At 44.8% G+C, this 72,089-nt stretch overlaps 2 protein-coding genes across 2 annotated transcripts; both read left to right on the forward strand.

Moving 5' to 3' along the window:
* The first annotated feature begins 4,830 nt into the window (after positions 1-4,830).
* On the forward strand, positions 4,831-12,676 carry LOC137378631 (probable G-protein coupled receptor 139). Its single transcript, XM_068048924.1, has 2 exons — positions 4,831-4,930; positions 11,784-12,676. The coding sequence occupies exons 1-2, from the start codon at positions 4,831-4,833 to the stop codon at positions 12,674-12,676; spliced, it is 993 nt and encodes a 330-aa protein (XP_067905025.1).
* Positions 12,677-55,372: 42,696 nt separating this feature from the next.
* Positions 55,373-64,541, forward strand: LOC137378632 (probable G-protein coupled receptor 139). The gene is made up of 2 exons (XM_068048925.1): positions 55,373-55,457; positions 63,649-64,541. Exons 1-2 carry the CDS (start codon positions 55,373-55,375, stop codon positions 64,539-64,541), a joined length of 978 nt encoding a protein of 325 aa, XP_067905026.1.
* Positions 64,542-72,089: the final 7,548 nt, after the last annotated feature.

Consider the following 72,089-nt stretch of genomic DNA (forward strand, 5'->3'; position numbering starts at 1 on the left):
ATTTCCTGTCCTGTGCTTGGTGCCATTGGAGTGCCCAGTAAGTTACTAATAAGTCACTGATATCTGTTTATTGTTGTGTCATTGGTGAAGTGTTTCTGCGATCTGGGTGCAAATTGTGATTGTTTCAAGAAATGCTAATTTTCCTCAAGTTCTGTTCAAACTCATTTGAATGTCTCTGAAAATAAAATCTGCCATGAACCAGCACGATCGGTCAGCATTTTGGAGTGAATTATACATATTTCTTGATATATTAAAGAGTGATAATATCGTGCAGCTTTACTAAAAAAGCTGAAAATGGATTTAACACAAAAAATAAGCATTTGAAATCGAAGTTTGTGTCGGCCTATTTTACATAATTGAAAATGAATGTTAAAAGCTGTACAGAACAGTTCAATAGTTACATTGGTGGACAATAGTCAGTTTCTTAGTAATTAAAAAAGTAATGTTTAAATGATTTTCAAACATGTCTATTAGTGTCCTTGTGCCTAAACAAAACAGCTTAATTTTAGGAGCCTCCTTGAAGGCTCATAAATAGGCACAATTGGTGCAAATTTGCCACAGTGATGGATCAGATCTGAAACGTGGACAGTTTTGTGGACATTACCAGTATCTAGCGCAATATTTTTAAGCTAACACAAAAGATCATGCAAATCCTATTTTGCACTGAATGTAATTTGGCTGATTTGGGGTGAATAATGCTGCAAAACCGAAGCTACCGATGTCTTTACATTTTGACTGTTTTATTTCTGGAGGTCTGATAATGTGGCACTGTGTCTGATATCTTCATTACATCTTCATCTGCAGTCTGTTTTCAGTGTGTATACACTGCAGATATGGTATTTGCTTAATATGATTCTGATAATAATAATGATCGTGGAATCCATTGTGAGATGCTTGACCTCATGTGTTGCCTCACTTCCTCTTCCTGCTCTTTTCGCAGATGTTTAGAAGGTCATTGAGAAGATTGTAAAGGGGAAATGGGTACGTGAGCCTGAAAGGAGATTACTGGAGATTTATGGGCAAGATATGTTGTGGGCTCAACATTGATCTTTGTCAAGTAATAAGTGTAATGCGTTGCAAATCGGCAGAAAACAAACTTAATTGACTTTGTTGGAGTAAAGGAGAGGGTTGATGAAGGTAGCACAGTTGATGTCATGTACATGTATTTTAGATCGGTGTTTGACAAAATTCCTCACTTATTAAAGACTTGTTAGCAAAACTGTAGTCCATGGGATTAAAAGGAAAGTGGCTGTGTCACTATGAAATTGCTTAGAGACAGAAAGCAGAGAGTTGTGGTGGGCATTTATTTTTCAGACTAGAAGGAGATATACAGTGGTATACACTTGGAGTCAGTGTTGGGAGAACTGCTCTTTTTAATATATGTTAATGACATTGTGTTGGATATATAGGGCATCATTTCAAAGCTTCCAGGTGACACACAACTTGGAAATGTAGTAAACAATAGGATAATACGATCTTGGACCTTAGTTCAGGAGATCAGGATGGAGAATCAGTTTTGGTGGAGATGAGGAATAGTACGGGAAAGAAGTCACTCGGGGGAGTGTCTACAGGCCCCCGAACAGTAATCACAATGTTGGATGAAGTATACAAGAAGAAAGATTAGATGCTTGTGAAAATGGGATGGCAATAATCATGGATGAACTTAATCTACATATAAACTGGAAAAATCAGATTGACAATATGAGCCTGGATGAGAAGTTCATAGAATGCTTTCAGGATAGTTTCTCAGAGCACCACAGCATGTTCTGGAACCAACCAGAGATCAGGTTATATTAGATTTGGCATTGCGTAATGTGACAGGATTAATTAACGATATCAGAGTAAAAATGCAGCAACCACAATATGATTGAATTTTACTTCCAGTTGGAAAGAGACAAGAGTGGGTCTGAGACTAGTATTTTAAACTTGAATAAGGGTAACTATGTGGACATGAAAGCTGAGCAAGCTGAAGTGAACTTGGTTGATAGATCAACAGCGAAGCAGTGGCAGACATCTAAGGGGATATCTTAGAATATTCAGAATAATTATATTCCTACTATAAAGAAAGATTCTTGTGAGACGACCTACCATCCGTGGTTAACTAAAGGAGTTTAGGAAAGCATCAAACATAAGGAAAAAGCATATAATTGCATACGATGAGTGGCAGTTCAGATGATTGGTCAGAATATAAAGAATGGCAGAGAATGACTAAAAGGTTAATTAGGAGAAAGAAATTAGAGTATGAGAGGAAGCTAGGTAGAAATGTAAAAATGGATAGCAAGAGTTTCTACAGGTATTTACAAAGGAAAAGAGTAAGTAAAAAGAGTGAGTAAAGTCTTCCAGAGAGTGAGAATGCGGTGTTAATAGTCGATAAAAAGGAAATGGCGGATGCAATGAACAAATATTTTGCTTCTGTCTTCATTATAGAGGACACAAAAAGCATTCCAGTAATAGCTGTTTATCAGGAAGTGGAAGGATGAGAGGGACTTGGTGAAATTACAATCACCAGGGAAGTGGCACTGACCAAAGATATTTGGAAAGTCACTGACCCCTTTCCTGTGAAGCCGCGGGCCTGGATCCGGATGGATTTCATCCGAGGGTCTTAAAAGAGGTGGCTAATGAGGTAGTAGGTGCGTAAATGTTAATTTTGCAAAATTCGCTAGATTCTGGAAAGGTGTCATCAGACTGGAAAGCCCCTCTATTCAGCAAGTGGGGGAGGCAGAAAACAGGTAAATAATGGCCAGTTAAGCTTGCTGTCTGTTGTGGAGAAGGTGTTAGAATCAATCATTAAGGAGTTTGCAGCTGGGTACTGAGGAAAACTCAAGGTAATCAGAAATAGTCAGCAAGGCTTTGTGAAAGGGAAATCATGTTTAACCAATTTGTTGGAGTTCTTTGAAAGAGTGACATGTGCTGTGGATAAAGGGGAGCCCATTGACGTACTGGACTTGGATTTCCAGAAGGTATTTGACAAGGTGCCACATAAAAGGTTGATGTGCAAAGTAGGAGCCCATGCTGTACGGGGTAACATAGCAGCAAGGAAAAAAGATTGGCTGGCTGGCAGAAAATAGGGTGCTGGAGCCTCAACATTTTACTATTAATATTAATGACTTAGATGAGGGGACTGTTGGCATAGTAGCTACATTTGAAGATGACACAAAGATAGTTAGGAAAGGATGTTGTGAAGAGGTCATAAGGAGGTTGTAGAGTGATATAGAGAGGCTGAGTGAGTGGGCAAGGATCTGGAAGATGGAGCATGATGTGAGAAAATGTGAAGTTGTTCACTTTCGCGGGAAGAATAAAAAAGCAGAGGATTATTTAAATGGAGAATGACTTCAGAATTCTGAGGTGCGAGGGGATCTAGGTTTTCTCGTGCATGAGTCACAAAAAATTAGTATGCAGGTACAGCAGGTAATAAAGAAGGCTAATGGAAAGCTATCCTTACTTATGAGAGGAATTGAGAATAAAAGTAAGGATGTTATGCTTCAGTATACAGGACATTGGTGAGACCACATCTCGAATACTGTGTGCAGTTTTGGTCTCCTGATTCAAGGAAGGATGTAAGTACGTTGGAGACAGTTCAGAGCAGGTTTACTAGATTGATACCTGGAATGAGAAGGTTGTCTTATGAGGAAATGTTGGACAGACTGGGCTTGATTTCACTGGAGTTTAGAAGAGTGAGGGGAGACTTGATTGAAGTTTATAAGATCCTGAAGGGTCTTGACAAGGTGGATGCAGAGAGGATGTTTCCTCTTGTGCGTGAGTCTAGAACTAGGGCTGTTTTAAAGTTAGTGGTCACCCTTTTAGGACTGAGATGGGGAGAATTTTTTTTATCTCAGAGGGTTGTGCGACTTTGAAACACTCTGTTTCAGAAAGTAGTGAGGTGGGGTCATTGAATATTTTTAAGGCGGAGCTCGGTTAGGCAATGTCATCAATGGTTATTGGGGGTAGATGGGAGTGTGGAATTCCAAACACAAACAGATCAGCCAGATTCTTATTGAATGGTGGTGCAGGCATGAGGGGCTGAATGGCCTACTTCTGCTCCTAATTCGTATGTTCCTATAATGACGGACTTCAGGACTCATACTGGTGAAATGGGCATACACATGGCAGATGAAATTTAATGCACTGAAGTATAAGTTTATTAATTTTGGTAGAAAGAACGAGGGCTGACAATATGAACGGCATGGTACAATTTTAAAGGGGGTTCAGGAAGTGAGACTTGAAGAGGTATGTACACAAAGTTTTGAAGATAGCAGGGCAAGTTGAGAAGGCTGTTACAGAGGCACGTAGGTTTCTTGGCTTTATTAATAATGGAATAGAGGAAATAAGCATGGACAATTTGCTAAACATTTATGAAACACCGGTTAGGCCTGAGCTGGAGTATTCTGGCCAATTCTCTGCACCACATTTTAGGAATAAAGCCACGCATTTAGAGAAGGTGCAGAGGAAATTTACCAGAATGGTACCAGGAATGAATGATGTCAGTTACTTGGAGAGACCAGAAAAGCTGGCTTGTCCTTGGAGCAGTGAAGTTTAAGAAGAGATTTCATGAAGGCATTCAAAATGATGAAGGGTTTTGATAGATTAAATAAGGAGAAACTGTTACCAGTGGGTGAATGTTCAGTAACCAGAGGACACAGATTTAAGATCATTGGCAAAACAACCAGAGGTAGCATGAGGTCACCTTTTATACAGCAAGATGTTGTGATCTGGAAGGCATTGCCTGAAAGGACAGATTCAATAATAAAAGGGAACTGGATAAATACTTGAATGGGAAAAGATTGCAGGGTTATGGGGAAAGAGCAGGACTAATTGGATAGCTCTTCAAAGATGATGCTATGGAAACATGTTTCCTTCAGAAATGGTGGTGTAATTGTCAAACATAATCCCAAAGTGTTAGAGAACCCACTGGCCAGTTGTCAAGATCACGGTGCAGTAATATTAAACCAAATAAATTGAATACTGAGTCATGTAGTGACAACATTGGAATCAAAATGAAGGAGCAATGCTCAAACTGAGCACTCACTCACTCTAGTTCTGATCCTGAGTAGAAAAGGAACCAGTTTAGAGAACAGCCAGAAGATCTCTGGGCACTAAGAACAAGTTGTGAAGGAAAACTGGAAAAACCTGGCTTTTTCAGCCTTGAAAGGAGTGACTGAAAGATGTATTGTCCGATGTAAAAAGGCAATGACAATGAACATACTGGGCACTATTTCAGACCAAACCATGACAGTGGTTCAGATTTCAGGAAGTTCTTCCCATAAAAAGTCATCAAGCTCTAGATTTGTTCTGGATACTGGAACAGAAACCCCGGAGCATGTGAGAAACAACTGAATACTGTATTGTGCGGACACATTATGGAGTTTTTCTGGATGTTGGAATTGAAGGTGGAGCAAATGGTCTTTCTTTTATCTGTTTTGTAACCTAGCTCCACATCTGGTTGGGAAGGACTGTAAGATATCCTAAGCACCCAAAAATCTTTCTATAAATGCAAGCTCTTTCTACCCATTCTAACCTCCATTCATCTCCATCTAATACACTGCTACTCCTATCCTATCCAGTATAAACTCCTACTCACCCTGTGCTCACTGAGCTTCAGTTAGCTCCTGGTTTCCCCAGTGTCTCCATTTTAAACTTCGGTTCCTCCTGTTTAAGTTCTTTCATAGCCCACCCTTCCTTCTCTTTGTAAATTTCCCCAGCCCTAAAACCCCCTCTGATCTCTCATTCCTCTAACTGTCCTCTTGTGCACCCCTTCACTCCACCCCACCACTGGTGACAATCCTTGCAGCTACCTGGATCCCATGCTGTGGAACTCCCTTCCCCCACTTCTGCACTTTCTTCTCCTTTTAGACCTTCCTTGAAACCCACCTCGAAAGCTTTTGGTCAACACTGCTAATATTCTCCTTTTCGGTTCAGTGTCTATGTTTTCCTTATGCTTTGAGGAATTTCCCTAATTTGAAGGTGCTGTCTAAATGTAAAATTGTTGTTTGAAAGAATATTCAGTGGAATAAATTACCACAACTACAGCTGAATTAGAAAAGAAAGATACATGAGCAGGGGCTGGTGTAAGAGTGCAGCAATATCGTTTGTAAGATTATGTTTTGTTTCATCAATAATTCTAACCCATGTGAATCCATGATTCACTGACCAGTGTGAATTTGTGCCAGAAAGGACGTTAAGTTTTGGGTTCAGTCCCAGGTCTGTACAAGTAGGAAGCAATATCATTCCTGACAATCTTGCATATCCTGCAACTGGTGACTTTTGCCAGGCTCAGAAGATCATTCCAGCTGCCCACCCTGCACACTGGATGACCTAGGATTAGCATTGTAGGGATGAAATACAATCAAAAATAGAGATGCACTCCTTCAGGTAACAGAAAAAGAGATGGATGAGAAGTGTCAATATTGATTTTGTTCTGGCCCTGGAAAGAGTGGACAGCCAGGTCTTGTGTCAGTTGGTGATTGAAGGCCAATAATCTCCATCCCGGGTCTCCAGTGGTGCTAGGAAAGATCCCTGAGAACAGAATCCTCCACTGGACCAACCACCATACCAAATGGTAGAATGTTTCACCAGAATATATCCTGATGGAAGAAAGGGTGAAGAAGTGGAGAGTGTGGAACAGCACATGGCAGAGGAAATCCCTCCCTTTCAGAGTGGAATGGCACAAAGGAAATTCCTCAGAGAAGCACTAAGTTAGAAAGAGAGGGAACATTAAGTGTATCCTGTCTGTGAGCAGTTCTTCCCAAAGGACCAAATGAAATCAAACACAACTGCTCGAAGCATCTGAGCCCCTCAATACACTCAACAGACACAGGGTTCAGTTCAGATTTCATTCTGCAGACAACATTGTTGGCGAGCAGGTGGTGAATGCCTTTCAGGAGATTGAGCTGAGACTCCTGTGATCCAGCTTGTCCCTGACTCTTGGACCCTTTTCAGCTTCTCTATTCCCCCTCTGTCCAGTGCAATGACAAAAGGCAGGTGTAGGCAGGGATTGTGGAGGAGCAACACTGAGTTCAATGCCTCCTGGTCAGGAAGGCCCTGACTGGGAATCTGGGAGGATCCTCGATATACATTTATCGCTTCAGTGTCTGAGACATTACGTTGGCAACTGAATGTGTAAACATCGCCAGCAAGTCACTAACAAAGGGAGTAAGTAGTTGAGGTAAATAGCATAGATGCATTGAAGAGGGAGCTGGATAATCACAAGAGGGAGAAAAGAATAGAAGGATATGACGATAGGGTTGGCGGCACAGTGGCGCAGTGGTTAGCACCGCAGCCTCACAGCTCCAGGGACCCGGGTTCGATTCTGGGTACTGCCTGTGCGGAGTTTGCAAGTTCTCCCTGTGTCTGCGTGGGTTTCCTCCGGGTGCTCCGGTTTCCTCCCACATGCCAAAGACTTGCAGGTTGATAGGTTAATTGGCCATTATAAATTGCCCCTAGTATAGGAAGGTGGTAGGGAAATATATAGGGACAGGTGGGGATGTGATAGGAATATGGGATTAGTGTAGGATTAGTATAAATGGGTGGTTGTTGGTCGGCACAGACTCGGTGGGCCGAAGGGCCTGTTTCAGTGCTGTATCTCTAAATCTAAATCTAAAGTGGGTGGGAGTAGGCAGATGAATTGAACAGATATTTTGCATCAGTCTTCACTACAGAGGATGAAAGTAACATCCCAGTATTAGCTGTAAGTCAGGAAATAGAAGGGAGGGAGGAACTCAATAAAATTACAATCACCAGGGAAGTGATACTGAACAAATTGTTGGAGCTGCAGGCTGACAAGTCCCCGAATCCTGATGGACTTCATCCTGGGGTGTTAGAAGAAGTGGTTAGTGAGATAGTTAATGCGTTCGTTTTAATTTTCCAAAATTCCCTAGATTTGGGGAAGGTTCCGTTAGATTGGAAAATAGCAAATTTAACTCCTTTATTCAAAAAGGGAGGAAGACAGAAAGCAGGAAACTACAGGCCAGTTAGCTTAACATCTGTCTGAGGGAAAATGTTAGAAGCTATTATTAAAGATGTTACAGCAGGGCATTTAGAAAAGTTCAAGGTAATCAGGCAGAGTCAACATGGTTTTGTGAAAGGGAAATCATGTTTAACCAATTTATTAGAGTTCTTTCAGGGAGTTACATGTGCTGTGGATAAAGTGGATGTATTGCACTTAGATTTCCAGAAGGCATTTGATAAGGTGCCACATCAAAGGTTATTGCAGAAAATAAAAGCTCATGGTCATAGAGTCACACAGTACAGATCAGGCCCTTTGGCCCTTCATGTCTGTGCTGGCCATCAAGCACCTATCGATTTTAATCCCATTTTCCAGCACTTGGCCCATAGCCTTGTATGCTATGGAATTTCTAAATACTTCTTAAATAGGGTTCCTACCTCTACCACCCCTTCAGGCAGTGTTTTCCAGATTCCAACCACGCTCTGGGTGCAAAAACTTTTCCTCAAATCCCCTCTAAATCTCCTAGGCCTTACCTTAAATCTATGCCCCCGGTTATCGACCCCTCTGCTAAGAGAAAACGTTTCTTCCTATCTATCCTATCAATGCCCCTCATAAGTTTGTAAACCTCAATCAGGTCCCCCTTCAGCCTTGTCTGCTCCAAGGAAAATAGCCTTGGCCTATCCAGTCTCTCTACATAGCTGAAATGGTCCAGCCCAGGCAACATCCTGGTGAATCTCCTCTGCACCCTCTCCAGTGCAATCACATCCTTCCTACAGTCTGGTTAACAGAACTGTACACAGTACTCCAGCTGTGGCCTAACTAGCATTTTATACAGCTCCATCATAACCTCCCTGCTCTTATATTCAATGCCTAGGCTAATAAAGGCAAGTATCCCATATGCCTTCCTCACCACCTTATCTACCTGTGCTGCTGCCTTCAGTAATCTATGGACAAGTACACCAAGGTCCCTCTGACCTTCTGTACTTTCTAGGGTCCTGCCAATCTTTACAGCCCATCTATATCATCCTGTAATCCAAGTCTTTCCTTCTCACTATTTATGACACCACCAATTTTCGTGTCATCTGTGAACTTACTGATCATACCTCCTATATTCACGTCCAAATCATTAACATATACTACAAACAGAAAGGGTCCCAGCACCGATCCCTGTGGTACACCACTGGTCACAGGCTTCCACTCACAAAAACAACCCTTGATCATCACCCTCTGTCTTCTGCCACTCAGTCAATTTTGCATCCAATTTGCCAAGTTGCCTTGGATCCCATGGGCTCTTGCCTTCATAACCAATCTCCCATGCGGGACCTTATCAAAAGCCTTACTGAAGTCAATGTAGACTACATCAACTGCTTTACCCTCATCTACACATCTAATCACCACCTCGAAAAATTCAATCAAGTTTGTTAAACATGATCTCCCCCTGACAAAGCCGTGCTGACTATCCTTGATTAATCCCTGCCTCTCCAAGTGGAGATTAATCCTCTCCTTCACAATTTTTTCCAATAGTTTCCCTACCACTGATGTTAGACTCACTGGCCTGTAATTACCTGGTTTATCCCAGCTACCCTTCTTGAATAATGATGTCGGGGGTAACAAATTGGCATGGATAGAAGGTTGGCGAGCAAACAGGAAACAGAGGGTAGGCTTCAATGGGTCATTTTCTGGTTGGCAAGATGTAAAAAGTGGTGTGCCACAGGGATCTGTGCTGAGGCATCAACTTTTTACAACTGATATAAGTCACTTAAATGAAGGGAACGAAGGTATGGTTGCTAAATTTGCTGATGATACATTGGTAGGAAAGTAAATTATGAAGAGGACATAAGGGGGTTACAAAGGGAAATAGATAGGTTAACTGAGTGGGCAAAGACCTGGCAAATGGAGTATTATGTGGGCAAGTGTGAAACAAAGGGATCTGGGTGTCCTAGTGCATGAATCTCAAAAGGTTAGTCTGTAGGTACAGCACGTAATTAGGAAAGCTAATAGAATGTTATCATTTATTATGGGAGAATTGAATACAAAAGCAGGGAGGTTATGCTTCAGCTATACAGGGCATTGGTGAGACCACATCTGGAGTACTGTGTACAATACTGGGCTCTGTATTTAAAGAAGGATGTAAATGCATTGGAGGCAGTACAAAGAAGGTTTACTAGACTAATATCTGAAATGGGCGGGCTCTCTTACGAGGAAAGATTGGACAGGCTAGGCTTGTATCCGCTGGAATATAGAAGAGCAAGAAGTGACTTGATTGAAACACAGAAGATCCTGAGGGGTCTTGACAGGGTGGATGTTTTCCCTTGTGGAAGAATCTAGAACTGGGGTTCACTGTTCAAGAATAAGGGGCCGCCCATTTAAGACAGCGATGAGGAGAATTTTTTTCTCTCAGACGGTCGTGAGTCTTTGGAATTCTCTTCCTCAAAGGGCGGTTGAAGCAGAGTCTTTGAATATTTTTAAGGCAGAGGTAGATAGATTCTTGATAAGCAAGGGTGTGGAAGGTTATCGGGAGTAGGTGGAAATGTGGAGTAAACTTAAGTTCAGCCATGAAGATATCGAATGGCAGAGCAGGTTTGAAGGGCCGAGTGGCCTACTCCTGCTCCTAATTTATATGTATGTTCATATGTTTTGTATGGAATATAAAGACCAGCAGAGACCAGTGGGCTGAATGGCCTATTTCTGTGCTGTAAATTCTATGTAATTCGAATCAGAAACCCGAGGCAGATTCTCACATTCTCAAAGTTAGCAAGATTCACGTGGATGAAGAGCATATTATCAGTACAAGTCATGAGAACTACATCCCTACCCTGCTGATACAGATCAACTCCCCAGTAATCTGCTCTACAGATAACACAGGAAGGTCCATGCACAGATGACATACAGTTGATTGGGCATGAGACATCTCTGTTACACTCTGCACCCCAAGTGAAGTAGACCTCCGAAGATCTGTTGACTGGAATGAAACGGCCTGAGGGTCTGTCTGGGAATAAATGTCCTCCCTCCCTCCTTGTGCTGTGAGCTTACTTGAAGGGGCTGAATTAGCACAGATAATTGCACCTGAATCATTAGCTCCCTCCTCCCAGACCTTCCTACCTCCCACTTCCACCCAATCACGGGTTAACAACAGGCCATCCACTCTCACCCTCCTTCTACAGTTATCACCAGGCCCTCCTCTCCACCACCCCTTGCCATCCTCCCTCGGCCATCTCCCCCGGTTAACACCAGGCAGATCCCCATTCTTCCAACTTAATGCTAGGTTCTCCAGCCTCCCTCCACCTAGGTTAGTAGAAGGCCGCCATCATTCGCTTTCCCCTCACCCCTGTTAAGACTAAGACCTCCTCTCCTTCCACCAACTCTAAGCCCCCGGCCTGGTTAACACCATGTACTCCCCTCTCACTCTCCCCTCGACCTTCCCCATCACCTCTCCCCCCGCCACTGTTAACTGTAAGTCGCCCTCTTCCCTTGCCTTCCCCTCTCTTGGTTAACAACAGGCTGACCCCAGACCCCAGTTAACACCAGGCCCTCCCACCTCTCTCTCTTCCTTTGACTCCATGTCATTGACACTAGGCCCTCCTCCCTCGGGCTCCTCCCTCACTGATCCAGGTCATATGGCCAGAACTCATGTCTGTTTTCAAGATACATGCTGCTTTTATTTCTCTCAATTGATTAACAATATGTCGTTTTTCATTTTACAATCCGTTTCCTGCTGAAAACACGAGTACAATCAGACGTCATTTTCAAATATGAGATGCAGTAAATTCAACAGAACATCCTGTTTAACTGATGCTTTGAACTTGACCAGTAATTCCTACCTTAATTTTTTTTTTTGCAGTTAACTTGCTGGCGATTGTGATCCTGTCTCGGGGAAACTGTGGTCTCTCCAAATGTGTCACTCATTACCTGGTAGCCATGGCAGCGGCCGATCTCATGGTTGTCATGACTGATGTGATTCTGAGGTGGCTGATTGTTTATTTCCCAGTTTCTTTCCTGGATATTACTCCCATATGTAGTTTGGTAACGATGCTCATTATTTCCACCACAGAGATTTCTGTCTGGTTTACAGTTGCTTTCACCTTTGATCGATTTGTGGCCATTTGTTGCCAGAAGCTGAAAACTAAATATTGCACTGAGAAAACTGCAAGGGTGATTATTGGAGCTGTGCCTGTGCTGAGCTGTTTGGAAAGTATTCCCTGGTTCTTCAAATTTAAAGCTCAGTACATCTTCAATAACTTGGAATGGTTTTGCATCACAAAACCAGAGTATTACACTTCAATCTTCTGGGCAGCTTACGACATTCTTCTAACCCTTCTAACCCCTTTGCTCCCATTCGTTTTGATTCTGCTTCTCAACACTCTGACCTTCAGACACATTTTAATAGCTAGTAGAGCCCGCCGGAGACTCCAGGCGGACAGTGATAGGGAGAGTCCCAGTGACCCCGAGATGGACAAACGCAGAAAATCCATCGTTTTACTATTCACTATCTCAGGTAGTTTTATTGTTTTATGGACGCCCTATGTTACGTGTTTCCTGTATCAGCGAATTGCATTCATGTCTGATTCCTATACCCCTTCACCCACCGCAAGTACCATCGGATACCTGCTCCAGCTCCTCAGTACCTGCACAAACACCTGTATCTACACAATGACTCAGAGCAAATTCCGAGAGCAGCTGAAAAAGGTTGTGAAATATCCTTTCACTGTGATTCTCAGATTCAATAAACAGTGAATGAAAAGATTTCTCAGCATTAGAATTCAGTTCCATCTCATAAATAAGATAATATCCCGATGAGCAGCGCTAAATTCAGAGCTCAGAGGATCAGGATTGTACCAGAGCCCAAATCCCAGAGCTCCGAGCAGCTCAGCACTGATTCCCTTACAATATTTATCAAATTCCCTTCTGAAATTTTCTATTGTTTCTGCTTCCACCACCCTATCAGGAAGTACATTCCAGATCATAACTCACTGACTAAATGTTTTTATTCCCATCTGCCCTCTGGTTCTTTTGCCAATTGCATTCAATCTGTGTCCTCTGGTTCCTGTCACTACTGCCAGTACAAACATTTCCTCCACGTTGTCAGAACTCATAATTTTGAACAACTTTATTAAATCTCCTCTTAACTTCCTCCAAGAACAACAATCCCAGCTTCTCCAGTCTCTCCACATATAGTCCCTCATTCCTGCTACCATCCTAATAAATCTCCTCCACTCCCTCGCTAAGCCTGGACATCCTTCCTATAGAATTGGATACAATACTCTAGCTGAGGTCCAACAAGTGATTTACAACAGTTTACCATAACTTCCTTGTTTTTGTACACTGTGACTCTTGTCACGCTCACTGAGGGAACAGTGATGAAATATTAAATGAACTTGAGGAATTATGAAATAAATGTAAACTGCTGAACTCATACAGTCATAGAGAGATAGAGCACCGAAATAGGCCCTTCAGCCCACCGAGTCTGTGCCGACCATCAACCACCCATTTATACTAATCCTATATTAATCCCATTTTTCCCTCTCACATCCCCACCTTCCCTCAATTCTCCGACCACCTACCGACACACGGGCAATTTTTTACAGTGGCCAATTTACCTATCAAACTGCAAGTCTTTGGTATGTGGGAGGAAACCAGAGCACCCGAAGGAAACCGCGCGGTCACAGGGAGAACTTATAAAACTCCGCACAGGCAGTACCCAGAACCGAACCCGGGTCGCTGGAGCTGTGAGGCTGCAGTGCTAGCCACTGCGCCACCTATGCCAACTATGCCACCTGCGCCAACTATGGTATAAGCAAATGGATACTCTGCAACCTCGCAGCATGTAGAGAAATGTCAGGTGATTCCTCTCCTGTACAGCCAATCAACATTACGGATGTCTGGAATTGCCTTGAGGAGACACAATGATATGTAAAACAGCCCATCCAATGCTAATGATTCATCATCAAATACTGAGCGAGCAAAGGCTTTTGCAGACAGACTGACTCCAAAGCCAAGGCCAAAATAATAGTTGTGAAATAACACCTATTTATCAAAATGGAGCACATTCAAACGCCATTATGTAACAATGGTCCCCACATCATGGGATATTGTATGAACACCCCAAGGAAGAACCTCTGGAGTCACCGGCCTAAAACCAAAACCTGATAAGCTTTTACCATAAAATAAGTAATTGTTCTGGGAGAGAAAGACAGAAAGCCATTCCAGCCAGAGAAGCTCTGAGGTCGATCCAGCTCAGCAATAAGCCCTGCCAGGACAATCTTTAAACTACTTCGGCAGAGAGATTGCAAGGTGACTTTAAACTCCATAACTGAGAAATTGAAGCAGGACATCCACCACCAACTTGGGACTGAGTCTGCGAAACTTCATCAATTCCAAGACAAGGAACATTCAGGCCTGCAATGGTGTTAAAATTTCCTCCTGGAAAACCCAGAAGGTTTCAATGTGAACTCTCTTTACAACAATAGAACTCTTATTGCATGCTACCCTCTGCTCTATATCTTTTCTTGTGTGTAAGAATGTGCGTGAATACGTGAGTGGGTGAGGTTGTGAACATTTTTGGGTATTGTTTTAATAAATAGTTATCTATCTTTTTTTAACCCAAGAGAAAACTGGTTGTTTCTCTGTTTATTTGACCCTGAAACACTCAGGGACTTAGCACTATTTTTCAAACACTATCTGTGGTCAGTTGAGAGGTGAAAAGCAGAAGTCACCCATACCATTTCCCACCTGTCCGTAACCATATATTTATAGGGCAAGTGGAGAGTTTTCCATCACACTCCTGACTTGTTGCTTGCAGATGGTGGACAGGCTTTGTGGAGTCAGGAGGTGAGTTACTTATCGCAGGATTCCTAGCCTCTGACCTACTCTTGTAGCCACGGTATTTATATGGATACTCCAGTTCAGTTTCTGGTCAATGGATGTTGAGAGAGGGGGATTCAGCCATTGAATGTCAAGGAGAGATGGTTAGATTCTCTCTTGTTGGAGATGATCATTGCCTGGCACTTGTGTGGCGCGGATGTTACTTGCCACTTTTCAGCCCAAGCCTGGATATTGTCCAGGTTTTGTTGCATTTCTACATAGACTGCTTCAGTATCTGAGGAGTTTCGAATGGTGCTGAACATTGTGCAATCATCAGCGAACATCCCCACTTCTGACCTTATGATTGCAGGAAGGTCATTGATGAAGCAGCTGAAGGTGGTTAGGCCGAGGACACTACCCTGAGGAACTCCTGCAGTGATGTCCTGGAGCTCAGATGATTGACCTTCAACAACCACAACCATCTTCCTTTGCGCTAGGTATGACTCCAACCAGCAGAGAGTTTTCCCCCTGATTCCCATTGACTCCAGTTTTGCTGGGGCTCCTTGATGCCATACTCGGTCAAATGCTGCCTTGATGTCAAGGGCAGTCACTCTCACCTCACCTCTTGAGATCAGCTCTTTTATCCATGTTTGGACCAAGGCTATAATGAGGTCAGGAGCTGAGTGGCCCTGGCAGAACCCAAACTGAGCGTCACTGAGCAGGTTGTTGCGAAGCAAGTGCTGCTTGATAGGACTGTTGATGACACCTTCCATCACTTTACTGATGATTGAGAGTAGACTATCGGGCGGTAATTGGCTGTGCTGGATTTGTCCTGCCTTTTGTGTAGAGGATGGGGATATTTGTGGAGCCACCTCCTCCAGTTAGTTGTTTATTTGTCCACTGCCATTCATGACTGGATGTTGCAGGACTGCAGAGCTTAGATCTGATCCATTGGTTATGGGATCGCTTAGCTCTTTGGATACGAAAAATATTTCAATCACAGATTTGAAATGAGTAATTGATCTCGCTTAATCGCTGTTTGTGGAAGAGAATTCTAAATTTTTACCACATTTTGCATGAAGAATTGTTTCCCACTTTCACTCCTGAAAGGCCTGACCCTGTTTTGTTTGACTGAAGTCCCTGGTACGAGACTACACATCTGGCAGAAATCATTTCTCTCTACCTTACCTGGTCCCCCTTCATATCTTGAGAACTTTGATCAAATCACATCGTACCTTCTCGCTGCACTCCCTCCGAGGCTAATATATTCTGCCCAAAGTGTGGTGCCCTGAAATGATCACAGTACTCTGGGTGTGGTCTAACCAGGGCTTTGTATAGCTGAAGCATAACTTTCACACTCTTGTAATCTAATCCACAAGATAGAAAGTCCAGCATTCTAATAGTCCTGTGATTCCAACACCAGGACATAGGGAGAACTTCACAACAAATATAGAACATTTCTTTGGCCTCCCTGTCTTGAGAGACAATGGGTAAGCACCTGGAGGTAGTCAGTGGTTTGAGAAGCAGCGCCTGGAGTGGCTGTAAAGTCCAATTCTAGAGTTACAGACTCTTCGAAGGTGCTGCAGGTAAAATTGGTTGTCGGGGCTGTTACACAGTTGGCTCTCTCCTTGCACTTCTGTCTTTTTTCCTGCCAACTGTTAAGTCTCTTCGACTCACCACACTTTAGCCCCACCTTTATGGTTGCCCGCCAGCTCTGGCAATCGCTGGCAACTGACTCCCATGACTTGTGATCAATGTCACAGGACTTCATGTCGCGTTTGCAGACGTCTTTAAAGCAGAGACATGGACGGCCGGTGGGTCTGATACCAGTGACGAGCTCGCTGTACAATGTGTCCTTGGGGATCCTGCCATCTTCCATGCGGCTCAAGGGTGTATATGGAGAGGATGTTGGCTGCCTCAAGGACTTCCGTGTTGGAGATATGGTCCTGCCACCTGATACCAAGGATTCTCTGGAGGCAGCGAAGATGGAATGAATTGGGACATCGCTCTTGGCTGACATACGGTGTCCAGACCTCGCTGCTGTAGAGCAAGGTACTGAAGGCACAGGCTTGATACACTCGGACTTTTGTGTTCTGAGTCAGTGCGCCATTTTCCCACACTCTCTTGGCCAGTCTGGACATAGCAGCGGACGCCTTTCCCACGCGCTTGTTGATTTCTGCATCGAAAGACAGATTACTGATGATAGTTGAGCCTAGGTAGGTGAACTCTTGAACCACATCTGGAGTGTGGTCGTTGATATTGATGATTGGAGCATTTCTGATGTCCTGTCCCATGATGTTCATTTTCTTGAGGCTGATGCTGAGGCCAAATTCGTTGCAGGCAGCCGCAGTCCTGTCGATGAGTCTCGACAGACACTCTTCAGTGTGAGATGTTAATGCAGCTTTGTCAGCAAAGCGGAGTTCCCTGATGAGGACTTTCTGTACTTTGGTCTTCGCTCTTAGACAGACAAGGTTGAACAACCTGCCACCTGATCTTGTGTGGAGCAAAATTCCTTCTTCTGAAAACTTGAACTCATGTGAAGGCAGCAGGGAGAAGAAGATCCCAAACAGTGGAGGTGCGAGAACACAGCCCTGTTTCATACCACTCAGGATAGGAAAGGGGTCTGATGATGTGCCGCTATGCTGAATTGTGCCTTTCATATCGTCATGGAATGAGGTGATGATACTTAGTAGCTTTGGTGGACAACCGATCTTTTCTCGTAGTCGGAAGAGACCACGTCTATACATTTATATACATCTAAACATACAGAATGGGCCTCAGTTTAACTCCCCAAAAGAAACAGGATATGTTATTCATCATAATTAATATCTTCTGCACATAGTTCTTCAATCATTGAAATCCGCCCCATATTGTAATATCACCAAAGTTTCTCTTCACACTTGTAACACCACATCGAAGGAAACATCCCAGTGAATCTACACTGCATCCTCATCCCAGGAAACATTCCAGTGAATCTACACTGCATCTTCATCCCAAAAACATCCCAGTGAAACTACACTGCATCCTCATCCAATGAAACATGCCAGTGAATTTACGCGGCACCCTCACCCCAGGAAACATCCCAGTGAATCTACACTGCATCCTCATCCCAGGAAACATGCCAGTGAATTTACACTGCACCCTCATCCCAGGAAACATCCCAGTGAATCTACACTGCACCCTCATCCCAGGAAACATCCCAGTGAATCTACACTGCATCCTCATCCCAGGAAACATGCCAGTGAATTTACACTGCACCCTCATCCCAGGAAACATCCCAGTGAATCTACACTGCATCCTCATCCCAGGAAACATGCCAGTGAATTTACACTGCACCCTCATCCCAGGAAACATCCCAGTGAATCTACGCTGCACCCTCATCCCAGGAAACATCCCAGTGAATCTACACTGCATCCTCATCCCAGGAAACATGCCAGTGAATTTACACTGCACCCTCATCCCAGGAAACATCCCAGTGAATCTACACTGCATCCTCATCCCAGGAAACATCCCAGTGAATCTACACTGCATCTTCATCCCAAAAACATCCCAGTGAATCTACACTGCATCCTCTTCCCAGGAAACATCCAGTGAATTTAGGCTGCATCCTCATCCCAGGACACATCCCAGTGAATATACGCTGCACCCTCATCCCAGGAAACATCCCAGTGAATCTACACTGCATCCTCATCCCAGGAAACATCCCAGTGAATCTACACTGCATCCTCATCCCAGGAAACATCCCACTGAATATACGCTGCACCCTCATCCCAGGAAACATCCCAGTGAATCTACACAGCATCCTCATCCCAGGAAACATGCCAGTGAATTTATACTGCATCCTCATCCCAGGAAACATGCCAGTGAATTTATACTGCATCCTCATCCCAGGAAACATGCCAGTGAATTTATACTGCATCCTCATCCCAGGAAACATGCCAGTGAATTTATACTGCATCCTCATCCCAGGAAACATGCCAGTGAATATATACTGCATCCTCATCCCAGGAAACATGCCAGTGAATCTACGCTGCACCCTCATCCCAGGAAACATCCCAGTGAATCTACACAGCATCCTCATCCCAGGAAACATCCCAGGTGAATTTACACTGCACCCTCATCCCAGGAAACATCCACTGAATCTACACTGCATCCTCATCCCAGGAAACATCCAGTGAATTTAGGCTGCATCCTCATCCCAGGAAACATCCCAGTGAATCTACACTGCACCCTCATCCCAGGAAACATCCCAGTGAATCTACGCTGCACACTCATCCCAGGAAACATCCCAGTGAATCTACACTGCATCCTCATCCCAGGAAACATCCCAAGTGAATTTACGCTGCACCCTCATCCCAGGAAACATCCCAGTGAATCTACACTGCACCCTCATCCCAGGAAACATCCCACTGAATCTACTCTGCATCCTCATCCCAGGAAACATCCAGTGAATTTAGGCTGCATCCTCATCCCAGGAAACATGCCAGTGAATTTACGCTGCACCCTCACCCCAGGAAACATCCCAGTGAATCTACACTGCATCCTCATCCCAGGAAACATCCAGTGAATTTAGGCTGCATCCTCATCCCAGGAAACATGCCAGTGAATTTATACTGCATCCTCATCCCAGGAAACATGCCAGTGAATATATACTGCACCCTCATCCCAGGAAACATCCCACTGAATCTACTCTGCATCCTCATCCCAGGAAACATCCAGTGAATTTAGGCTGCATCCTCATCCCAGGAAACATGCCAGTGAATTTATACTGCATCCTCATCCCAGGAAACATGCCAGTGAATATATACTGCACCCTCATCCCAGGAAACATCCCAGTGAATCTACGCTGCATCCTCATCCCAGGAAACATCCCAGTGAATCTACGCTGCACCTTCATCCCAGGAAACATCCAGTGAATCTACACTGCATCCTCATCCCAGGAAACATCCAGTGAATTTAGGCTGCATCCTCTTCCCAGGAAACATCCAGTGAATCTACACTGCACCCTCATCCCTGGTAACATCCAGTGAATCTGCATTAGACTCTTAACCCTGGTCAGAGCCAGCATCAGGGAGGCTGAGAGTTTTCTGTATCATCCATTCCAGGAAGTGTTCACCCCACAGGCAGAGTTCAGAATATTAATAGGTGGCTATCTGGAAGAGTAGGAAGAGGCAGAAAGTTCAGGAGTGTTCACGGTGTGTGCCATTCTCAAACTAGTACTCAGATTTGGAGACTGCAGGGAGTGATGACACCTTGGACGAGTGCAGTCCAGACCATGGCACCATGGGCAAGGGACTGCACAGGAGGGAATGGCATAGTGTTAAAATGTTGTTGTTCTAGGGCATTGCATACTTAGGGGGACAGAGAGGAGTTTCTGTAAATGTCTTCATAGTCCTACTTGGTGCATTGCCTCTCTAGTACCAGAGTAAATGACATCACGGAGAGGTTGCAGAATATTCTGTAGGGGGAAGGAGGTGAGCCAGAAATTGCGGCACACATCAATACCAACGAAATAGAGAGAGCAGGTATTGAGGTCTGATGGTCAGACTTTCAGGAAATAGGAGGAAGTTAAAAAGTAGGACCTCAAAGGTAGTAATCTCTAGATTACTCCCAGTGCCATGCACCAGCGAGAGCTGAAATAAGATAGAACAATGCATGGTTTGGAGCATGGTGCAGGAGGGAGGGCTTCAGATTCTTGGAGCATTGGGGCCAGTTCTCAGGCGGGAGGCACCTTTCCAACTGGACTGGGACCAATGTCCTCATTGGGAGGTTCACTCGTGTGGTTGGGGAGGGTTTAAAATGAATTGGCAGGGGTAGGGCACCAGCATCTAGAAGTAGAAAAGAGGAATAAGATGCAAAAAGGAATGAGAGTGTTGGATGGTATTAGAGGAGGAAGTAGTAACATATTCCAAAGAAGGGTCACTGACCCGAAACGTTAACTCTGCTTCTCTCTCCACAGATGCTGCCAGACCTGCTGAGTGGTTCCAGCATTTCTTGTTTTTGTTTCAGATTTCCAGCATCCACAGTATTTTGATTTTATTATAGTAGTGACATATTAGATCGAAGCAGAGTAAGAAAGATTACAAGGAACACAAATTCAGGTTTAGAATGCATGCATGTAAATGAACAAAGTGTGGTGAATAAGGTTGGTGATCTGCAAGTACAAATACTGTGTGGGAATATGATGTAGTAGCGATAATGGAAAAATGGTAAGGACTGTGTGCTTCCTATTCACTAATACAAAGAGTTCTGAAAAGATAGGGAAGGAAAAAGGGGAGGTGGGGTGGCAGGACTGATTAGGGAAGATTAGTGTTGGAAAGAGAGGATTTCCTGGAGGGGGTGCAAGGACAATCCATTTGGTTCGAGTTGAACAGCAAAAAGATCATGATCATGATACTGGGGGTGTTCTATAGGTCTCCAAATATTGAGAACAAGATGGAGAAGTAAATCTGCAGGGAAATCACAGAGATATGCAAGAACTATAGAGTGGTGATATTGCGGGACTTCAATTACCCATATATCGATTTGGATAATTTTACAGTAATGGGTAAGGAGGCAGAGGAATTTCGGAAATGTGTTCAGGAGAACTTCCTTGACTAGTTTGTTCTCGGCTCAATTAGGAAGAAGGCATTGCCGGATCTGGTGCTGGGAAAGAGGTGGGCTAAGTGGAAAAGTGCCCGTCGGATACACTTGGGTAAGAATGATCATCATGTCATAAGTTTTAGAACAGTAATGAAGAGCAAGGGACAATCTAAAGTAGAACTTCTAAATTTAAAGAGGGCTAACTTCAATGGGATGAGAGGGGATCTAGTCAGGGTAAAATAGAACCAAAGATAGACAGGAAAATCTGTAATGGAACATAGAACATAGAACAGTACAGCACAGTACAGGCCCTTCGGCCCACGATGTTGTGCTGACCCTTTAACCTACTCTAAGATCAAACTAACTGCCTACCCGTCATTCTACTATCATCCATGTACCTATCCAAGAGTTGCTTAAATGTCCCTAATGTATCTGCTTCTACTACCACCGCTGGCAGCGCATTCCACGCACCCACCACTCTCTGTGTAAAGAACCTACCTCTGACATCTCCCCGAAACCTTCCTCCAATCACCTTAAAATTATGCCCCCTGGTGATAGCCCTTTCCACCCTGGGAAAAAGTCTCTGACTATCCACTCTATCGATGCCTCTCATCATCTTGTACCCCTCTATCAAGTCACCTCTCATCCTTCTTCGCTCCAATGAGAAAAGCTCTAGCTCCCTCAATCTTTCTTCGTAAGACATGCCCTCCAGTCCAGGCAGCATCTTGGTAAATCTCCTCTGCACCCTCTCTAAAGCTTCCACATCCTTCCTATAATGAGGCGACCAGAACGGAACACAATATTCCAAGTGTGGTCGAACCAGGTCCTTATAGAGCTGCAGCATATCCTCGCGGCTCTTAAACTCAAACCCCCTGTTAATGAAAGCCAACACACCATACGCCTTCATAACAACCATATCAACTTGGGTGGCAACTTTGAGCAATCTATGGACATGGACCCCAAGATCCCTCTGTTCCTTGACACTGCCATGAATCCTGTCTTTAAGCCTGTATTCTGCATTCAAATTCGACCTTCCAAAATGAATCACTTCACACTTTTCCAGGTTGAACTCCATCTGCCACTTCTCAGCCCAGCTCTGCATCCTGTCAATGTCCTGTTGCAACCTACAACAGCTTTCCACACTATCCACAACTCCAGCAACCTTCGTGTCATCGGCAAACTTGCTAACCCAGCCTTCCACTTCCTCATCCAAGTCATTTATAAAAATCACAAAGAGCAGAGGTCCCAGAACAGATCCTTGTGGAACACCACTGGTCACCGAGCTCCATGCTGAATACTTTCCATCTACTACAACCCTCTGTCTTGTATGGGCCAGCCAATTTTGTTTCCAGACAGCCAACTTTCCCTGTATCCCATGCCTCCTCACTTTCTGAATGAGCCTACCATGGGGAACCTTATCAAACGCCTTGCTAAAATCCATATACACCACATCCACTGCTCTTCCTTCATCAATGTGTTTTGTCACATCTTCAAAGAATTCAATAAGGCTTGTGAGGCATGACCTGCCCCTCACAAAGCCATGCTGACTGTCTCTAATCAAACCATGCTTTTCCAAATAATCATAAATCCTGTCTCTCAGAATCCTCTCCAATAATTTGCCCACTACTGACGTAAGACTGACTGGTCTATAATTCCCAGGGTTATCCCTATTCCCTTTCTTGAACAAGGGAATAACATTTGCCACCCTCCAATCATCCGGTACTACTCCAGTGGACAGTGAGGATGCAAAGATCATCGCCAAAGGCACAGCAATCTCTTCCCTCGCTTCCCATAAAATCCTTGGGTATATCCCATCTGGCCCCGGGGACTTATCTGTCCTCATGTCATTCAAAATTTCCAGCACATCCTCCCTCTTAACCTCAACCTGTTCGAGCATATCAGCCTGTTTCACGCTGTCCTCACAAACGACCAGGTCCCTCTCACTAGTAAATACTGAAGCAAAGTATTCATTTAGGACCTCCCCTACCTCCTCCGACTCCAGGCACAAGTTCCCTCCACTATCCCTGATCGGCCCTACCCTCACTCTGGCCATCCTCTTGTTCCTCACATAAGTGTAGAACGCCTTGGGATTTTCCTTAATCCTTCCCGCCAAGACTTTTTCATGACCCCTTCTAGCTCTCCTAAGTCCATTCTTCAGTTCCTTCCTGGCTACCTTGTAACCCTCTAGAGCCCTGTCTGATCCTTGCTTCCTCAACCTTAAGTAAGCTTCCTTCTTACTCTTGACTAGCTGTTCCACATCTCTTGTCATCCAAGGTTCCTTCACCCTACCATCCCTTCCTTGCCTCATCGGGACAAACCTATCCAGCAGTCGCAGCAAGTGCTCCCTAAACAACCTCCACATTTCTGTCGTGCATTTCCCTGAGAACATCTGTTCCCAGTTTATGCTCCCCAGTTCCTGCCTAATAGCATTGTAATTCCCCCTGCCCGAATTAAATATTTTCCCATCCCGTCTGCTCCTGTCCCTCTCCATGACTATAGTAAAGGTCAGGGAGTTGTGATCACTATCACCGAAATGCCCTCCCACCGAGAGATCTGCCACCTGGCCTGGTTCGTTGCCAAGCACCAAGTCCAACATAGCCTCCCCTCTATTCGGCCTATCTACATATTGAGTCAGGAAACCTTCCTGGACACACCTGACAAAAACTGCTCCATCCAAACTATTTGCACTAAGGAGGTTCCAAACAATATTAGGGAAGTTGAAGTCACCCATGTCATCAACCCTGTTACTTCTGCACCTTTCCAAAATCTGCCTCCCAATCTGTTCCTCCGTATCTCTGTTGCTATTGGGGGGGTCTATAGAAAACTCCCAACAAAGTGATTGCTCCTTTCATGTTTCTGACTTCCACCCATAATGACTCAGTAGCAAACCCTCCTCGACGACCTCCCTTTCTGCAGCTGTGATACTATCCCTGATTAGCAATGCCACTCCCCCACCTCTTTTAACTCCCTCCCTATTCCTTTTGAAACATCTAAACCCCGGAACATCCAACATCCATTCCTGCCCCTGTGATATCCACGTCTCCGTAATGGCCACAACATTGTAGCTCCAAGTACTGATCCATGCTCTCAGTTCATCACCCTTATTTCTGACACTTCTTGCGTTAAAATAGACACACTTGAACCCATCATACTGGCTGAAACTTTGTCGTGTCAATTGTCTAGCCTTCCTCACAGACTCTCTGCACTCGGTATCTGCCTGTTCAACAGCTACCCCATCCACTGATCCATAGCTCCGGTTCCCATCCCCCTGCCAAACTAGTTTAAACCCTCCCGAAGAGCTCCAGCAAACCTCCTGCCCAGGATATTGGTGCCCCTCCAGTTCAGATGCAACCCGACCTTCTTGTACAGGTCCCACCTTCCCCAGAAGGTATCCCAATGATCCACATATCTGAATCCTTCCCTGCTACACCAGTTCTGCAGCCACGTGTTCAGCTGCACTCGCTCTCTGTTTCTAGCCTCACTAGCACGTGGCACCGGGATCAATCCTGAGAATACTACTCTGCTCGTCCTGCCTTTCAGCTTCTAACCTAACTCCCTATATTCACTTTTCAGGTCCTCATCCCTTTTCCTAGCTATGTCATTGGTACCGATATGTACCACGACCTCTGGCTGCTCCCCCTCCCCCTTAAGAATCCTGTAGACTCGATCCGAGACATCCCTGACCCTGGCACCCGGGAGGCAACATACCATCCGGGAGTCTCGTTCGCGACCACAGAATCTCCTGTCTGTTGCTCTCACCATTGAATCTCCTATCACTATCTCTCTCCTATTCTCCCCCCTTCCCTTCTGAGCCACTGAGCCAGGCTCAGTGCCAGAGACCTGGCCACTGTGGCTTTCCTCTGGTAGGTCCCCCCATCACAACCGTATCCAAAACTGTATACGTATTATTGAGGGGAATAGCCACAGGGGATCCCTGCACTGTGCGACTATTCCCTTTCCCTCCCCTGACGGTCACCCAGCTACCTTTATCCTGTAACTTCGGTGTCACTACTTCCCTATAACTGCTCTCGATCACACCCTCAGCATCCTGAATGATCCGAAGTTCATCCAGCTCCAGTTCCCTAACGCGGTCTGCGAGGAGCTGGAGTTGGGTGCACTTCTCACAGGTGAAGTCAGCAGGGACACAAGTGTTGAACCTCACCTCCCACATCTTGCAAGAGGAGCATGCAACTGCCCTAGCTTCCATCCCCTCTGCTCTAAATTGACAACAGAGATTTAAAAAAAAAAGGAAAACCTTACCTTACCAAACCCTCCACACAAGAGTCCTTTTTTTTTGGTTAGAGGAGGAGGATGGGTGGGAGACACTACACGTGCAGCGTTTCAGGTTTAGCCACTGCCCGAATATATAGGTTTACTTACCCAGCTGTCCCCGTGACCGCCGAATCACGAGGTAGGTTAACTTAAACTGAAACTCACCTTCCCAGCTGCCACCTCGCTCGCACGATCGCTGCTTCAAAAAAAAGCTGCCGAAACAAAAGGTAAGTTAAGTTAACAATGGGAGATCTTTAAGGAAATGTTTCAGGTACAGGCTTGGTACATTCCAACAGGAAGGAAAGCCAGACCTCCTTGGGTGACGAGGGAGGTAGACAATATGATGACATAAACAAAGAGGTTGTGTGATACATGCCAGGTGAATTCTTCAACCGAGAAGCAGGCCAAATTCAGTAAGTTGAGAAGAGAAGTGAAGAGGAAAACAAGATTGGCAAAGAGAGAACATGAGAATAGAATAGCAGTCAACATAAAAGGGAATCCAAAAATACTCGACTGGCATGTCAATTGTAAGCAGGTGGTAAGAGGCAGGGTCAGGCCTATTAGGGACAAAGAGGGTGATATATACTCAGAGGCACAGGGCAAGGTGAGAATACTCAATGAGTACTTTGCATCGTGTTTACTAAGGAAGAGGATGCTGACAAAATATCGGTAGATGCGGAGATGGTAGTGGCAATGTGTGGGGTGAGAATTGAACAGCGGGATGCACTGGAAAGGTTGGCGTCACTGTGGTGCATCCCTGAGGTTGAGAGCTTCATGGAGAGCATGTTTATAGATGTGGTCACCCCACAGCTTAAGAGTATGCAGAAAGAGAGGGAATGGATGACCACCAGACAGTCAAGAAAAAACAGGCTGGAGACCCCTGAGTGCATCTCACTGTCCAGTTCTGAATAATGAGGAAAGTGATGGATTATCTGGTGAGTGCAACCAGAGCCAAGGCCAGTGTACCACAGGTTGATCAGTTGTACAGGGGGGCAGGAAGATGACTGAAAGAGCAATAGCGATAGAAGATTTGACAGTTAGGGGAATAGACCGGCATTTCTGCAGCTGCAGACGTGAATCCAGGATGGTAAGTTACCTCCCTGGTGCCAGGGTAAAGAATGTCAATGAACAGCTGCAGAGGGGGCAGGATGAACAGCCATGAGTTATGGTCCACATCGGTACCAAGGGCATCGTCAAAATTTAGGGATCTAGGTAGGAAATTAGCGTGCAGGACTTCAAAAGTAGCAATGTCCAGATTACTCCCGGTACCACACACAAGTGAGTATAGAAATTGAAGGATAAAGCAGATGACTGTCTGGCTGGAAAGATGGTGCAGGAGGGAGGGCTTTAGATTCCTGGAACATTAGACCAGCTCTGTGGTAGATGGGTTTTGTACAGGCCAGATGGGTTGCACCTAAACACAGCCAGGACCAATTTCCTTGTGGGGCAATTTGCTGGTGCTATTGGGGAGGGTTTGAACTCACTTCACAGGAATGTAGCAACCAGGAGGTAATACCAGAGAGGAATACCAAGGTGCAGAGAATACTGGGAGAGACAGATAGCACTAGAGTAGGGAATAGTAAGTTATTAGGTGGGTTCAGAGTAAGGAGGAAAATAATAACATCTAAATTAGGGTTATTGTGCATGTATGTGAATGTGCAGAGAGTGGTAAACAAGATTGGTGAGTTGCAGACACAGGTAACTACGTGGAAATATGATGTTATAGCTATAATGGAGATTTGGCTCAAAGAAGGGCATGTTGGGTATGTCGAACATTTCTGAACATTCCTTGTTCCTGTCCTACTCAGGCCCCCTCCCCCAACTCTTTTTCCAGTACATTGATGACTGTTTCGGTGCCGTTTCCTGCTCTTGCCCCGAACTGGAAAAGTTCATCAACTTTGCTCCCAATTTTCACCCTTCTCTCACCTTCATATGGTCCATCTCAGACACTTCCCTTCACTTCCTCAACTGCACTGTCTCCATCTCTGGGGATAGACTGTCTACTAATATTCATTATAAGCCCACCGACTCCCACAGCTACATCAAATACACTTTCTCACACCCTGCTTCCTGTGAGGACTCCATTCCATTCTCCCAGTTTCTCCGTCTCCGACGCATCTATTCTATGATGCAACGTTCCACAACAGCGCTTCTGATATGTCTTCCTTTTTCCTCAACCGTGGATTCCCTCCACTGTGGTTGACAGGGCCCTCAACCATGTTCGGCCCATTTCACACACTTCTGCCCTTACCCCTTCCCCTCCCTCCCAGAGCTGTGACAGGATTCCCCTTGTCCTCACTTTCCACCCCATTAGCCTCCACATCCAGAGGATCATCCTCTGCCGTTTCCACCACCTCCAGCGTGATGCAACTTGCAAACGCATCTTCCCCTCCCCGTCAGCATTCCAAAGGGATCGTTCCCTCCACGACACCCTGTGCACTCCTTCATTATCCCGAACACCTCGTCCCCTCCCCACGGCACCTTCCCATGCAATCGCAGGAGGTGTAATACCTGCCCTTTTACCTACTCTCTCCTCACTATCCAAGGCCCCCAAACACTCCATTCAGGTGAAGCAGCAATTTACTTGTACTTCTTTCAAAGTGGTATACTGTATTCACTGCTCACAGTGTGGTCTCCTCTACAGTGGGGAGACCAAACGCAGATTGGTGATCGCTTTGCGGAGCACCTCCACTCAGTCGGCAGGCATGACCCCGAGCTTCCGGTCGCTTGCCATTTCAACACACCCCCCCTGCTCTCATGCCCACATGTCTGTCCTTGCCCTGTTGCACTGATCCAGTGAACATCAACACAAGCTCAAGCAACAGCACCTCATTTTCCAATTAGGCATTCAACAGCCTTCCAGACTGAACATTGAGTTCAATAATTTCATAGCATGACTACACCCTTCTTTATTGGTTTTTTTTGTTTTATCTTTTTTTAACCATGTGCCTGTATTAAACTGGGTTTTTTATGTTTGTCCTTTTGGCCAGAGCTCTTCATTATTCTGTCATTAACACTCTTTCTGCACGAATGCTTTGTCTTTTACCACACCATTAGCACACTCTCTTTGCCTTTGCTCCATGTCCTTCTTGTCAGTTCATCTCTCCGGCCTTCTGTCCTTTCACACACCTTCCCTTTTGTACACTTTTTCCCTCCACCCTCACTTAACTTGCTTAAAACCTATTACATTTCTAACCTTTGCCAGTTCTGATGAAAGGTCACTGACCTGAAATGTTAACTCTGCTTCTCTCTCCAACAAAACTCAAGAAGCCCGACACCATCCAGGACAAAGCTGCCTGCTTGATTGGCACCCCATCTACAAACATTCACTCCCTCCACCACCGGCGCACATTGGCAGCAGTGTGTTCTAGCTACAAGATGCACTGCAGCAATGCACCAAGGCACCTTAAACAGCACCTTCCAAACCTGCGACCTCGACCAACAAGAAGGACAAGGGCACAGATGCATGGGAACACCACCACCAGAAAGTTTCACTCCAAGTCACATGCCATCCTGACTTGAAACTATATCGCTGTTCCTTCACTGTCACTGGGTCAAAATCCTGGAACTCCCTTCTTAACAGCACTGTGGGTGTACCCACCCCACATGGACTGCAGCGGTTCAAGAAGACAGCTCACCACGACCTTCTCACGGGCAATTCGGGATGGGCAATAAATGCTGGCCTGGCCAGCGATGCCCACATCCCATGAATGAATTACAAAATAGATGCTGCCAGACCGACTGAGTATTTCCAGCACTTTCTGTCTTTATATCAAAGATGGGCAGGACTGGTTATAAATATTCCTGGGTATAAGGTGCTCAGAAAAGATAGGAAAGGAAGGAAAGGGGTAGGAGTGGCAATATTGATTAAGGAGAACATTGCAGTGCTGGAAAGAGAGAGAGAGGATGTCCCAGAGAGGTGAAGGACATAATCTATTTGGCCAGAGTTAAGGAATGAAAAAGGTGTGATTACATTGCTCGGTGTAGCCCATAGGCTAGAGACCTGCTTTAGATCGGGAAAAAGAACCCGACCCGAACCCAAGCGAACCACAGTGGACCCGCGCAACACCTGGCCCGAGTCCCTCCGATTTTGCCTCAAGCCCGACCCGAACCGAACCTGCCACGACTCAACCTGACCCGACCATCCCTTTACTTACCTTCCTGACACCGAACCTGCAAGAAGCTGCAGCACATGCGCAAGGACGTCATAGTGACTCTCAGCTCAGGTAAGTTTTTTCATTTTTAATACTTACCAGCAGAGGACTTACCGTGTGTGTCCGGCCCGACCCCACCCAACTCGACCTGGACTCGGCCCGACCCGAGCCAAGCCCGAAAGCTGCCCCGGAAGATGTGCAGGCTGAAAAGGGAACCCTGGACACCTTTCTCACCTGTTTGTAACAGGTGGCATATAAATAGTTAAAGGGTCAATTAGGGACCAAAAAGCGGGATTCATGCATGGAGGCAGGAGGCATAGCTGAGGTATTAAATGGATACTTTGCATCTGTCTTTACCAAGGAAGAAGATGCTATCAAGGTCACGGTGAAAGAGGAGGTAATTAATATACTAGAAGTATTTAAAATTGATAAGGAGGAGGTATTGAATCGGCTGTCTGTACTTAAAGTTGATAAGGCACCAGGACCGGATGAGATGCAAGGCTACTAAAGGGTGGCACAGTGGTGCAGTGGTTATCACTGCAGGCTCACAGCTCCAGCGATCCAGGTTCAGTTCTGTGTACTGCCTGTGTGGAGTTTGCAAGTTCTCCCTGTGACTGTGTGGGTTTCCACCGGGTGCTCTGGTTTCCTGCCACAGCCAAAGACTTGAAGGTTGGTAGTTAAATTGGCTATTGTAAATTGCCCCTAGTGTAGGAAGATGGGAGGGAATATGGGATTAATGTTGGATTAGGATAAATGGGTGGTTGTTGGTTGGCACAGACTCAGCGGGCCGAAGGGCCTGTTTCAGTGCTGTATCTCAAAAAAAAAAGTGAGAGTGGAGATTGTGCAGGCACTGGTCATAATTTTACAATCATCCTTCAGATCGGGGGTGGTGTCAGAGGATTAGATAATTGCAAATGCAACACCTTGGTTCAAAAAAGATAAGCTCAGCAAATACAGGCCAGTTAGTTCAAGACAGTGGGTCAGCCCCTGGACACCATGGGTCACCGGGGGGGGGGGGGGGGGGGTAAAATTCTGCTGGGAGAGGCCCTCCTCGACCCCCAATGTTGAAAAGGGCCCGCTGCATATTACCGATGGCAGGGGGACCTCGGTGTGGCCCACCCCCACCCCGCCACTGCTCAGTGGAAGCACCCCAATTCGCATATGTAATGCACTACTTACCTCTCCTGATTATACATCCTGCCACCTCTCACTCCACACTTCCGCATTTTATGGTAAACAGGCGACCGTCACGTGCCGTCCTGTTCATGGACAGAAAAGCTGACGGGACATGAAAAGCAGGAGTATTCAACAATAATGGTAAGTCCAAATATACAGGGATCTCAAATCTTCTTAAAGGGAGGAGGGAGGGATGGGATTAAATGGGTTCGGTCTGCAGACGTGTAGGGAGCCACTGCGATTCTGCCCTCCGTAATGACTGGCAGCATTGTGCCATTGATTGGCTCAGTGAAGGAGCAATGGTACTCGAGTCACCCTGTATGTGGGGAGAGTGCCAGAAACAGTAGGCGTGTGAAGCTTATATGTCTGGTCAGCCAATCGATGCAGCCTGTGCAACCTTTATGTGGTCATGCAGTGCCACTCTTAGAGGGAGGTAAGACGGGCAATGCCATAGCTGTTGCATGATGTCCCACTCAACATCAATCTGTGCCCTGTCAGGAACATTGGAAGAAGTGAATGAACCCAATTTGGAGATGGGGATGGTTCACCATATATTAGTTGATCCACTTCTTGTGAGGACATATATGGCGCAGTGGCGCAGTGGTTAGCACCGCAGCCTCACAGCTCCAGCAATCTGGGTTCAATTCTGGGTACTGCCTGTGCAGAGTTTGCAAGTTCTCCCTGTGTCTGCGTGGGTTTTCGCCGGGTGCTCCGGTTTCCTCCCACAGCCAAAGACTTGCAGTTTGATAGGTAAATTGGCCATTATCAATTGCCGCTAGTATCGGTAGATGGTAGGGAAATTGTGGGGATGTGGTAGAAATATGGGATTACTGTAGGATTAGTATAAATGGGTGGTTGATGGTCAGCACAATGGGCCGCCACCTCCTCAATGAATGACTCCAGGTGCTCATATGCCTGGGACATGGCAGCAGTCATGGCCTGGATGGACTCTCCGCTCAAGGCTGTGCATGGCCTGTGGAATCTCTGCCTGCAGTTGCCATAACTTATTCAACAGCTCTGGCCTGCCCTGGTCTGTCAACAGCAGAAGAACATCAGTAGCCTGGGGCTGAGCATGGACCCAGCCATTCACAGGCCTCCGACTGTCAGGGGCTATGTCTGTCTTAGCCTCAGTCAGCTGATCGGGTGTGTGTGCTGTGCTCTCACCAGATTCTAACCCACACTCTTAGGCCGGACGGATACCCACCAAAGTGACAGTATCTGCACTGGTGGAAGGTGCGTCAGTGTCCGAGGGTGTTACTTCCTCGGAGTCTGGCTCTTCCTCCGAGGTGGTGGAAGTCAACCGTGCAGCCGGGGTTGGCTCTGTTCTTGCACCTGGAAGACACACTGGGAAGAGGACATTGTCAGTCTTGATGTAGCACATTTCACAATGTCAGCAGCATTGCATTACAGAACATTCCATAGTGCCCATCTATAATATTAATTGGACGTCTGCTCACCTTGGACCCCGATGTCAATTTGGCGAAATGAATGGAGCTGCTATTGTGATGCCAGCTGTAGAGCCTCCTCTTCGGCATAGTTCATAGAACATAGAACATGGAACAGTACAGCACAGTACAGGCCCTTTGGCCTACGATGTTGTGCCGAACCTTTAACCTACTCTAAGATCAAACTACCTACATACCCTTCATTCTACTTTCATCCATGTACCTATCCAAGAGTCACTTAAATGTCCCTAATGTATCTGCTTCTACTACCACCGCTGGCAGTGTATTCCATGCACCCACCACTCACTGTGTAAAGAACCTACCTCTGACCTCTCCCCGAAACCTTCCTCCAATCACCTTAAAATTATGCCCCCTGGTGATAGCCCTTTCCGCCCTGGGAAAAAGTCTCTGGCTATCCACTCTATCTATGCCTCTCATGATATTGTACACCTCTATCAAGTCACCTCTCATCCTTCTTTGCTCCAGTGAGAAAAGCCCTAGCTCCCTCAACCTTTCTTCATAAGACATGCCCTCCAGTCCAGGCAGTATCCTGGTAAATCTCCTCTGCACCCTCTCTAAAGCTTCCACATCCTTCCTATAATGAGGCGACCAGAACTGAACACAATATTCCAAGTGTGGTCTAACCAGGGCTTTATAGAGCTGCAGCATAACCGCGCGGCTCTTAAACTCAATCCGCCTGTTAATGAAAGCTGGGATCTGTCAGCATTTACATCTGTGGAGGACCTCCACCGGTGCGGGATGACTCCTTCGAATTGTGGGCCCTCTTCTCCTGGAGGGGCAAGGAGGCAGATATTAACAATGACATGTGAACAGAACTATGTGTCAAAAAAGGGTTGCTGGCTACAAAGGTGGAGGGTGCTTGGTGTGCACTACTGAGTGAGCTACTCATGTCGGTGCCATTCCCAGAGCACCGGACAAGTGTAAGTTCTGTCATACATTGCACCATTCATGTCGCTTCTTCCCTGCCTGCCCAACCTCCCATTCTTCAGCATGGCAGTGGCACACATATGCCACTCTGTGTGGATGCACTCAGTTTCAGTGGAGCCCTGATAGACATTGGCTCTTACTCTCGCGCTTCTTAGCAGGTCATTCATCCGTGTGCAGCACTGTACCCAGTTGCGGTGGATGGCATCACAGCTGCTGACCTCCTGTGCCACCTCCAGCCAGGCTGCCTTGGTCATGTGAGAGGGCCTCTTCCTACCCTTGCTGGGGAAGAGGACGCCCTGCCTTGCTCGGACAGCCTGAAGGAGTGTAGTCAGGGAGGCATCACTAAACCATGGTCCCACACTGGTACACCCCTCTCTCTCCAATCAGATAGATGTCTTGATTGAAAATGGTCTCACTTCCAGGGATCCTCTGTGGATGCAAGCATAGCTGCTGTACTGGCTTCCCTTTTAATAGGGCCCAGCACATGATTCTCAGCTGTGTTGGCTTCCAACACGGCACCGGATGTCCCCACCATACCCAACCCCCCCCGCCCCAAAAACGTAATATGGGGGGAGCTGCCTGTAGCCTCTGTGATAATGAGCCCCTGCATGTAGTATCACAGGGGCTCTGAAGCAGATGCTGAGTGCAGGCACACTGCCGAGTTCAAAGCACACCACAGTGAAGTGCAGCGCATTAATAAAATTCAGCCCCATGATTGAAGGAAGGTCATTGATGAGGCAATTGAAGATGGTTGGGCCTAGGACACTACCCAGAGGAACTCCTGCAGTGATATCCTGGAGCTGAGATGATTGACCTCCAACAAACACAATCACTTCCCTTTGTGATAGGTACGGCTCCAACCAGCAGAGAGATTTCCCCCTGATTCCCATTGACTCCAGTTTAGCTCGGACTCCTTGATGCTGTAATTGATCAAATGCTGCCTTGATGTCAAGGGCCGTCACTCTCACCTCACCTCTGGAATTCAGCTCTCTTTATCCATGTTTGAACCAAGGCTTGAAAATTTAAAGAGTGAGGAGAAGGCAAGACAACAAGGCTAAAATAAGGACATTGATAATCTGAGCGTGGCAGGAAGGTACAGAGCATACAAACCTAAGAGTATGTCAGCAGATAGGTCTAAAGGTTGTGAATATAATAAAAGGACAGAATTAAAGGCACTTTTTCTAAATTCATGCAGCATTTGCAACAGGGAGATGAATTGACAGCCTTGCAGGTTATGGCACTTGAGGTGCGTATCCAGGCTCCTTTTAGATGAGTTGAGGATGTCTGTCTCTACTACCCTTTTAGGCAGTGAGTTCCAGACCCCCACCACCCCTGGGTGCAAAAAATATTTCCTCATCTCCCCTCTAATCTTCCTACCAATTGCTTGAAATCTATGTCCCCTATTCACTGACGTCTCAGCTATGGTAATTAGGCCCTTCACCTCCACTCTATCCAGGCCCTGCACAATTTTGCACATTTCAATCAGATCTCCCCTCAGCCTTCTCTATTCCAAGGTGAATGACCCCAGACTATCCAATCTTTCCTCATAGCCGTATTTTCCCAATCCTAACAACACCCTCATAAATCTCCTCTATACCCTCCCTCGTGTAATTATATATTTTCTATTAGGAGATGACCAGAACTGCACACAGTTATAAAGTTGTGGCCTCACCAATAAGTTGTGCAGTTCCAGAATAAACTCCCTGTTCTTATATTCTATACCTTGACTAATAAAGGAAATGATTCAATATGCCGTCTTAACCACCTTATCAAACTATCCTGTTACCTTCAGGGATCTGTGGACATTCACGCCAGTTTAAACACTGTCTCTCCAATTTAAACCTCTCAGTTCAAACTCTGCGATAGCCAGTTAGTCATGTGACTACTGGTCTGACTACGTCGGTTTGTGGATTGTATTGGAGCAGTGGATAGCTCCTTTGTTCCCAAAGCACATTCTGATAATGTGCAAAAATGTCTTTCTCGCCAGGGGCCTCGCAACCCCTTGTAATAGGCCTTCCCTTCTTCCCAGCAACAATTTGAAATTTAATGTCCATGTCATGGAATTCTTGTGCCTCATCCTTGGCAGGTTGCCTGCTTGTTACACTTCCCTGGATTCCATAAGCTTTTATTTTTTAAACCAGTCTACCAGGTGGGACCTTGTCAAAACCTTTGCTAAAATCCATATAGATCACATCAACTGCACTACCCTCGTCAATCCTCTTTGTTACTTCTTCAAAAAATGCAATCAAATTAGTCAAACAAGATCCTCTCTTAACAAATCCATGCTGATTATCCTTGATTAAAATGTGCCCTTTGAAGTGACAGTTTATCCTGTTTCTCAGAATTGATTCCCATAATTTGCCCACTACTGAGGTTATACTGACTGGCCTGAAATTATTCAGTCTTTCCTTTGTTCCCTTTGTAAACAAAGGTACAACATTAGCAATCCTCCAATCCTCCAGCACCACACCTGTATCCAGTGAGGACTGGAAAATGATGGACAGACCTTCCACTACATCCTCCCTGGCCTGAGGTACATTTCATCCATCCCTGGTGATTTATCCATTTTCAAGGATGCTAATCCCATGAATAATTCTTCTCTCCCTATGTTTATCACATCCAATACTTCACACTCCTTTATCACCTCAACACCTGCATCAACCCCCTCTTTTGTGAGGACAGATGCAATGCATTCATTAAGAACCATACCAACATATTCCATCCCTACACATAGGTTACCTTGTTGGGCTTTTATGGGTCCTACTCTTTCCTTAGTTATCCTCTTATTCTTAATGTATTGATAAAATATCTTTGGATTCACCTTGATTTTGCATGCCAATATTCTTTCATGCCCTCTCTTTGCTTTCCTAACTTCATTTTGATTTCACCCTCCACTTTCTATACTCCTCTCGGCTTTCTGTCGCATTGAGTTCTCAGTGTTGGACATAAGCTTTTCTCTTCAGCCTTACCTGAGCCTGTAAACACCTTGACACCCATGAGGCTCTAGATTTGGCCATCCCATCCGTCTTCTTTGTGGGAACATGTTTACTCTGAACCCCTTGAATCTCCCCTTTGAATGCCTCCCACTGCTCTGACACTGATTTACCTTCAAGTATCTGTTTCCAGTCCACTTTCACTAAATCAATCCTCAGCTGAGTAAAATTTGCCATACTCCAATTGGGAACTCTAACTCTTGTTCTATCATTGTTCTCTTCCATAATTATGTTAAAACTGACTGAATTATAATCACTAGAACCAAAATGCTCTCTCATTGCCACTCCTTCCACCTGCCCAGCCTCATTTCCTTAAAATAAGTTCAAAACTGCACTCTCTCTTGTTGAACTTGCTACATACTGACCAAAAGGTTCTCCTGAACGCACCTCAAGAATTCTGCCCCCTTAATTCCTTTCACAAAAGAACTATCCCAGTTAATGTTGGGGTAGTTAAAATCCCAAAATATTACTGCCCTCTTTTTATAGGCCACCAACTGTACTGCTAATGTGGGGCACAGTATAAATCAGGAAATTAGAGGTGTATGTAACAAGGGTAATACAGTAATCATGGGGGAACTCAGTCTACATATAGACAGGGTAAACCTATTAGGACTAATGCTATGGACGATGAAATCCTGGAATGCTTACAAGATGCTTTTCTAGGCGAGGCCAGCATTTATCACCCATCCATAATTACCCTTAGGATGTGGTGGTGATCTACCTTCTTGAATCGCTGTGGTCCATGTGGGGTAGGTACACCTACAGTACTGTTAAGAAGGGAGTTCCAGGATTTTGAACCAGTGACAGTGAAGGAATGGCGATATAGTTCCAAGTCAGGATGCTGTATGGCTTGGAGGGGAACTTGCAGGTGTTGGTGTTCCCATGCATCTGCTGCCCTTGTCCTTCGAAGTGGTAGAGGTCGTGGGTTTGGAAGGTGCTGTCTAAGAAGACTTGGTGCATTATGGCAGTGCATCTTGTAGATGGTACACACTGCTGCCACTGTGCATCAGTGGTGGAGGGAATGAATGTTTGTTGATGGGGTTCCAATCAAGCGGGCTGCTTTGTCCTGGATGGTGTCGAGCTTCTTGAGTGTTGTTAAAGCTGCATTCATCCAGGCTAGTGGAGAGTATTCCATCACACTCCTGCCTTGTGCATTGTAGATGGTGGACAGGCTTTGGGGAGTCAGGACGTGTGTCACTCACCGCTGGATTCCTAGCCTCTGACCTGCTCTTGTAGCCATGGTATTTATATGGCTGCTCCAGTTCAGTTTCAGGTCAATAGCAATTCCAGCATGTTGATAGTGGGAGATTCAGCAATCTTAATGCCATAGAATGTCAAGGGGAGATGGTTCGATTTTCTCTTGTTAGAGATGATCATTGCCAGGCACTTATGTGGCATGAATGTTACTTACCACTTATCAGCCCAAGCTGATATCCAAGTCTTGCTGCATTTGAACACAGACTGCTTCAGTATCTGAAGAGTCACGAATGGTGCTGAACATTGTGCAATCATCAGTGAACATCCCCACTTCTGACCTTATGATTGAAGGACAGTCATTGATGAAGCAGCTGAAGATGGGTGGGCCTGGGACACTACCCTGAGGAACTCCTGCAGTGATGTTCTGAAGCTGAAATGATTGACCTCCAACAACCACAACCATCTCCCTTTGCGACACCAACCAGCAGAGAGATTTTCCCCCTGATTCCCATTGACTTCAGTCTTGCTAGTGCCCTTGATGCCAAAATCGGTCAAATGCTGCCTTGATGTCAAGGGCACTCACTCTTACCTCACCTCTTGAGTTCAGCTCTTTTCTCCATGTTTGAACCAAGGCTGTAATGAGGTCAGGAGCTGAGTGGCCCTGGCGGAACCCAAATTGAGCGTCACTGAGCAGGTTATTCCTAAGCAAGTGCTGCTTGATAGCATTGTCGATGACACCTTCCATCACTGTACTCATGATTGAGAGTAGACTGATGGGGCGGTAATTGACACAAAACTAGGTGGAAGGGTGAGTTGTGAGGTGGATCCAAAGACAGTTCAAGGGGATTTGGAGAGTCGAAGTGAGTGGGCAAAAATGTGGCAGATGAAATACAATGTTGAGAAATATGAGGTTATCCACTTTCGTCGGAAAAACAGAAACACGGAGTATTTCTTGAACGGTGATTGGCTGGGAAGTGTTGAACTTCAAAAGGACTTGGGTGTCCTTGTTCGTGAGGCACTGAAAGCTAACATGCAGGTGCAGCAAGCAATGAAGAATGAAAATGGTATGTTGGCCTTTATTACAAGAGGATTTGCGGATAGGAGTAAAGATGTCTTACTGCAATTATATAGAGCCCTGGTGAGGCTGCACCTGGAGTAATGTGTGCAGTTTTGTCTCCTTACCTGAAAAAGATATACTTGCCATGGAGGGAGTGCAATGATGGATCATAAAACTAATTCCTGGGATGGAGAAATTTTCATATGAGAAAAGATTAAATAGACTGGGCCTTTATTCTCTAGAGTTCAGAAATCATTGCAGTGTCATCTGTGTATCTCAAGTTGCTAATGTTCAACCCACCAATATTACAATCTGATAGATGTTCTATGTCTCTGAAGATAGTTTCAGTGTAAAGTTTGAAAAGTTTTGGTAGCATAACACATCCTGACACACTCCTCTTTTATTTGGAAAACTGTCTGACGAGCCGCTATCAATTCTCATCACTGCTGATTGCCTCTAATATAGATTCTGAATTATCCTTTTATCATTTCTGTCAATTTCTAGTTTGTTTTTGCACTCCATTATTTTCTGATAGTGGACTCTATCAAATGCCACCTCATTGTCTATCAAGCATACATACACAGTTTTTTGTCCTTCCAGGTATCTTTCGATCATTACTCTCAAGTTAAAGATGCCCTCTCTTGTTCCTTTCTTTGGTCTGAATCCTGACTGAATGTCGTCTATCTCTGCTTCTGTTGACTAGTCATTTCTTTCCAAAGTGATTATTAAAATCATTTTCATCACATGGCTCATGAGGTTGATTGTCCTGTGTTCTGACTACTCTCGGCTTTTGGTTTCTTTGGGAGTTTAATGGACACTGACTGCATAAGATCCACAGATATAAATCTGTTCTGTAAATTTTGTTACAGGAGGTCTGTCAGTTTCCCAATGTTAACAGGATTTCAGGCATTCTGTTGGTATCTCATCAATTCCAGGTGCTTTCTTTGCTTTCATCTTTTTGATCGCTGCACTGACTTCTGCCTCTGACTATGAACAAACCAAAACTGCAATTCTAAATGCAGATGAGTTCATACCCAAAGCCTATTAACAGAAACTTTGACACACTGGGAAAAGATCCACCAGAGTTCCATTGAATTTGAAAGAATTAAACATATGGATTTCAATTGCTGGATAAGATCTCTCAAGCTGGAACACTCAGATGAAAATTTGAGAGAAGTGATGTTGCTGGAAGAGTTTAAAAATAGCATCCCAGTTAATATAAGAACCCATATTGAAGATGGATGGATCCAAGATGGCTCCTGGGCTGGAAGCTCCCTAGGAAGCTCCCTTGCTGTTCAACTCTATCCATGGCCATCTGCTCCCATCCCTAACGTTTTCTCCCCCAATCTGCCCTCTTAAACTGTTTAAATTCCCCTGGCTCTTTAAATCAGTTCATTTTAGCCCTATCTAAAAGTTAACAGTTAGTTTAGTGTATGTTACCTGGGCCCACTGCCCTCCCCCAGCCACACCTGCTCTTTGTTTTCTCAATGAAATTGATCCGGATGAAATTGACGAGAACAGCTGCCGATACTTTAATCTCCGATCCTGCTGTCTTCACAGTCCAGAGTGTCTGCAGCCACGGCATGCGGTAAGTCCATTGAGGTGAAGAAGGAGCTGCGGGACCCGAGAGAAGTCCTGTGAAAAGGTGCCCCGAACACCCAAAACATCCACGAACGGCCCCCCCGGCCGCAACTTCAAAGCGCCCGCGGGAGATGGCTCGGAGAGCATCTGCAGCGCACTGTCGGCAATGCTGCATGCCTTTATTTAAACCACTGCAGAAAAAAAACCCCTTAGCAAATGTAATCACCTCTAAGTCTGCCAAATGATGCTTCACCTCCCGAAGGACATGGATGAGCTTTCCGGACGTCGATGGTGGGCACTGAGGAAATGGCTTATTACCTGCACCAGATTCCACCCCCCCTCCCCCCCCTCCCTTTACCCCCCTTCCACCACCCCCCCACCCCCGTCCCCTTCCCTGCTCCACCCTCTCAGCTCACCCCCTCACAACCCCGTCCCAGCCCGCCCCCCCCTCGCACCATCTTCACCCCGCACCCCCTTCCCCTGCACCCCCCCCCCCACCCCCTCCCTCTACCCCTCCCCCTTGCATCCCCTCCTCCCACCGGCACCATCCTACACCTGTGTAGGGGCCCCAACAACCCCACTGCCTTGTGGGCGTCTCGGGAGAGACCAAGGCTAAGGGAGTAAACCCTAACAGAAAATCCGGAGCGGAACCCCGTAGGCGGTCATGTGTCACCTTTGGCATGTTTCCGGCAGTTCCTGCAGCCATACTGGTGCCAAACGTCGTGTCCTGCACTCCTTTGGACCCCACCAGAAAGGCCGAGAGGGGGGTTTTGACGACTGGGCAACTCTCAACCTCCATAAATTTGCCCAGGCATGCGCCATGGAGAGTCACTCCATAGTTGCCTCACAGCGACTAAAACAACACGGAAGATACTTGGCATCAGGTGGCAGGACTATATCTCCAACACAGAAGTCCTTGAAGCGGCCAACACCCCCAGCTTATACACACTACTGAGTCAGCGGCGCTTGAGATGGCTTGGCCATGTGAGCCGCATGGAAGATGGCAGGATCCCCAAAGACACATTGTACAGCGAGCTCGCCACTGGTATCAGACCCACCGGCCGTCCATGTCTCCGTTATAAAGACGTCTGCAAACGTGACATGAAATCGTGTGACATTGATCACAAGTCGTGGGAGTCAGTTGCCAGCATTCGCCAGAGCTGGCGGGCAGCCATAAAGACAGGGCTAAATTGTGGGGAGTCGAAGAGACTTAGTAGTTGGCAGGAAAAAAGACAGAGGCGCAAGGGGAGAGCCAACTGTGCAACAGCCCCAACAAACAAATTTCTCTGCAGCACCTGTGGAAGAGCCTGTCACTCCAGAATTGGCCTTTATAGCCACTCCAGGCGCTGCTTCACAAACCACTGACCACCTCCAGGCGCGTATCCATTGTCTCTCGAGATAAGGAGGCCCAAAAAGAAAGATATTGAAGAGCAAAGAGTAAGAGAATCAGCAGAAATGGCCGACTATGGGTTAACACACAGACACCTAACTCAGAATAAATTTGAGTCTAATAATTCTTACAGGCTAGGGAGAGATAGGAGGGATGCAGATGAAGCAGAAATGGGCTCGAGAGAACAGAAGAGTAAGGAAGGAAAACCAGATAAGTCTGCAACTTTTAAAAGAAAGAACCCAGATAATAAACTAGTAGGGGCATGCCCGATGAGTTTCAAGTGAGGAAATCGGGGCATGTCAAGGAAGATTGTTGACAAATAAACAGTGTCTGTAGCTATGATTGTAGTGAGCATGTGCTCCAACATAACACAGGATCAGAATACCTGCAAAAACATTGTCCAGAAGGGAAACTGACTCCTTTTGTATCCCAGGCACCAGACAAGGAGATAGCCATCCTCAGTGATACCGTTTTTTTTTCAAACACTACTCGTAGCAAACTTTACAGAAATGCCTCCCGAAAGCAGAACAAATACCACAGTATTCGTAAAAGAGCTTACTGGAAAATGCTTAAAGCTTCCCTTAGTTGAAATTTATTTGCAAAGTAAGTTGGTCACCAAGGTAATGATGGTCGGGGCCATTCCAAGCTTACCAGTGCAGGGAGTCAGCCTATTGTTGGAAATGACTCAGCAGGAGCAGAGTATTGCATCCAGAGGGTCCAGAACAGTCCATGGAGACTGGAGAAACTGAGGGGAGCAAACAAAATTCTGCACAGCTGCAGAGGGCTGAGGAAGTCCATAAAATCCTACATGGGACGATAGGGCCAGTAAAGATTAAAGAGCATAAAGGAAAGTCAGTAGAATTTTAAAAAAACAAAATGGAGCCAGTAGAATTTAAAAAGGCCAAGATATCACCTGTGAGCAGTAATGCCCCAGAGGACATGGGGCAGATTGGGGGAGGAAATAATCTCCGAAGTAAAGGAAATAGGGAAGGTAAAATATCCTCAGGTAAACAACACTTGTGAAAGCCACAAGAAAAATAAAAGTGAGGTCAATGCGGATGTGCCCACTGAAGAATCAAAGGCTCAGGTTCTAAATCCAAAGCTAACTTAACAGAGCAAAACAGATACAGTACCCACTAAGGACAAAGTGCAGAAGGAGAACCCAGATGCCTCACAGGTGTGAAAAAAACCAATTTATCATGCACTGTGTTACGACCGAGCAACGCACTGTCAATTCAGTCCCATCACGTCACAGGTCATAGCATATTATTAAAGTTTTTCTGCCTACCAGAAAACAGCTAAATTAAACGCTTTATTAACCCCCAGAATTAAATACACCAAACCAGGTATCTTTAAACAACAACACATTAACTATTTATTAATAAACTAAATCTTAAACACGATTTTGATCAATTTATATCTAAAGACCTTATAACTTCATATTATCCTAACCTCCATGCACACACAAATACATTAAAAAACCTATGGTTATCCAGTTTGAAAAAATGACATTTCTTAGGAATAAATAAGTAGCTGGGTTGTTAGTCCTGGAGATTTATGTTCCCTGTTGATGAGATGTCCCAGAGTAGAATAAGGAAATGCCACTCGTAGTCTCCAGGCGATTTTGATGGGATCTTTAAGGGATAGACATTCAAAGCACTTCAGTTGCAGCAGGCATCACACAGTTCTTTCAACAAGGAGTATAACAACAGAACTATTTGTATTCTAAAATTGGTAGTCTTTCAGTAGAAACTTTACTGAAAATTCCAGCAAACACAAAAGACAACAGATAGTCACTCCTGAAGCAGAGATTTCTTAGCGTTTGGAAGTGACAGAGGAATTTACTACTTCCAACAATGCAAATGTCCTTTTCCAGGGTTTTTCTCTCCTTAGCCAGTACACAGCCTGGAGATAAATGCAGATGTTTCTGCTAAGGGAGAAGGATCCTTCCTTTCAGTCAGCACACTTCACTGAACTCCAGATCAGACTGGTTTTAGCTAGTCTTTGCACACAGTCAAAGTGATACATTACAGAACGTGGCTTTCTCTCTCCTGCTGTTTCCTAGGAAACAAGCTTGCTGCTAGCACACTGTTTTTAAACAGAGTCTTAAAGGCACAATGTTTTATACAGAGGGAAAAAAAACAATAAAATAAAAGCAAAATACTGCGAATGCTGGAAATCACAAATAAAAACAAAAAGTGCTGGAATTACTCAGCAGGTCAGGCAGCATCTGTGGAGATAGAAACGGAGTTAACGGTTCAGGTCTGTGATCTTTCATCAGAACTGGAAAAAGTTAGAAAAAAATTAGGTTCTGAGCATGTGGCAGCAGTGCGGGGGGTGGGGTGGGGGCGGGGGGAAGATATGGGGGGAGTGGTGCAGCAACATGGGGAAGAGAACAAAGGGAAAGGTGTTTGATAGGGAAGAGGGCAGGAAAGATTAAACAACAAAGCTGTCCTGCGACAAAGGCAAAGAGAAAGAAAAAATAGTTCCATGACAACTGTCACCCTAGAGTTAAGAATTATCAAGGTACCAGAACCTGAACGATTAAATACACGTGCGGTTGAAGCAGCTATAAAGAGGCTGAACTTGTTCTCACATTGAACAACTTCTCCTTCAACACCACTCACTTCCTTCAAGTAAAATGTGTTGCTATTGGTACCCACATGGGCCCTAGTTATAGCTGACTTTTTGTCGGATATGTCGAACATTCCTTGTTCCAGTCCTCCTCAGGCCCCCTGCCCCAACTCTTTTTCTGGTGCATTGATGACTGCATCAGTGTCATTCCCTCCCCTCACCCCAAACTGGAAAACTTTATCAATTTTGTTTCCAAAATCCACCCTTATCTCACCTTCACATGGTCCATCTCCAACACTTCTCTTCCCTTCCTTCACTTGGCTGTCTCCAGCTCCGGGGATAGGTTATCTACTAATATTCATTATAAGCCCACCGCCTCCCAGAGCTACCTCGACTACACTTCTTCACACCCTGCCTCCTGTAAGGACTCCATTCCATTCTCCCACTTTCTCCGTCTCCGATGCATCTCCTCTGATGATGCAACCTTCCACAACAGCACCTCTGATATGTCTTCCTTTTCCCTCAACTGGGGATTCCCCTCCACTGTGGTTGACAGGGCCGTCAATCATGTCTGGCCCATTTCCCGCATTTTTGCCCTCACACTTTCCTCTCCCTCCCAGAACTGCGACAGGTTTCCCCTTGTCCTCACATTCTCCCCCACCAGGCATCACATCCAAAGGATCATCTTCCACCATTTCCGCCATGTCCAGTGTGATGTCACCACAAAATGCATCTTCCCCTCCCCTCCCCTGTCAGCATTCCAAAGGGACTGTTCCCTCCGTGACACCCTAGTCCATTCCTCTATTACCCTTGACACCTCGTTCCCTTCCCATGGCACCTTCCCTTGCTATCACAAGATGTTCCAGGTCCCGTTTACTGCACGGTGGAAGCACCCCTCCACCGCCTTTGTTCGGTAGAGAGTTTCATCTGTTGACTATTTTTTATTAAAACAGAACCATCCAGTTTGTATATTTGTCCGTTTACCTCCTCTCTCCTCACTATTGAAGGCCCAAAACACTCCTTTCAGATGAAGCGGTGATTTACTTGTACTTCCTTCAATTTAGTATTCTGTATTCGCTGCTCACAATGTGGTCTCCTCCGCATTGGGCAGATTGGTTGACCACTTTGCTGAACTCCGAAAGCACGACAATGAGCTTCTTGTTGCTTGTCATTTCAACACAGCTCCCTGCTCTCATGCTCCAGTGTTCCGGTGAACATCAATGCAAGCTCGAGGAGCAGCCCCTGATCTTTTGATTAGGCATTCTGCAGCCTTCCAGACTGAACATTGAGTTCAATAACTTCAGAGGATGACTGGCTTGTTTTAAAATATTTTATTTTTTAACCATGTGCCTGTTTTTCATGCAGTCAGAGTTGCTCATTATTCCGCAAGTAACATTCCCTCTGGACTAATTCTTTGTCTTTCACCACAAGCATTAACACATTCTTTGCCTTTGTTTCAGGACAGCTTTGTTATTTAATCTCTCCTGCCCTTTCAAACACCTTTCCCTTTGTTCTCTACCCCACCCCCTCCCCTTCACTTGCTTAAAACTGATTCTTTTCTAACCTTTGTTAGTTCTGATGAAAGGTCACAGACCTGAAACATTAACTTTGCTTCTCTCTCCACAGATGCTGCCAGACCTGCTGGGTATTTCCAGCACTTTTGTTTTTGTTTCAGATTTGCAGCATCTGCAGTATTTTGCTTTTATTAAAGGGGTTAAGGTTGAACAAGCAGTGAAATTTGCCCATAGCCTAATGGTCAACAGGCAGAAACAATGCAGTAACGGAAATTCTCATTTTGCAAATCTTGGAACAGAAAAGTTGTCTCTCCAGGTATCTTGTGAAGTATTGCAAATAGATGAAATAGAAAACCAACCCCATTCAACACCACATGACTGGGATTTAAAAGTGGGAAATGAATAGAAAACACCAAATTTTCAAAACAGAAGTTTTACTGGGGCAAAACTTCAACACCCAAAAAAGAAATCCAATTATAACTCTGCCTCATCGAAAGAAAGGATGATGAAAATCTCAAACTTGAACAAAAAATGTTTGTTAACAGACAATTCCAGCTTTAGCAGTTGTAAGATTGAGGTGTGTGTATCAGGAGTACAGAATATGTCCAGTGGTGTGACCTTGTCACTTTCTGAACCAAAAAAAACATAAAAATGAAATCCAAGGAACACCTTTTTTCCCCTTTTGGGGGAGGTGTCATGCTCACGAGAAGTGCAGCAATGTAAATACAGAACCACACTAAAAAAAAATACAAAAGTATCTTTTCCTTTTAAAACGTGGACAAAGTGCTGCAAAGTGGTTGTCGGTGGTCAGGCTGACTGGGTCTGTATACACAAACTGTCTCACTGCCTGTTAAGGACAAAAGCATGCATTCCAAGTTAAGAGGTGTCAATTACACCCATCCTGAAACCATCAAGAGGCATTCCTTAAATCATTGGGTTCTTCTGCAACAAAGAAGGTGTGAAGCAACCACATCCTGGTTTACTGTTGGTCAACATATGAAGGGAGCCACGTGTCTCCTAACAGAGGCAACATGTGAGAGATTTCTACCTTTAAAAGTATCTCTCTGGAGAGAGAGGGTAGAGATCACAACAACATCACAAAAAGCCTGTCCAGCTGAGAGCTGTAAGGGATCCAGCAAAAACCAAAGACGAACTCTGCTGCAAATTTTACCCATCTTGCTGCATCAGAGAACTAAAAGTGACCACCACCTCCAGACTGAAGTCCAACCACCAGAAAATTTACAAACAACCCAGGCCTGAAACGTTAAAAAAGAAACTCTCCTCTGAGAAGATTCAACAGGTTTCCTGTGAATGCTGCACATCTACCTCACTTCAAACAACCTACCCTATTTCTCGTTATCTGATTTTGGGCATGTGCATGTGAGTGAATACAAGCTTGGGTGAGCTTGTGACCATTTCAGGAATGAATATTGTTCAATAAATAGTTAATTTTATGGTTTAAGCCTACAAGAAAGTCTATCACTGTCTGTTTATTTGACAAGTCAAACATAAAGGGGTTAAAACCCGAGTAACAAAAAGACCTTCAAAAGTATCTCTCTGGAGAGAGACGGTAGAGATCACAACAACATCACAGAAAGCCTGTCCAGCTTACCACAAAGAACAAAGAACAGTACAGCACAGAAACAGGCCATTCGGCCCGCCAAGCCTGCGCCGATCCTGATGCCCTTCTAAACTAAAACCTTCTGCACTTCCAGGGTCCGTATTCCTCTATTCCCATCCGATTCATGTATTTGTCAAGATGCCTCTTGAACATCACTATCATACCAGTTTCCACCACCTCCCCCGGCAGCAGGTTCCAGGCACTCACCACCCTCTGTCTAAAAATGTGCATCGCACATCCCCTCTAAACTTTGCCCCTCGTACCTTAAACTTATGTCCCCTCATAACTGACTCTTCCACCCCGGGAAAAAGCTTCTGACTATCCACTCTGTCCATGATGCTCATAACTTTGTAAACCTCTATCATGTCACCCCTCCACCTCTGTCATTCCAGTGAAAACAATCCGAGTTTATCCAACGTCTCCTCATGGGTCATACCCTCCAGACCAGGCAACATCCTGGTCAATTTCTTCTGTACCCTCTCCAAAGCCTCCATATCCTTCTGGTACTGTGGCGACCAGAATTGTACGCAATATTCCACGTGTGGCCTAACTAAGGTTCTGTACAGCTGTAGCATGACTTACCAATTTTTATACTCTATTCCCAGACATAATCATTGGTTTATGCAAGGTTCGGTTAATGTCCTTGCTTTTGGACTCTATATAGAATGCCAAGATCCATTTTTGCATCCTTATCAGCTTACCCTACGATCTTCAAATATATGAGCATGTCAGTCTCCAGATCTCTCTATTTCAGCACCACCTTTAAAATTGCACATTTTGTTCATATTGTGTCTCCTTATTCTAATTCTAAAAATCCATTGCTTTATTGTGCTGATGTTACCAGTCTGCCTATGTTCCCCTGAAGTCTGCTGCTATAATCCATGTATTACATTTCTGAACTTTGTTTCATCTAAAGGTTTTGAAATTATGTCCTGTGGACTCAGATGTATTTCATTAATATACATCAAAAACAGCAGGAATGCTAATTCCACCCTGGGGGTATACACCTGTCAACTTCTCTTCAGCCTGAAAAACAAACATTCTATACTACTATTTGCTTTTTACCACACCACCTGTTTCCTCTGCACACTGCCACTTTAATGCTATTGGCTGCAAATTCAGTAATAGGTCTAATATGAAGCATTTTATCAAAAGCCTTTTCAAAGTCAATTTCCACAACATTAACTGCATTACTCTCATCTTCCATGTCCTTACTTTTTTAACTAACTGAATAAAGTTTATCAAACACCATTTGCCTTTAACAAATCAGCTCTTGTTTTTATTTTTGAACACATAATTTCCAAGTGATCATATATATTATTATGGATTATTATCGCTATAACTTTTCCCTGCCATCTCGATTCGGTTCACTGGCCTTGCTTTCTGGGTTTAGCCCTCTGTCTTTTTCTGAGCAGGGGTATGACATTTAAATCCATCCTGTCCTCTGCCACTACTCTCAGATCTAAGTAGGACTGGGAGATTTTGGCTAGAGTCTCCATTATTTCCACACTCACTTATCTCAACAACTTCAGATGCATCCCATCCAGACGACGAGCAATCTCTACTGTCAGTTGCTAACCTTTTAAACACTTCCCTTTCATTTAGTTTATTTTGTGACATTAGCAGCAGCAGCTTCTTATTTTGTGAGGACAGGTCCAAAGTACTAATTATACGTGATCATAACATGATAGATGTTCACATTCAGTTTGCGGGTGAGAAATGTGGGTACAAGGCTAGTGCCTTAAACTTAAATAAAGACAACTACAAGTGTATTGTCACGCTGGCGCAATGACAAATTATGAACTATAAAATGAACTGATGAGTTGAACTCAAAACGGACACCTTTTGCTGCAAAACAAGATGAATTAAGAGGTCAGGTGACCTCTCATGTACTGCAAGTATGCCTGGTAACTGCTGGAACTCTGAATCAATTGTCATGTCTGATCAAGTGTTGAAGAAAGCATTAGAAATGTAAATGGTCCATTCAGTGTTAATGGCTACCCCTCTTCAACAAAATGATCTAACAATGACTTGGCAGAGATAAAGACTCCAGACTCAAACTCAAGATAAAGGTTCTGAAAAAACACCACTTTATCAAGATGGCATAGAGATGAGCAATGTCCAAACCCATTGTCTCACAATGGACACACCATCAAACACCATTTATGAAGAAACAACAGGAGAGAAACTTTAGTCACCTGACAGAAACCAAGGGCTGTATTTTGTGCAGGAGGCGGGGCTCCTATCTACATGTTTTCAGCCCCCTGGAGTGATCTTCCAGTCATTTGGGGTCAAAGTTTAAGGAGGCGGATTTCCCATCCCTGTGAAGAGGTAATAGAAACTTAGAAACATCGAAAATAGGATCAGGAGAAGGCCATTCAGCCCTTCAAACCAGCTCCGCCATTCAAAAAAGACCATGGCTGATTGCGTAATTCAGTACCTCGCTCCTGCTTTCTCCCCAAATCCCTTGATCCCTTTGACATTAAGAAATATATCTATATCCTTCTTGAATATATTTAATGACTTGGCCTCCACTGTCTTCTGCTGTAGAGAATTCCACAGGTTCACCACCCTCTGAGTGAAGAAATTTCTCCTCATCTCGGTTCTAAATGGCATACCCCATATCCTGAGACTGTGCCCCTGGTTCTGGACTCTCCAGCCATCGGGAACATCCTCCCTGCATCTAGCCTGTCTAGTCCTGTTCGGATTTTATAGGTTTCCATGAGATCCCCTCTCATTCTTTTAAACTCTGGTGAATATAGGCCCAGTCGACCCAATCTCTCCTCATACATCAATCCTGTCATCCCAGCCTAGTAAATCTTCTTTGCACTCCCTCCATGGCAAGAACATCCTTCCTCAGATAAGGAGAGCAAAACTGCACACAATATTCCGGGCGTGATCTCACCAAGGCCCTCTATAACTGCAGTAAGACATCCTTGCTCCTGTACTCAAATCCTCTTGCAATGAAGGCCAACATACCATTCGCCTTCCTAACTGCTTGCTGCACCTGAATGCTTGCTTTCAGCAACTGGTGTACAAGGATACTCGTGTCTCATTGCACCTCCCCCTTTCCCAATCTATCACCATTCAGATTATCCACCTTTGCGTTTTTACAACCAAAGCGAATAACCTCACATTTATCCACATTATACTGCATCTGCCATGCATTTTCCCACTCACCCAACTTGTCCAAATCACAATGGAGCCTCTTTGCATCCTCATCACAGCTCACATTCCTACCCACCCACCGCCTCCCAGCTTTGTGTCATCTGTAAACTTGGAAATGTTACATTTAGTACCCTCACCCAAATCATTAATATATATTGTGAATAGCTGGGGCCCAAGCACTGATCCCTGCGGTACCCCACCCGTCACTTCCTGCCACCAGGAAAAAGACCCATTTATTCCTACTCTCTGTTTCCTGTCTGTCAACCAATTCTCAATCCATGCCAGTATATTACCCCCAATCCCATGTACCGTATTTTTGCACATTGACCTGTTATGCGAGACCTTATCAAAAGCCTTCTGAAAATCCAAACACACCATATGCACTGGTATCCCTTATCTATTCTACTAGTTACATCCTCAAAAAACTCCAGTAGATTTGTTAAACATGTTTTCCCTTTCAGAAACCCATGCTGACTTTGTCCAATCCTGTTTATGCTTTCCAGGTGTCCTGCTATCACGTCCTTGATAATAGACTCTGGCATTTTCCCCATGACTGATGAAAGGTCTGTTGTTCCCTGTTTTGTCTCTCTCTCACTTTTTAAATAATGGGGTTACATTTGCCACCCTCCAATCTGTAGGAACTGCTCCAGAGTAGATAGAATTTTGGAAGATGACCACCAATGCATCCACTATTTCCAGGGCCACTTCCCTTAGTACTCTGGAATGTAGATTATCAGGCCCTGGGGATTTGTCAGCATTTAACCCCATTAATTTCCCTAGCACTTTTTTTTCACTCATACTGATTTCCTTCAGTTCCTCCCTCTCATTAGATCGTTGGTTCCCGAACATTTCTGGGAGGTTATTTGTGTCCTCCTTTATGAAGACAGAGCCAAAGTATGTGTTTAATTGTTCTGCCATTTCTTTGTTCCACCGCAGCCTCACAGCTCCAGTGACCCGGGTTCAATTCTGGGTACTGCCTGTGTGGAGTTTGCAAGTTCTCCCTGTGTCTGCGTGGGTTTCCTCCGGGTGCTCCGGTTTCCTCCCACATACCAAAGACTTGCAGGTTGAGAGGTAAATTGGCCATTAGCAATTGCCCCTAATATAGGTAGGTGGTAGGGAAATATAGGGACAGGTGGGGATGTTTGGTAGGAATATGGGGTTCATGTAGGATTAGTATAAATGGGTGGTTGATGGTCGGCACAGACTCGTTGGGCCGAAGGGCCTGTTTCAGTGCTGTATCTCTAATCTAATCTGAAAAGAACTAGGAGCAGGTGTAGGCCATCCGGCCCCTCGAGCCTGCTCCGTCATTCAATAAGATCATGGCTGATCTTTTAGTGGACTCAAATCGACTTACCCGCGCTCTCACCGTATCCCTTAATTCCTTTATTTTTCAGAAAGATATCTACCTTAGCTTTAAAAACGTTTACTGAAGAAGCGTCAACTACTTCACTGGGCAAGGAATGCCATAGATTAACAACCCTCTGGGTGAAGAAGTTCCTTCTTAATTCAGTCCTAAATCTGCTCCCTCTAATCTTGAGGCTATGCCCTCTTGTCCTAGCTTCACCTGCCGGTGGAAACATCCTCTCTACTTGTATCTTATCTATTCCCTTCATAATTTTATATGTTTCTATAAGATCCCCCCACATTCTTCTGAATTCCAATGAATATAATCCCAATCGACTCAGTCTCTCCTCATAAGCCAACCCCCTCAACACCGGAATCAACCTAGTGAACCACCTCTGCACCCTCTCCAGTGCCAGTACATCCTTTCTCAAGTGAGGAGACCAAAACTGCACACAGTACTCCAGGTGCGGCCTCACCAGTACCTTATACAGCTGCAACATAACCTCTCTGCTTTTAAACTCAATCCCTTTAGCAATGAAGGACAAAATTCCATTTGCCTTCCTAATTACTTGCTGTACCTGCAGACCAACCTTCTGCGATTCATGCACAAGGACACCCAGGTCCCTCTGCATAGCAGCATGCTGCAACTCTTTACCATTCAAGATTTCAGATTGAAGGTGACAGACACTTCCAGTTCTCTGCTGCACAATGTTGAAGTGTAGCATTTGCAGCAGGCCTCCTTCCTTGTTTTGGCTGGATCTTTCCACAGCCCCTGGCTCAATTGCCTTCTGTGATGTTGCTGTGTTCTCTCCCTGTGTTCCTCAAAATGATGACCTGATAAGGTGAACTTCACAAGGGTTGTCTTCGCCCATTTGACTTCAGGTTTCAGTCCAAGTTGGGCTGTATAATGTCCTTGAAACTGGCCCCATTCTGAACTCAGGGTGGTTCACATTCCATTGTAATGGAGGATATTCGGAAATGGGAAGTCTGAGAAAAGTATTGTCTCATTGTTTTTGAGTACAGCTCACATCCAAGTGTGATTGTCTGTCACATTTCAATGCAGACAGGGCTTAATTGTTTTTTAGTTTTAGTAGACAAGGATGTGGATGAGTGCAAGAGATGCTGAGGGTCATGTGTCTTGTCCTCCCTTTTGTTGACAGCACATGTACCAGTCTCTTTAAAATTGTTACAAATTTTTATAACTCTTCAGTTTGATTCTGTATTTCCATCGCTGCACTTCTCATCAGCATGACAATATAAATGACTTGGATGAAAAAACTGAATGTATTGTCGCCAAATTTGCTGATGATATAAAAATACGTGGGAACACAAGTTGTGAGGAGGACACAAAGAGTTTGTAAAGGAATATAGATAGGTTAAGTCAGTGGGCAACAATTTGGCAGATAGCCGATATTGTGGGAAAATGTGAGGTTGTCCACTTTGGCGGGAAGAATGGAAAAGCAGAATATTATTTAAATGGGAGAAACTGCAGAATGTTGAGGTACAGAGGGACGTGAGAGGATGTTTCCCCTCATGGGAGAATCTAGAACTTGCAGGCACAGTTTCAGAGTAAGGGCTGTCCCATTTAAGATGATGATGAGGAATTTCTTCACTCTGAGGGTGTTTAATCTTTGAAATTCTCTACCTCAGAGAGCAGTGGAGGCTGGGTCATTAATTATATTTGAGGCTGAGTTGGACAGATTTTGATCTACAAGGGAGTCGACGGTTATCGGGGCAGGCAAGAAAGTGGAGTTAAGGCCACAATCAGATCAGTAATTGACTGGTGGAACAGACTCGATGGGCCAGATGGCCTACTCCTTCTCCTATTTCTAATATTCTTATGATCAGGAGAGACTTCTTTACCCAGGGAATGGTTAGAATGTGATACTTGCTACCACAAACCAGATAATCTGTTCTTCTGATGTTGATTGAGGGATTGGCATTAGCCAGGGCACCATGGATAACTCCCCTGCTCTTCTTCAGAATAGTGCCACGGGATATTTTCCAGCCATCTGAGAGGGCAGATGGGGCCTTGCTTTAGCATCTCATCCAAAGTACAGCACTGTCGATGGTGCAGCACTCCCTCAGTGCTGCACTGGAGTATCAGCCTCGATTTTTGTGCTCAGGTCCTGGAGTGCAACCTGAGCCCACAGCCTTCAAACTCAGAGGCAGGCCTGCTCCAAACTTAGACACAGATAAGTTAGATAAAGACATACTGGGGAGAAAGGAATGGAAGGATTTGTTGATGGGATCAGATGAAGTATGGTGAGAGAAGCATAAACACTGGCATGTACCTGTTCATCAGAAACAATAAGGGTTAGTTAGTCATTTAGGACTGAGATGAGGAGAAATTTCTTCATTCAAAGGGCTGTGAATCTTTAGAATTCTCTTCCCCAGATTTTTGTGTATGAAGGAAATTAAAGGATATGGGGACAGTGCGGGAAGGTGGAATTGAGTTTCAATATCAGCCATGAACTTACTGGACGGTGGAGCAGGGTCAAGGGGCCGAATGGCTGACTCTAGTTCCTTTTTCTTATTACCTCAGCCACATTCTCCACTCTCAATATGATTTCCTTTTTGGTGCCAAAATAAACCTTTTTTACTTTGCCTGTTGATAAAAAACGTCAGTGTTCATTTTTAATGATACCGACTAATCGTTTCCAATAACATCTCATTGTCCCTCTTATTTCCTTTATAAATTCTCCTCTGTTCTTTTTGTATTGTTCTTGGCTCTGTACTGTATTTGACCCTGAAATTTATCAGAAACTAATTTTCCTGTTTCAAGTTAATCTCGTCATCCACAGAACTGTAGCGTTGGGTGACCATTTTTCCCCTCATGGAATGTACCTAATCTGTACTCCAACAGTCTTTACTTTGGAGGCTTCCCATTGCTCATTTACTCTTTATCTGTTCATGTTGTTTTTCAACTTGTTTATTTAAGTAATAATGATAATAATAAAAATGAAACAATGTTCCATTGGAACAGTTGTGATAGTTGATGAAGGTTGAAGCAGCATGAGGTTTATCTTTTGGCGCCCATTTCCCTCTCCCTCAGTTTGCCTAATGATGATAAATGACTAGAATTCAAATTGATTTCTGAATATTCACTAAATTGAAAGTAAAATACTGCGGATGCTGGAAATGTGAATTAAAAACAAGAAATGCTGGAAATATTCAGCAGGTCTGGCAGCATCTGTGAAGAGAGAAGCAGAGTTACTCCTTTGGGTGCATGGTTTATAAAAAGACCATCATATCAATTGAGAGTATTATGTTTTTTTCCGTTATTGCCACTAAATCATAATTCCATGTGGCTATGTGTTGCTGCAGCCCTCTAACCTTATTGGCCACGCTGCATGTATTTGCAGACACTCTCTAAAATTATTTCGGTTTATCTCACACACCTCCGCCATTCAGCACTTTCTGATGCTTCCTCTTTCTGAACTAATCTTTATTTTAATGCTGTTTGCCTCGATCAGATCTGTTTGTTCAAATGACTGTAAGTAATGCCAAAGATCACCCAAACTAAATGTGTCCCTGGAGGATTCATTCTGTCTGTATAAAGGCTCCTTTAGATGATCACAGTCTCAGTTGAAGTCATTGCTTTAATCTGAACATGAAATATCCATTCAGTGCGCTACCGATACTCGCTGATGTTGAGTTCATTTACTGTCCTGTGCTTGGGGCCATCGGAGTGCCCAGTAAGTAATTAATATCTGTTCATTGCTGTCATTGACCAAGTGTTTCTGCTTTGAGCACAATCGGCAATCTGGTTACAAATTGTGCTCAAAATTATGCCAGTTTGAGAAATGCTTTTTTTCCCTCTCAACTTTCATTCAAACTCATTTGTATGTCTTTGAATATCAAATCTGCAACTCTTGGGAACAGCCCAATTGATCAGCATTTTAGCATCTAATGATGTAAAGATTTTATTTATGATATGCCTTGATATATTTAAGAATGATAATCTCATGTAGTTTTAATGTGTCCAGTCCTTCACCTTTGTGTAAACATATTTTAAAAATTGAACACAACATAAAAATAATTACACTGGTGTACAATAGTCAATTTCTTCGTAATTTTAAAAAAATGATGTTTAATGCTTTTAAAACATGCCTCTTAGAGTCCTTGCGCCTAAACAAAAACAAAGCTTAATTTTCGGCACCTCCTTGAAGGCTCACAAATAGATGCAATTAGTGGAATCGCTCCATGATGATTAATTAGATCAGGAAAGGGGGCCAGTTCTGTGGACAGGGTCAATATCTAGTGCAATAGTTTTAAAACTAAAACAAAAGATGGGAGAAATCCTTTTTGCGCTTAACACAATTTGTGCTGAGAATTCCATGATCTTTTGCAATTGTTTGGCCGATTTCAGGTGAATTGTCCTGAAAAACCAGTGCTACTGTCAAGCAATTCTTGCCAATGTCTTTTCTATTTGTTTTATTTCTGGAGGTTTGATAATGTGGCACTGTGTCTAATATCTTCATAACACAGTCACATATTTTTGGTGAGTGTGTACTGCACATGTGGTATTTACTCAGTGATTTTTATCTCAGTAATATTGGTTGTGGAATCCCACTGTGGGATGTTTGATTTCATGTGTTACCTCACCTTCCTCGATCTGCTCTTTTAGCAAATACTTAGATGGTCAATGAGAGGATTGTAAAGGGGGAAGGGGCACCTGAGCCTTACTGGAGATTTATGGACAAGATATGTTGTGGATTCAACAATGATCCATCAAAAGTAATAGGTGCGATGCAATGCAAATAGGCAGAAAACAAACCTGATTGAGTTCTTTGATGAAGTAATGGAGAGGGTTGATGAGGGTAGCACAGTTGATGTTATGTACATGTATTTTGGAAAGATGGCTGATAAAGTAACACAATTGTTAAAGACCTGATAGCAAAATGAAAATCTATGGGATTAAAGGGACAGTAGTTGTGTCAATACGAAATTGGCGAAGGGACAGAAAGCAGAGAGTTTTGGTGAATGATTGTTTCTCAGACTGAAGGGTGGTATACAGTGATATCTGCTAGCTTTAAAATTTGGACTACTGCTCATTTTGACAGATCTGTATGAATGACGTGGTGTTGGGGATACAGCGCATCATTTTAAAGTTTACAGGTGACACAAAACTTGGAAATGACAGACTTCAGAACGACATAGATTGGTGAAATGGGCAGACACAAGACAGATGAAATTTAATGCAGTGAAATGTGATGTGATTAAGTTTGGTAGAAAGAATGAGGATGGATGTACATCTTTTTGAAGATGGCACTGTAAGTTGAGAAAACAGTCAAAAAGGCATATGGTGTTTCTTGGCTTTACGAAGACATGTTTAGAACAAATAAACAACAACATTTTGCTAACCGTTTCTTAAACACTGTTTAGGTCTGAGCTACAATATTCTGGGCAATTCCACACACCATATTTTCGGAATAAAGCCAAGGCTTTAAAGAGAGCAGAGATGCGATTTACTAGAATGGTCCCAGGGATGAATTGCATCAGTTACTTGAACAGACTGGAGAAGCTGGGGGTTTGTTCACCCTGGAACAGAGAAGTTTAACTGGAGATTTGATCGAGGCCTTCAAAATCATGAAGGGGTTCAATAGGTTAAATAAGGCAAAACTGTTACCAGTGGGACAAGGTAACTAGAGGACACAGATTTAAGATAATTGACAAAAGAACCAGAGGTGACATGAGGGGACTTTGTATCAGCAAGTTCTTGTGATCTGGGATGCACTGCCTGAAAGAGCAGTGGAAGCAGATTCAATAATAAAACAGAATTGGATAAACACGCGAAGGGGAAAAAAATTTGGAGTTTTATGTGGAAAGAGCAAGGGAGTGGGACTAATTGGATAGCTTTGTCAAAGAACTAGCACTAACACAACAGATCAGGTGGCCTCCTTCTGTATTGTATTATTAGATGATGTTATAAAAGCGTGTTTATTTTAGAAATGCTGGTGTAATTGTCAAGTATAATCCCAGAGTTCTAGAAGACCTGCTGTCCAGTTGCTGAATCACTGTGCAGCAATATTCACCAAAATAAATTGAAATTGAATCATGTATTTATAACATTGGAAATAAAATGAAGGAGCAATGCTCAAACTGAGCACTCAGTCCAGTTCTGGTCCCGAGAATAAAAGGAAGCAGTTTAGAGAACAACTCTAAGAACAAGTTGTGAAGGACAATTGATAAATCCTGGGCTTTTGAGCCTTGAAAGGAATGGCTGAAAGATGTATTGACTGATGTGAAAAGGCAATAACGATAAGCATACTGGGCACGATTTCAGACCAAGCCATGACAAGGGGTCAAGTGGACACAGTTACAAACTGGATATTGACAAATTTACAACAGATTTCAGGAAGTTCTTCAAATAAAAAGTCATCAAGCCATATGGACTGGACTTTGGTTTGGATATTATAACAGATACCCTGGTGCCTGTGAGAAACTATTGAATACTCTCCTGTGTGGAGAGTGGCTACATTATGGGGTTATTCTGGATGTTGGAATTGAAGGTAAATCCAATGGTCCTTTTTTTTTAATCTGTTTTCTGACCTTGATCCAGATTTGGTTGGGAAGCACTATAAGATATCCCAAGGCCCTGAAAGTCATGATTTAAATGCAAGTTCCTTCTTACACACGAAGCTCCATTCATCTACCATTCCTGTCATTACTGTGATCTACTGGCTCCCGTTCTCCATTCATTAATTTGAAGTACTTGTCTATAAATCCCTGGATCCTACCTTCTGAATCTCATCTTCCACCCTAACTTTCACCCATCTCTGTCCTGTCCTGTGAAATTCTCTTCTATTTTGTTTCTTCTGTCTCTTTTTGCTTTGGCTTTTCCAGGATTGGCTTCTCCCTCACTCCCCATTCACGTCTAAATTCCATTCTTGACATCGTGACGTCACATGCTTGAACTTGTTAAGGTTGAAATTTTAGTGTGATATTGTATCATTTCTGTGTTTGTATTTGTGAATTCGATGGGGCATGGCTGGTTATGGATCACCAAGCAAGTATAAAAAGTAAATGTATTCCCTGCCAGTTCTATTCCCTCCACTCTCAAACTGTTGCCTGGTTGCAGCAGTTGGGTTCATTTGCACACTTTGCCCCTAATATCTCACGTATTATTTATGTATAAGTCTTGAAAGCCACTGTTAATAAACCTCCACAATTCAAAGGAGCTCCTTTTAAACCAGGTGAACAATGTGCAGTTCCAGTCAATATCAGGCAATAGCAATCAGGTAGATTTCCCTCTATCTAATATGTAGATAGCATGTATTTAATTCTTCAGTGTTCAACATTCAACAAGTCATGAAAAACGGTTAAATTGAGCTGTGACGTCTGAATCAGTTGCCTCCGGCCCCGAAAACAAACTCTGCAACCTTGACGACCATTTCATCCTGAACCCGAGCTCTTGCCTCAAGTTGAAACTGATCGTTCACAACCTCAGCATTCTATTTTACCTTGAGTTAACCATCTGACCCCACATTTACCATCACCTCCACAACATGAACAGCCTCTGCCCCAACTCATTTCACCGTCTGCTGAAACCCACCTCCATGCTTCCAATGCTCTCCTGGTCAGCCTCCCATCCTCCCCCTCCACAAACTTCAGCACATCGAAAACTCCACTGTCCATAACCTATCCCACACAAAATCCAACTCACCCCTCGCCATGTGTGCAGTCAGTTTCATTTACTCCTGGTTCCTCCAAAGCCTCCAAATTAAAATCCTCAAGCTCCTGTTTAAATTATTTCATACCCTTGCCCCCTCCCTATCTTCGGAAACTCCTCCAGCCCTTCCAACCCCTCTGATCTCTCCATTCCACTGACACTGTCCATTTGTACATCACTTCACTCCACTCCACTATTGTTGGTCATTCTTGCAGCTACCTGGATTCCATGCTCTCGAATTTGCTCCCCAATCCTTCTGCTACCTCTTTCTCCTCCTTTTTTAAGGCCTTCCTTAAAACAACTTTTGATCGCCACTCTGAATATCTCAATGTTTGATTCAGTGCCTATTTTTTCAAGAGATACAGCACTGAAACAGGCCCTTCAGCCCACCGAGTTTGTGCCGACCAACAACCACCCATTTATCCTAAACCCTACAGTAATCCCATATTCCCGACCTATACTAGGGACAATTTATAATGGATAATTTACATATCAACCAGCAAGTCTTCGGCTGTGGGAGGAAACCGGAGCACCCAGCATAAACCCACGCGGTCACAGGGAGAACTTGCAAATTCTGCACAGGCAGTACCCAGAATCGAACCCAGGTCACTGGAGCTGTGAGGTAGCAGTGGTAACCACTGCGTCACTGTGTCGCCCTTGCTAACCACTGCGCCACTGTGCTGCCCTATTGTGCCCTGAGAAATGTCTCTCTCTTAACAGCAACTAACAGTTATACACCACTTTTAATGTAATAAAACGTCCGAACACGCTTCACAGGAGCATTTATAAAACAAAATATGACACTGAGTAACATAAGGATCTACCAGGTCAGATGACAAAAAGGTTGGTCAAAGAGGTCGGTTTTAAGAGTATCTTAAAGGAGGAAAGCAATGTAGAGAGATGGAGACTGGTGGTCACCCTGCAGCTTAATGGTATTCAGGCAGAGAGGGAATTGGCAACTGCCAGAGAGTCAAGAAGGACCAGGCAGATAATTCAGGAGATCCCAGAGTTCATCCCACTCACGAACCAGTATTCTGTTCTGAATACTGGTGAGAGTGATGGTTCCTCAGCCAGAATCTAGTCCACAGCCTCATGGATGTCTCAGCTGTACAGAGGGGCAGGAGGAAGATTGGAAAAGCAAAAATGCAAGGGGACGCTATAGTTAGGGGAAGAGACAAGTGGCAAATACAGGATAGTATGTTGCCTCCCTGGTGCCAGAGACAAGGATGTCACAGAGCAGTTGCATAGTCCTCTAAGGGGGGAGCTGAACAGCCATCAGTCATGGCTCATATCGAAATATGTTGAAAGAGGAATGCGATCCGGCAGGCATAGTTTAGGGAGCTAGGAAAGAAACTAGCAAACAGGATCTCAAAGGTGGTAATCTCCATATATTCCCAGTGCCATGAACTGCGGGGTGTGCGGAGATGGGGAGCGAAGAGATAGAAAGGGGCGGACACAGAGTGAGCGGGGGGACACAGAGTGAGAGGGTGTGGACATAGATTGATGGGGGGGACACAGAGTGAGAGGTGGGACACAGAGTGAGAGGTGGGACACAGAGTGAGAAAGCGGACAGAGTGAGAGAAGAGCACAGAGAGAAAGGGGGGGGCAGAGAGAGGGGGGGACAGAGAGAGGGGGGACAGAGAGAGAGAGAGAGAGTGGGGTCAGAGATAGAGAGAGAGAAGGCGTATGGGGGGCAGAGAGAGAAGGAGACGGACAGAGAGAGGGTGGAACAGAGCAGGAGAGGGGCGACAGAGGGAGATTTGGGATGGGGGGACAAAGGGATAGGGTGTACAGAGGGAGAGGGAGGTACAGAGGGAGGAGGGGGTGTGCAGAGAGGCAAAGGTGAAGTGTGGGGGAGGGAAGAGAAAGAGAGAGAGAGAATGATCAAGATCACTCCTGACAGATGGATATCTAACCAGGATACTCTGCATCGCTACCAGAAGTGTGCAGGCAAACATTGACCACTTTTGCGAGCAAATTAAAAATGCCAGACATCTCACTAAATCAGTATCTAACATAGTGATGAGAAAGTAAGTCAATAAATTAATCCTTTCATTTAAAGCTTCTTCACAAAATTACACATTTGTTGTTGTTTTGATTTAAAGCAAGATTAATTGTTAAAGCCTTTATCTTTCCAAAATTGTCTCACCGGCCCCCTATGTAAGACAAAAAATATACTGTGGCCCCCTCCCACGTGTAAAGGTTGGACAACCCTGGTTTAAGCTAATTTGGCAGGGGTCCGGGAAACAGTAGATAATATTTGAGAGGAAAATCAAGGTGCAGAGAGAATTGAGAGAGACAGAGTCGGAAATGCGAAGGCATTAGGTGGGGTCAGTATAAGAGGGCTGTAATGCGATGTAAATTAGGGTTACTGTGAATATATATGAATGTGTGTGTTGTATGTTTGTTTGGTACGTTGCCACCTTAGTCTAGCTCAGAGATTCTTCTGTCTGGAGCAATTAGAACATTAACCTTATTACATACTAACTATGTACAGCTTCACACCAGTCTCTCCTCTAAAGCCACGCTGCATCTATCTTGAAGTCTCTCTCATGTGATCCCTTACATCACCATGGTAGGAGGAATTCTTTACACTGTCTCAATATTAACCCTTTCAGACCCTTATACTACAGGCTGGATTCTGTTATCCCGCCAATCACGGCCGCGGCTGTGCAAAATGGCAGTGGTCCCATGATATTTTTGGACGCGCCACCACAATTAAAGGCAGGTGGTCACGTAGCATAATGATGTACCGGGGATTGCACTGGCATCGCTAATTACAGCGTCTCCTGATGTTGGTTTGCAGGGTTCAACCTCCCCCCGTAACAGTAACCCCTTGCAGAGCTCCCCCCTTCCCCTCCGGCAGTATCCACTTGCAGAATTTTTCCCTTCCACACCCCCAACACTTGCAAAGTCCCCCCTCCCCTCACATCTGCAGATTGACCTTACTGGCAATGTCCGATGTTAAAAATAATCAGCAAGATAACAACAAATTACTTCCCTAACTTTAGCAGACACCGAGGACTCTCGCCTCAGTGGCACTAGCTTTTCCAAGATGGGAAAGTGAAGGCACGTGAGTGCAGCACATTAGAAGATTGTGAACTCCTGGCAGGATCGTGGTGAATTAGATACTAATGCATGGAAAACAGTATTTTACCCCAACTCCTCCCAAATCTCTGACTTCACAGATTCAAGCTGTCAGGAGGCTTCATAACTCTCCGTGATCTTGTTGTTATCAGATACAGAAGATAGGTGGCCTTTCTCTGAACTCTTGTTTCTTGACTTGGACAGCCTTCACTGAGGTTTGTAATATCCGGTGCTTTCTGAATTTCAGGTTCAGCTTTTGATTTGTCCAAATGTTTGACTGACTGACGTCTTTGATGAATAGGAATACGATTCCTTCAGTTTCTTCATAAAGTACCTTCCAAAGTTCAACAAAATTAGATAGCTGCTGATTCTCCTCTCTATGGACAATTACTCCTTCTCTGCTTTGGTCTCATACCCCTACCTTCTGCCATTCTGACAATTTCAATAGGTTCCTGGTATGGTATTTACTGTTATAATAATGGGCTTATTTCTTTCGGTAAGACTTTACTCTGTCTTGAACTCTCAGATAATCTGGATTTATAGCCCTGGAAGTAATTTTTTGAGTAGGATTGGAAGTTGGTTTCGATGTTTTCTTCCCATTAACAGTTCGGATGGTGCTAATCCACATGACAATGGAGTATGTCTGTAGTTTAGAAGTGTTGATTTTTCTTTAACAGTGCTTTAATAGTTCTGACTCTTTGTTCAGCTTCTCTATTAGATTGTGGATACCGAGGGGAACTTGTTTAATGTATCAATCCACTGATTTCCACAAAGCGCTTGAAGTAGTCGTTTCTAAATTGTGGTCCGTTATTGGAGACTTTCTGATCAGGTAGACCGTGTGTTGCAAAGTTTTTACCCTCCTCCCTTGTCCCCCCCACACTATTAACACTAGAACCTATTCCCTCGTTGTTCCCCTGGTCATATGTCCAGAACTCATGCCTGTTTTTAAGATTAATGCTTCTTTTATTTCTCTCAGTTGATTCACAATTTGTTTTATTTTACAACCCGTTTCCTGCTGAACACACTGGTACAATTTTCAAATACAGGATGCAGTAAATTCAACAGAACGTCCTCTTTAACTGATGCTTTGAACTTGACCAGTTATTCTCACCTTGTTTTTTTTGCAGTTAACTTGCTGGCGATTGTGATCCTGTCTCGGGGAAACTGCGGTCTCTCCAAATGTGTCACTCATTACCTGGTAGCCATGGCAGCGGCCGATCTCATGGTTGTCATGACTGATGTGATTCTGAGGTGGCTGATTGTTTATTTCCCAGTTTCTTTCCTGGATATTACTCCTGTATGTAGTTTGGTTGAGGTGCTCCTTACTGCTACGACAATGAGTTCTGTCTGGTTTACAGTTGCTTTCACCTTTGATCGATTTGTGGCCATTTGTTGCCAGAAGCTGAAAACTAAATATTGCACTGAGAAAACTGCAAGGGTGATTATTGGAGCAGTGACCATGCTGAGCTGTTTGGAAAGTATTCCCTGGTTCTTCAAATTTAAAGCTCAGTACATCTTCAATAACTTGGAATGGTTTTGCATCACAATACCAGAGTATTACACTTCAATCTTGTGGGCAGCATACGGGATTCTTCATCGCCTTCTATCCCCTTTGCTCCCATTCGTTTTGATTCTGCTCCTCAACACTCTGACCGTCAGACACATTTTAATAGCTAGTAGAGCCCGCCGGAGACTCCAGGCGGACAGTGATAGAGTGAGTCCCAGTGACTCTGAGATGGACAAACGCAGAAAATCCATCATTTTACTCTTCACTATCTCAGGCAGTTTTATTGTTTTATGGATGACCTATGTTACGTGTTACCTGTATCAGCGAATTGAATTCATGTCTGATTCCTATACCCCTTCAGCCACGGCAAATACCATCGGATACCTGCTCCAGCTCCTCAGTACCTGCACAAACACCTGTATCTACACAGTGACTCAGAGCAAATTCCGAGAGCAGCTGAAAAAGGTTGTGAAATATCCTTTCACTGTGATTCACAGATTCATCAAACAGTGAACAAAAAGATTTGTCAGCATTAGAATTCAGTTCCATCTCATAAAGAAGGCTATATCCCGATGAGCAGTGCTAAATTCAGAGCTCAGAGGAGCAGGAATGTATCAGAGCCCAAATCCCAGAGCTCCGACCAGCTCAGCATTAATTCCCTTACAATATTTATCCAATTCCCTTCTGAAATTTTCTATTGTTTCTGCTTATACCACCCTATCAGGAAGTGCATTACAGATCATAACTCACTGACTAAATGTTTTTATTCCCATCTCCCCTCTGGTTCTTTTGCCAATTGCATTCAATCTCTGTCCTCTGGTTCCTGACACTACTGCCAGTACAAACATTTGCTCCACATGATGTTGAAGACTTTTATTAAATCACCTCTTAACCTTCTCCATGAAGAAATATCCCAGCTTCTGCAGTCTCGCCACATATACTCCTTCATCCCTGGTACATACCCTAGTACTCCTCTGCAATCTCACTGATGTCTTCACATCCCTCCTAAAATGTGATGCTCACATTGGACACAAAACTCCCGCTGAGGCTCAAAAAGCTATTTAGAACATTTTACCATAACTTCCTTGTTTGTGTACTCTGTGCCTCATTTATAAAGCCAAGGATCCCAAAGGCTTTTTAACAGCCTTCTCAATATGTCATGCACGTTCTAAGATTTATGTATGTGAACCCCCAGGTCTCACTGTTTTATTCTGTCTCTCTGTGTTTCACACCCTTTAAAATTGTACCTTTTAATCAATATTGTCTCTCTTCCTTTTTTCTTCCAGCATGTAAAAATAAAACTGAAATAAACTGAATCTGATAGAATTCAGTGATAGCAGTGCAGCATATGATGTTTGTGATGACTATACAATGGAACTTTATGATAATTGATAATGGCTGTGATTTACATAATTGTAAAATATTCTGGACTGTGAATCTGTCGTTCTAACAGAGCAACATGACAGGAAATTATGCATTTCACTGTGTTGTGCTGGGCTAATTTGGGAGGTTGGAGACTGTTGGCAAGGAGGAGGCTAAAGTGTGTGCACTGTAACAGATTCCAGGCAACTTTCAAAGTAAATAGGATATAAAACTCGGCCTTGAGCAGAGATAAAAATTGGGCAAGTTCTGAACTGAGTAACTGAACCATCGGTGTTACACCGAGAAGGTCTACCTCACTGTTTACACCTCACACTCTGCCAGTGTTACAGCAAGACAATCTATCCCACTGTTTATCCAATCAATCCTCTGTGCTACACTGAGACAGTCTACCCAACTGCTTATAACACACAACATAAATTAATAATGGAATAAAAGCACAACCTACTCCTAAATCACAACCCATCTCCCAGCAGCTGGAAAGAGAAATTGGAATTTAATGTTTAAAAACTCTGAAATATGACAATCTAGCAAACACCAATGTGGTGAATGAATACTTCATCTGCTTTTTGTGATGTTAGTTGAGGGATTAATGTTAGGAACATAGGAACAAAGAAACACGAGAGGCCATTTCATGTTTTGAGCCTGTTCTGTCATTTAATGAGATCATGGCTTATCTGTGACCTAACTTCATATGTGCATCTTTGCCCCATTTCCCTAATACCTTTGAATAACAAAAATATATCAATCTTACATTTAAGATTAACAATTAATATATCAGTAGCTGCTTTCAGAAGATAGTCATTGGGCAGGATTTTATCGAGCCCTCGATGCCTGGATCTGTTGTGGGGGGGGCATGAAGATTGCCCCAGACGAGGCCCACAATGGACTTTGACACCGGCCCGATCCTGACAGCAGTGACGAGGCCTCGTGGCGGCCTCCCCGCTGCTCAGCGACAGGACCTCAATTTAAATATGGAAATAAATTTACTTACCTGACTTAATGATTGTTCCGTCACCTCCTGATGAGCCGCCGCGATCTTCAATCTGGTGGCTGGAATTGACGCCCCTTCATTTCCCCGTCCAGGGAAATGAGGCACTGCAACTGTGGGGAGGGGGGAGGAGGTCATTTTCTCAGTGCGGGAGGGGAGAGCAGTGTAAAAATCCTTGGATTGGTTGGGAGGGGGAGATGGTGGGAAAGGTTTGAGGGTTACAGTTTATGAACTTGGTTGTGGGAAAAGGTCGCGTAGTCAAGGTAAGTATTTGTGGGTGTGCTGAGTGGGCAAGGAATTAAATGTAAGGCCTTGGGGGGCCAGAGTAGGAGAGGGGATGGAAAGAGTAATTATTTTCAATAGTTTTTGAACGCACTGTGACTTAAAAAATTCACACTGTCATTTAGGGTTCTACCCCTTTAAGAATGGTGCCAGTGCCTGCGCATTGGCGCCGGATGCTGTTGCCAGGGACAGTTCTCCTGCCCCCTCCATGTCATCGGAGGTGAGGGCGAACACACCAGCCCTGTTAATATTGTGGTGGCTCCGCTGAGTGAAAGCCGCATGTTGGGTCCGCCATCTTTTAAAGCTGCCGCCAAACTCAGCGGTGGCCACATAAAATGCAGCCCATAGAGTCAGAGACATTTACAGCACAGAAGAGGCCATTCAGTCCATCGTGTCCATCCCAGCTCTCTGCAGAGCAAACCTGTCAGTCCGACTCCTCTGGTCAATCCTCGTATTCCTGTAAGTTTATTTCCTTCAAGTTGACATCCAATTTCCTTTTGAAATCATTGATTGTCTCTGATTCCACCAACCTCGTAGGCAGCCAGTTCCAGGTCATTACCACTCACTGCATTAAAAAGTTCTTCCTCATATTCCCCCTGCAACTCTTGCCCAAACCCCTAGTCCTTGTACCATCAGTTAATGGGAACAGTTTTTCCTTGTCTAACTTTTCTAAGCCTGTCATAATCTTACACACTTTAGTTTAGTTTAGTTTAGAGATACAGCACTGAAACAGGCCCTTCAGCCCACCGAGTCCGTGCTGACCATCAACCACCCATTTATACTAATCCTACACTAATTCCATATTCCTCCCACATCCCCACCTGTCCCTATATTTCCCTGCCACCTACCTGTACAAGGGGCAAATCACAATGGCCAATTCACATATCAACCTGCAAGTTTTTGGCATGTGGGAGGAAACCAGAGCACCCGGAGGAAACCCACGCAGACACAGGGAGAACTTGCAAACTCCGCACAGGTAGTGCCCAGAATTGAACCCAGGTCGCTGGAGCTGTGAGGCTGCGGTGCTAACCACTGCGCCACTGTGCCGCCCACAATGGGTATAACTTCTGTTATAACTCCCCTCAATTCCCTTTGCTCCAAGGAGAATAATCCAGCTTTTCCACACTAACCGTGTAATTAAAACACCCATCGCTGGAACCATTCTGGTAAATCTCTACTGCACCCTCTCAAGGACCCTCACATATTTCCTAAAGTGTGGTGACCAGAACTGGATGCAATACTGTACTTGGTGCCTAACCAGAGCTTTATAAAGGTTTAGCATCGCTTCCCTGCTTTTGTACTCGATGTCTCTAATTATGAATCCCAAGATCCCATAGGCTTTAACTAACTAACCACTGACTCAGTATGTCCTGCCACATTCAAAGATCGATGCACACGCATCCCCAGGTCTCTCTATTCCTGCGTACTCTTTAGAACTGTGTCGTTAAGTTGATATTGTCTCACTGTTTGCCACTCCTCCAATTTGTCATCATTGGCAAATTTTGAAATTCGACTCTGTATTCCAAGATCCAAGTCATTTATATATAGTGATCTGAGCATTGACCCTTGGGGAACACCACTGTCTACCATACTGCAGTCTGAGAAACAGCCATTTACCTTAATTCACTACTTTTTATCCTTAAGACAATTTTTTATCCAATTGGACACTGACCTGCCTATTCCATGAGCCTCGATATTGTTAACCAGCCTTTTATGTGGTACTTTATCAAATGCTTTCTTATAATTTAGTAAACCTTCGCTGCACAGCCTCCAATGCAAATATATCCTTTCTTAAATGTGGAGCCAAAACTGCACACAGTACTTCTGATGTGTTCTCACAAAAACCCTGCACAATTGTAGCAAGACTTCTTTATTCCTGTCTGCCAATCCTCTTGCAAGAAAGGCCAAAATGCCATTTACCTTCCTAATTGCTTGCTGCACTGCATGTTAACTTTTGCATTCCTTGTGTGAGCACACCCCAGTCTCTTTAAAGAGCAACAATTACAAGTTTCACACCTTGTAAAAATATTTTGCCTTTCTATTTTTACAACCAAAGAGAATAAATTCACACTTCACTCTGTTATGCTCCATCTGCCATCTTGTTGCCCACAAATAAACCTGTCAATGGGCAGAATTTTACCTGCACAAAAAGGGCCTCCTCCAAGGTGGCTGAGGCAGAAAATGGCGAGTGATGACATTGGGCCGGGTCTCCAACGTCACGCTGCCCAATCCCCATTTTACAGAGGTCGGACAACAGGCGGGCGAGATCGAGATCAACGCGCTGTCCGCCATCTGCTTTGCAGCAATTAAGGACCAATTGAGGTCATCTAAAATTCAATTGACAGGCATTTTACGTCGTCTGTCACATTTTACGTCAAACAAGTCGAAGGGGGAGTCAGGAACCCGGCAGCTTTAAAAGAGCAGCAACCAGTATATCTGTGAAGGAGTTGGAGGTACTGGATTTTTTATTACTCTGATGGATTTGTGCACTGTTTTGAAGGTTGGGGCTGTTTTTGCTGGTTCACCAGGGTTCACCTGAGTGTTTCAAACTTCTGGTCGGGCCACAGCATCACTGATTTATTCTGTGTAGGGGAGGGGGGTTGTGAGCACCTGTCCTTACAGCAGGTTGCAAATACCTGTCCTCATAACATCTCTGGGACACTGTAGCCAGGGAATTGTCCGCTCTGGAGGTGGCTTGTCTACTGAGGAAGACTCAGCCACAAGGAGGGACAGGAGGACAACTGGCCAAGGAAATCAGCAACTTGCTGGCCAAGTGCAGCCTGGTAATGAGGGAGGGGCAGATGGTTACAGAGTGCGCTGCGGGCAACCAGCAGTGAGGAGGCGAGCCTACCCAGTAGGCAGGGTCTACTGCCCACAGTTGAGCTTTCTGCAAATGTCAGAGCACCAGTACCGAAGAAGACTGCGCCTATCACGGGAGACAGCCACATCTCTGTGTGAGGTGATGGCAGCGGAGGTCACTTCCAACTGTGTGGGTGGCCATCCAATACGGGTCATACTGAAGCGAACAGTCACTCTGAACGTCTACGCATCAGGCTCCTTCCCGACTTCATCAGGAGACATGTGAGGAGTCTCATAGTCATCAGTGCAGCACTGCATTAAGGTGGTAACTGATGCCATATTCAGACATGCCAACCTGTTCATCAAGTTTCAGACAGACTCCGCCAGTCAGGCCAAGAGAACCAGAGGCGTCAGTGCTGTCGCTGGGTTCCCCATGGTCCAAGGTGTAATTCACTGCACACATGTGGCCATTAGAACACCTGCAGGTCTGTCAGTGGCCTTCATTAATCGAAAGGTCTGCTGAAAATGAGATTTAACTGTCTCAGTCACTCAGGTGGTGCCCTATAGTACTCGACAGAAAGGGTATCTCGCATTGCTGTCATCTGCTGCTCCTTACATAACCTGGAACTGCAGAGGAGGGAGGCCCTGGAGGATGAGGATATTGTTCAGCGCGAGGCATCCTCAGATGAGGATGATGAAACGGCTGAGGATGAGGAAGAGGTGCACAGCCGCATGAACGGTGAGGGGAGGGAGCTGGATGTTTGCAGTAGTTGAGTGCAAGGGAGGCCCTAATACTCAGGCATTTCTCCTGAACGGAGGCTCATCACCCAGGGATTGACATATCAGTCTGAAATGAGGAATTCACATCAGCTGGAAGCACAGAAGTACTCACCTTCGGGGGAAATCTCAGCTGCAATGGCCGACCATTCTCTCAAACACCACAAGGTCCGAATGTGTCACCTCCCCTAATATCCTTCTCATGCAGAACAACCAGATCGTCTAAAACATCAGCATTGACTTGTGACAGATGAAAATGAAAATGCCAAGTGAAAAATTTAGAAATTTTTGGTGAGTAATAACAACAAATAAATATTTACAAATCACACCAGTGACCCCGTAGTGCAGTTCTTGTGATTGTTTGAACCGTTTGCGAGTGCTCACCCGTGTGGATGACCCCTCGACGCCAGTCACGGCAGAGGCTGGTGCATGTTCAGGATGCACCGTGGCTTTGGATGAATCTAACAGGCATCCTCTGCCTGCCCGAGGCCGTGAGGGCTCCGGCATGTTGAGGTGATCTTGAGCAGTCTCAGGACGTTCCTCTGACGCCCTGGGATTATGAAGTGCTGATGTCACTGACGCAGAGGACAAGGAGCTGCTGAATGTATCAGACGTGCCCTGAGATGAGACCCCATATAAACTCTGCTGCTGCCCCTGTGCCCTTCGAGGCTCAATCGGGCCTCCCTGATGTCCTCAGAGGGATGAGCAGCTTCCGGTTGTCGCAGAAGCCTCATCACTTCCTCTGTGAGTTTCTGCAGGACCTCCAGGATCGGACCCTCCACAGCAGCTACCAATCTGTCAATGAAGGAAGCCAGATGGACAGAGGACAGGGACTGTGTGGTACTCATGGCCTGGATGGAGATCTCCAAAGTCTGAGCCAGAGCATGCATCATCTCTGGTAACTCTGCCAGATCTACCCACACCGCACACTGCACCTGCAACATCTCCCGTTGAACGGATGTCCTCAGAGGCTCATCATCAACATGGGGCTCAGCACTGGCCTGACCTCCCACAGTCCTCCGAGTGTCAGAGGCTTCGGCCAATACTGCCTCTGCCAGCTGGTCCGGCACTTGTGTGGCACTGGCACCAGATTGTGAGCATGAATCGGAGCAGGCTAACAGCCCAACCGAGGTGACTGCCTCTGTGCTGGTGCTTGGTGTGGGGAGAGAATGATGCTGCACCCTCTGAGGTCCCCTCAACCTCCTCAAAGGGGGACGGATGTGCCCCAGAGACACTGCCTGGCCAGTCCTGTGTTTCACCTCCAGGAGAAAAAGAATGATCAGTTGTGATCAGCACTCCGACTGAAGGACATGTCATTGACTGCAGTGTGGCCACATATGTGTGATTTTGACCTTGTGAGCAACCTTGAGCCAACCCCCCAACCCCCCACCTCCCCCTTGAACATACTCTGGGGAACTCACCCTCCTGGCCAAGTGCTCTGGCCTCACCATCAGCTACTGAGCATCCTTTGTCCTCCCCTGCAAATGTCAAAGCCTCCTCCTCCACTCTGGTGAGAAAGGTGAGGTTGGCCACTCCACCACCGGTCCTGGGCACTTTCATGGGCATTCTGTGCACTCTTCTGTTGGGACACAATTAGTTCATGGCAATTAGTTCAGACCCTTGACTTGCAAGAGCACCCACTCACTCCTCGTGCTGCATGCTGCATCTGGAAACAATGCCATTGAAGTACATGATTGGCACACCTCTGGACCATTGTGCGTCTCAGATGTGTCCAGTACACGGTGCACGACAGGGCTGCAAAATTCACTGCAGATGGATGGCTTTGACTTTGTAGCATCAGCACACAGTGACCCTCCCGTGTCATTTAAAAG

This window comes from Heterodontus francisci, chromosome 17 (assembly GCF_036365525.1).
Source record: "Heterodontus francisci isolate sHetFra1 chromosome 17, sHetFra1.hap1, whole genome shotgun sequence".
In the NCBI taxonomy this organism is placed as follows: domain Eukaryota; kingdom Metazoa; phylum Chordata; class Chondrichthyes; order Heterodontiformes; family Heterodontidae; genus Heterodontus; species Heterodontus francisci.

What these genes read in the sequence shown, in the direction of transcription:
- LOC137378631 (XM_068048924.1), top strand. Translation starts at nt 4,831, where the DNA reads ATGATGCTATGGAAACATGTTTCCTTCAGAAATGGTGGTGTAATTGTC. An exon ending in GGCCAGTTGTCAAGATCACG is followed by an intron (nt 4,931 to 11,783) that starts GTGCAGTAATAT and finishes TTTTTTTTGCAG; the next exon opens with TTAACTTGCTGGCGATTGTG.
- LOC137378632 (XM_068048925.1), top strand. Translation starts at nt 55,373, where the DNA reads ATGAAATATCCATTCAGTGCGCTACCGATACTCGCTGATGTTGAGTTC. An exon ending in TGGGGCCATCGGAGTGCCCA is followed by an intron (nt 55,458 to 63,648) that starts GTAAGTAATTAA and finishes TTTTTTTTGCAG; the next exon opens with TTAACTTGCTGGCGATTGTG.